The sequence below is a fragment of the Chanodichthys erythropterus genome, chromosome 8, assembly GCF_024489055.1.
Source record: "Chanodichthys erythropterus isolate Z2021 chromosome 8, ASM2448905v1, whole genome shotgun sequence".
NCBI classification, from domain to species: domain Eukaryota; kingdom Metazoa; phylum Chordata; class Actinopteri; order Cypriniformes; family Xenocyprididae; genus Chanodichthys; species Chanodichthys erythropterus.
The window spans coordinates 22011657-22075973 of NC_090228.1; the positions used below are offsets into that span (position 1 = coordinate 22011657).

General features: G+C 35.1%; 4 protein-coding genes across 9 annotated transcripts; 2 read left to right on the plus strand and 2 right to left on the minus strand.

The window, feature by feature from the left end:
- The first annotated feature begins 105 nt into the window (after nucleotides 1-105).
- Nucleotides 106-7772, plus strand: depdc4 (DEP domain containing 4). The gene is made up of 9 exons (XM_067392338.1): nucleotides 106-264; nucleotides 1982-2387; nucleotides 3751-3902; nucleotides 5334-5526; nucleotides 5613-5839; nucleotides 5928-6070; nucleotides 6926-7051; nucleotides 7142-7220; nucleotides 7309-7772. Exons 1-9 carry the CDS (start codon nucleotides 189-191, stop codon nucleotides 7506-7508), a joined length of 1602 nt encoding a protein of 533 aa, XP_067248439.1. The 5' UTR covers nucleotides 106-188; the 3' UTR covers nucleotides 7509-7772.
- Nucleotides 7773-10102: 2330 nt separating this feature from the next.
- scyl2 (SCY1 like pseudokinase 2) lies at nucleotides 10103-30969 on the plus strand. 2 transcript variants are annotated; one of them, XM_067392339.1, is made up of 18 exons: nucleotides 10103-10225; nucleotides 13551-13746; nucleotides 14638-14795; nucleotides 17161-17305; nucleotides 18990-19139; nucleotides 19272-19493; nucleotides 22086-22202; nucleotides 22320-22445; nucleotides 23142-23318; nucleotides 24066-24188; nucleotides 24362-24475; nucleotides 24598-24730; nucleotides 24917-25035; nucleotides 25198-25298; nucleotides 25532-25610; nucleotides 25717-25806; nucleotides 25921-26040; nucleotides 29298-30969. In XM_067392339.1, the coding sequence occupies exons 2-18, from the start codon at nucleotides 13570-13572 to the stop codon at nucleotides 29937-29939; spliced, it is 2793 nt and encodes a 930-aa protein (XP_067248440.1). In that variant the 5' UTR covers nucleotides 10103-10225; nucleotides 13551-13569; the 3' UTR covers nucleotides 29940-30969. The 2 variants fall into 2 exon arrangements, with proteins under 2 accessions (XP_067248440.1, XP_067248441.1); XM_067392340.1 differs by having other exon boundaries at nucleotides 10105-10219.
- A 1353-nt stretch (nucleotides 30970-32322) lies between these two features.
- On the minus strand, nucleotides 32323-40068 carry si:ch211-244b2.3 (uncharacterized protein LOC557230 homolog). Its single transcript, XM_067392341.1, has 13 exons — nucleotides 39900-40068; nucleotides 38878-38952; nucleotides 38667-38718; nucleotides 38341-38464; nucleotides 38004-38154; nucleotides 36062-36182; nucleotides 35857-35965; nucleotides 35660-35765; nucleotides 35460-35565; nucleotides 35145-35223; nucleotides 33496-33559; nucleotides 33108-33228; nucleotides 32323-33028 (listed from the first exon to the last, which is right to left on the minus strand). Exons 3-13 carry the CDS (start codon nucleotides 38674-38676, stop codon nucleotides 32967-32969), a joined length of 1053 nt encoding a protein of 350 aa, XP_067248442.1. The 5' UTR covers nucleotides 38677-38718; nucleotides 38878-38952; nucleotides 39900-40068; the 3' UTR covers nucleotides 32323-32966.
- Nucleotides 40069-41787: 1719 nt separating this feature from the next.
- si:ch211-244b2.4 (uncharacterized protein LOC541512 homolog) lies at nucleotides 41788-50804 on the minus strand. 5 transcript variants are annotated; one of them, XM_067391112.1, is made up of 11 exons: nucleotides 50719-50792; nucleotides 49985-50011; nucleotides 49753-49871; nucleotides 49417-49600; nucleotides 46572-46734; nucleotides 46213-46348; nucleotides 45473-45584; nucleotides 45300-45381; nucleotides 44884-44992; nucleotides 42753-42858; nucleotides 41788-42582 (listed from the first exon to the last, which is right to left on the minus strand). In XM_067391112.1, the coding sequence occupies exons 4-11, from the start codon at nucleotides 49586-49588 to the stop codon at nucleotides 42521-42523; spliced, it is 942 nt and encodes a 313-aa protein (XP_067247213.1). In that variant the 5' UTR covers nucleotides 49589-49600; nucleotides 49753-49871; nucleotides 49985-50011; nucleotides 50719-50792; the 3' UTR covers nucleotides 41788-42520. The 5 variants fall into 5 exon arrangements, with proteins under 5 accessions (XP_067247213.1, XP_067247212.1, XP_067247209.1 ...); XM_067391111.1 differs by having other exon boundaries at nucleotides 49985-50033; nucleotides 50719-50743; XM_067391108.1 differs by lacking the exon at nucleotides 49985-50011 and having other exon boundaries at nucleotides 46590-46734; nucleotides 50719-50804.
- Nucleotides 50805-64317: the final 13513 nt, after the last annotated feature.

The following is a 64317-nucleotide window of genomic DNA, read 5'->3' on the forward strand; positions in this document are numbered from 1 at the left end:
CAGTAGCTGCGTTGTAACTGCGTGTGAGTTCATACGGTAGAGATAGTACAGCACAGGGTTCTAGGATCAGAATCGTTCAAGCAAACGCGCAGAATGTGAATTCGGTCTCACATAACTGCAGCTGATCTCAGATCAGAGCTTCGATGTACGTCACCGAATGAGCGTATGACGCCATTTCCGATGCCGCGATGGCGGTGGATTTGACTCCGCGGTTCAGAAGACTGAACAGCCAAACCTGTTTCAGAGAGAATAAACAACTGTCAGGTACAAACAAACGCTTAATATGAAGTATTCATGTTTGTGTACAATTTGATTTTATATGTTACCTGTATATTTCCACCAGATTGATAACGAACTAGCCTAAATGAAATCAACATCCGTATGAGGCTATTCAGCAGTTTTTACCGTGTTTTCATTATGTTTATTATGTTTCAACTGTGATGGAATTCATCAGTATCTTGGATTAAGTAACACGTTTCAAACCAGCTGATTTCTATGATTGTAATTGAACCCAATATTTCTATGGTGATGTGTTTGCGTCATAATTAACGTTATACTGATTCCGCATTATCATACTGTTTATAAAGACACAAAGTATAAAAGTGTTCGAAAGGTATAGTGATATATCAGATGATAATACCATCCATTGTGAAAACAATTGAGCTTAATTGTTTTGAATGTGCACTTGTACTGTACTTAATATCTTAAAAGTATTTTAAAAATATATAAATATAAAAATAAACCTCATGTTCTTTTTTTCCACCATTCACACTGTGCTAAATCTTCCTATTAAACTTTTCCCTAAGCCTTCTATATCTATTTGTGAACGTTTTGATAAGTTTTCCACAAATAAGATCACAGTTCAGATTTCTCATACTGGTTATACCAAAGTCATAAGTTATTCTGTAGTCTTTGGTTATACTCTACCTGATGTTCCTTTATACTCCTCTACATGGTCTGTAATTGGAATTAACATGCAATTAAGTGTCCAAGAACATTATATTCAGTTTAAATTTAAAGGGTTCGTTTACTCAAAAATGAAAATTCTGTCATTATTACTCACCATCATGTCGTTCCACACCCATAAGACCTTTGTTAATCTTCGGAACACAAATTAAGATATTTTTGTTGAAATCCGATGGCTCCGTGAGGCCTGCATAGCCAGCAATGATATTTCCACTCTCAAGATCCATTAATGTACTAAAAACATATTTAAATCAGTTCATGTGAGTACAGTGGTTCAATATCAATATTATAAAGTGACGAGAATGTTTTTGGTGCACCAAAAAAACTAAATAATGACTTATTTAGTGATGGCCGATTTAAAAAAAAACTCCTGCTTCAGGAAGCTTCGGAGCGTAATGAATCAGCGTGTCGAATCATGATTGGGATTGTGTGTAAAAACCGCCAAACTGCTGAAATCATGTGACTTTGGCGCTTTGAACCGATGATTCGAAACACTGATTCATTTATGCTCCGATGCTTCATGAAGCAGTGTTTTGAAATCGGTCATCACTAAATAAGTCGTTATTTATTTATTTATTTATTTTTTTGGCGCACCAAAAATATTCTTGTCGCTTTATAATATTAATATTGAACCACTGTACTCACATGAACTGATTTAAATATCAGTTTTAGTACATTAATGGATCTTGAGAGAGGAAATGTCATTGCTCCCTATGCAGGCCTCACGGAGTCATCGGATTTCAACAAAAATATCTCAATTTGCATTCCGAAGATTAATGAAGGTCTTACGAGTGTGGAACGGCATGAGCGTGAGTAATAAATAACAGAATTTTCATTTTTGGGTGAACTAACCCTTTAAGTAGATTCTTTTAAAGTATGGTATATATGTAATAAGCACTCTATTTGTAAGCAAGAGCAAGCATGGTACTACCATGGAACATGCCCAGTAAACGTGTTTATTGGTACTTTTTGTTCATGTTTGAAGACTTCATCATCTTGTCCTGATGTCCTTCAGGTTTCTCTGGGCCCTTCAGGGCCACTCAGCTGTGGCAGAACATCATTGAGGCCCTGCGGACGCAGGTGGAGCTCCGACCCCGCAGACAGCACTTGCGCATCCATCATGACTGCTTCACTGGCTCTGATGCAGTGGACGTGGTTCTGAGCCACCTCATGCAGAACATCTATTTCTGCTCCAGCGAAGTGTCCCGTCTCAAAGCTGCGAGACTCTGCCAAGCTTTAATGGAGTCTCGAGTGTTTGAACCCATTGGGATGAAGCTCTTCAGACGAGAAAAAGAAATGACCTTTGAGGATTCCAGCTGCAGCCTGTACCGCTTCCTGGATGGATTGGCCAAAAAGAGATACAGTGGCTATGAGAACCAGACACCAGACAAACAAACTGGAAAGAGGAAGACCGCTTCAAGGTAATTACGTTTGTATCATTGGTACATCTAGAGCCCTGTTTCCACTTGGTATTAAGATGCTTTTCGGTCGATTGGATCACAAGTGGACAAGGGAGACACATACACGTTTAATTTATGCAATTTACATATGAACGCACCAAAGACTACGGGAAAAAATACACAGAGCATATCTGACAGCCGCAAGACCACGCTGAACACCGTGTTAGAAATCAGGAATGGTGAGAGAACATTGTGCTTGGTACATTTTTCGTCTTCAATCCAAACTGGGGTCTTCAGCCGACAAAGTTTAAATCCCGTCTGGCTAGTGCGCTTTAAATAATGTTTATTGTGTCAGTAGGCAGAGAGTAAGTCTTTAGTGGCTGTTTGAACACATTCGACCACATGAGCGTTTCCACTACGAAAGCAATCCGGTCAAATGCGTTTTCAACTACCTCTGGAAGCGGTCGAAAATGGACAAGCTCAAAACTTTTATACCTCTATTTAGCGTCATCCACTTGTGATCCGATCGACCAAAACGCATCTTAATACCAGGTGGAAACAGGGCCTAAAAGTTTAATTTGCAGAATTTAAAGGGTTAGTTCACCCAAAAATGAAAATAATGTAATTTATTACTCACCCTCATGTCGTTCTACAACCGTAAGACCTTCGTTCATCTTCCGAACACAAATTAAGATATTGTTGATGAAATCCGATGGCTCAATGAGGCCTCTATTGAGAGAAAAGCCATTGAAACTCTCAAGGTCCATAAAGGTACTAAAAACATATTTGAAACAGTTCATGTAAGTTCAATAGTTCAATACAAATATTATAAAGCAACAAGAATACTTTTTGTGTGCCAAAAAACAAAATAAAGACTTTTCAACAATATCTATATGGGCCATGCTTCAGAGCTTAATGAATCGGAGCGCCAAAGTCACGTGATTTCAGCAGTTTAGCCATTTGATAGGAGATCCAAATCACTAATTTGAAACAAAAGATTCATAAAGCTCAGAAGCTTCATGAAGCAGTGTTTTAAATTTGGCCCATCACTATATATTGTTGAAAAGTTATTTTTTTAATTTTTAAAAAAAAATTTGGTGCACAGAAAGTATTCTTGTCACTTATTAAGATAGAACTACTGTACTCACATGAACTGTTTCAAATATGTTTTTAGTACCTTTATGGACCTTGAGAGTTTGAATAGCTTTGCTCTCAATAGAGGCCTCACTGAGCCATCGGATTTTATCAACAATATCTTAATTTGTGTTCTGAAGATGAATGAAGGTCTTACGGGTGTGGAACGACATGAGAGTGAGTAATAAAGGACATTATTTTCATTTTTGAGTGAACTAACCCTTTAAGGTTTTATATTGTTTGTTTGTAGGTTTGGGGAAATGCAGACGATCTCCAATCCTTTGGTTCTTGGATCAACAGACAGAAGAGTGGAGAGACTACTGAAGAATATTAACCTGCACCCATCTGTGCCCTCTGATCTACATCGTGCAGCCATTTCCAACAGTTTCCTGTCAAAAAAAGGTGAAACTGCTCATAATTTAGATTTTTAAAGAACATAATTTCTGCCTTTCATAGCATTTGCATTTAAAGGCTTTTGACCATACAAAATGTGTTGTATTCACTTATCAGACCTGTTTGAAATAAATATTGTCACTGTGTTAATGTCATTAATATGTAAATAAGTTTGATGGAGCTTTTTTTAAAGGTATTAAAGGCATTTTTCACTATCCGCTAGCTGCCTGTCCCCTGAACACACTGTAAAAAAATCGCGGTCTCTGTAGTCGCCACAAGCTCCAAAAATGGCAACAAAAACAAACTGGTGCAGCCTGGACCACGAATCATAATAAACATAATCCAGCCAATAACTGACAAGAATGATTTTAAATGCACGTTCATGACTGTTTCAGGAAGCACGGAGGGGAGGGGGAGGGGGAGGAGGAGGAGGGAGGGTCTAGCTTGCCTCTGTTTTGTTTGACAACACTTCGAACGTCAACAGGAAGTTACTCCACCCAGGATCACTTAGAGCACCTTTAAGGGTGTGGCCTTTTCATATTGCCTTTAGTTTACATCACAGGGCAAAACTATGGCTGTTTCTGATTTTTAATTTTAGGATTTTCTAATTTGATTTGGTCTCTGTTGAGATCTGAATGGGTCTAAAGAGGTTCAAACAAAGAAGGAAATGTTCTTTTGGGGTTCTGATATAGTGTATTGTGGTCTAATAGAGTCTGATTTGGTCTGCTGAGATCTAAATGGATCTAAAAGGTTTAAGTGGAGTCTAACATGGTTTCTTGAAGGTGGTTGGATGTGGTGTGATGGGTTCTGACAGGTCTAAAGTGGTTTATCTGGGCTTTGGTGAGATCCAATGGGTCTTATCTGTTACTTAATGGTTTCTTAAAGGTCTATTGAGGTTTAATTTGGTTTTATGTGGTTTAATCTGGTCTAACGTTGTCTGGTGCAGTTTCTAGGTAGATTGATGAGATTTATTGGGGTCTAAAGTGGTCTAATATGGCCTGCCTGTCTTATTTTCAAAATTTAAAACTATTAAACAGTGTAAAATATTAATATCTGAGACATTTATTATTGCGATGATCATTGTATTGTTTTACTTATTATTTTTTAATAACAGAATACTGTACAGAAAACTTTGTAAGGGATCTTCAGGGTGTTTTGTGTGTTGATGAAAAGCTTATAATTCATTAAATTCTAATAATAATAATAATTTTAAAATAAAAACAATCAAAATAGAACACTTACCCAAAAAAAAAAAAAAAAAAAAGTTAGTGTTTTTGTTCCATATACAAGTTGAGTTTTAGAATATTAAACATGTTTCTCAATTCTCAAACTAAATTTTTAAACACTTTTTTTTAACAAAAATCAGAAATCAGAAGGATGCATGACCATGCCCTATGTGAACAGCCCTTTCTATTTCTTCTCTTCTTGTGTTCATCTCAGTGGTGCGGGACGTTTGGAGGCAGCATACGTTACTTCAGTTGCTACAAGTGGTTGAGATCTCCATGCTGGACTGTATTCTGACCTCACCTGCCAAACCAGAGCCCCTGCGCTCATCTCTGCGCAACCATGGTGACCTGGTCATCTCCAACACCTGTGTGGATCGTGAAGTCTCAGAGAGTCTCAACCTGCATGAGTCAGTGCACAGTGCTCAGTGCCATCACATTCAGATTCATGGTTTTTATCTGGGTTCACCTGTGTGTGTCATTCATCTCTTTGAAGGTTGGACCCTTGGCTGTTGGCAGCAGTGGATTGCCTTGAGCTGTTCCCAGATCAGTTAATCGTGGTTGCCAGTGAGCAGCTCATCCAACAAAATGCAGCATCTGGGGAGGGAAAGCATAAGAGACTGCTGTTCGACACCATTGCTAAATATTACAACAGCCCAGAGAGACCTCCACTACTGTCAGGCCGCTACACTGACATCCAGACTGGAGTCTTACATCTTTTGGGTAAATGTACAACACAATGGGCTTAATGTCATTTGTGTTAGAGGCTGTTCATTCTTTCTGTGTTATTTAGAATGATCTTTGTGTGTAGATTGTGGGAGAAGTCAGGATGCCTTGAGAGCAGCTCAGCTCTGTCTACAGCTGTTGGAGTCCACGAGTAGAGACGAGTTACGCAGACTGTTGGGTTTTATGGCAGCCGCTGCAGATAATGAAGCTTTCAGACTGCACAAGCAGGTGATCAAGAGTTCAATCTGTATAAACAATCACAGGAGACTGATTGATTGCAACCATTCACTGTATCGGCATAGAAAATACTTAGATAAATCATCAATGATCAGATAAATTATCAATTTCAAAGATCAATTTCTCCTATATATATATATATATATATATATATATATATATATATATATATATATATATATATATATATATATATATATATATATATATATATATATATATATATATATATATATATATATATTCGTTCCTAATTATAATAATAATTATACAATTATATTATTATGTACTATTATGTACTACCATTCAAAAATTTCTTTTGCTCACCAAGGCTGTATTTATTTGAGCAAAAATACAATAAAAACAGTAATATTGTGAAATATTAATTCAATTTAAAATACCCATTTTTTATTTTAATAAGTTTATAAAATGTAATTTATTGCTGTGATGCAAAGCTGAATTTTCAGCATCATTACTTCAGTCTTCAGTGTCATCCTTCAGAAATCATTCAATATGCTGATTTGCTGCTCAAGAAACATTTATTATTATTAATCAATGTTCGAAACAGTTGTGCGGCTTAATATTTTTGTGAAAACTGTGATATATTATTGTTTGATTAATATGAAGTTCTAAAAGAACAGCATTTATTTTAAATTATTTTTTTTGTAACAATATATACCTGTCACTTTTGATCAATTTAATGCATCCATGCTGAAGAAAAACATTAATTTCTTTAAAGAAATCTTAAAATCTCACTGTAAATCCATTTTTAACATGTTTGAATTAAGAAAAAAAAAAAGTGTGAATGCGTACTATAAATGCACAGGCACATTTGTGTTGAAACAGACCGAGAACCGTGCTTTGGTTAGCAAGACGTTTGTGAAGGCTGTGATTCAGAGTAAAGAAATGACTCGTGTCCAATGTGAGCAGCTACTGCTGTTCCTCATGGATAATCGCACACAACTCTTTAAGGTATGCCCTTTTTACAAATACATTATCTTTGAAAATTCTGTGCAAATCACTGAATGTTGAAATAATTTTCTTTCATACCTGTATATCTAGACACCCTTATCGTTGATTGAGGCTGTGAGGAAGACACTACAAACTTTGCAGCAAGGGAGAGATCTAGATAATGTAGCACGTAAGTTTACTCACAGTCTCCCTATAAAACTGATTTACACATTGATTTGATTTACCATCTTCTGAAGCTACTTCTTTTGCCTTTGCAGTGTTCACATTCTGCCAGCAGGTGTCGCTCCAGCAGTATGAGGATAACAAAGATAAGGCCACTCTTGACAGTTTAAAGCAGTTAATGCACCATATTGCTCACAGCGATGGCCTGTCCGTCAAACAAAAGAGACGACTGGCCAAGCAGTTCCAGAAACATCACCCAGGGATTTTTCTCCAGCACTTCTTCTCTACATTCTAGAAAGTAATGAACACTGGATAAAAAGAGTTTATAGGTTTTTATCAATCCGGCTTATAGAATTATATCAGGTAGAGTTGTTTGTTAAACTTGTTTTTATTAGTTAAAGGCATTTTGAAGCTCATCCGACTGTCTTAATCAGACTGTGTGAATGCTCCTGCATTCCACCTAATATAGCTATCCAAAGATTAGGGTTATTAAAGGATTAGTTTACTTTCAAATGATAATTTTCTCACCCCCATGTCATCCAAGATGTTCATGTCTTTCTTTCTTCAGTCGAAAAGAAATTAAGGTTTTTGATGAAAACATTCCAGGACTTTTCTCCATATAGTGGACTTCAATGGCCTCCAGACGGTTGAAGGTCAAAATTCCAGTTTTAATGCAGCTTCAAAGAGCTTTAAATAATACCAGTTGTATATGTATATGTATGTGCTTTATAAACACAAATGATCGTCTCAGAAGTGCTTCCGCCAGACTGCTTTCTGTATTCTTCAAAACACTTATGCTGTATGTGCCTTCCTTATTCAAATTATAGAACGGACGCGGCACCAGTTCCGTTTTTTCCATAAGTTGAATAGGGAAGGTGTAAGACATACAGCATAAGCTTTTTGAAGAATGGAATGCAGTTGACCCTTATTCCTCGTCTGGTATCGTTTAAAGCCCTTTGAAGCTGCACTGAAACTGTAATGGGGTCTGTAACGGTCTTGAACCGTTTGGGGTCTATTGAAGTCCACTATAAGGAGAATAATCCTGGAATGTTTTCATCAAAAACCTTAATTTCTTTTCGACTGAAGAAAGAAAGACATGAACATCTTGGATGACATGGGGGTGAGTAAATTATCAGGAAATTTTAATATGAAAGTGAACTAATCCTTTAACCTTAAAGAAATGTGGGTTACACTTTATTTTAAGGTGTCCTTGTTACAGTGTAATTATACATTTAAGTACTGAGTAATAATAATTAACTACATGTACTTACTATAGGGTTAGGATTAGGTTTGGTTTATGGTTAATGTGATCAGTGATCCATCAATGTTGGACATAATGCATTTCAACTAGCTCAAGTTGTAATCAGAATACTTTTTCAAGTAACTAGTAAAGTGATGCATTACTTTTACAGATATATATATCTAATTAAATATTTTATATATATATAAATATATTTTTTAACAAAATATCATATATCAGAGTTACTTTTTCAAATGAGTAACACAAGTTACTTTGTTTTCCCATTTATTGACTGAATTTGCACTTCCTTCAGCCTGAGGCTTATTCATTTAACTTTTGCTATGAAAGGGTCTGTTACATTTGGCAAAAATAGAAATTTTCTTTTTTTGTTTGTTATCAAAAAACGAACAAGCAAGCCCAGCCCTGGTGAGAAAAAGTAAAGGAATGTGTAACATTACTTTCTATAAAAAGTAACTAATGGAATCAGTTAATTTTTGTAGGGAGTAACGCATTACTTTTAAAAGTACTGCATGTGATTATGCATATTTTATAGTTATTTCTACAGTAACTACATGTAACACGTGTAACAAGGACACTGTAAAATGAAGTGTTACTGGACTGTAGATAGATTGGCTCATTTAAAAATAGTCTCAGATTTATAGAAGCTTAAGTAGGAGAGTTATTACAAGTATTAATGCTATAAATAAACTGCTAATCACTACTGAACACTACATAGATTTAATCAGGTGGTAAGTGAATATACTGTTTTCATGAGCTTAAACATATCTCAATATAGGATTACTTGAATTGTGCCATATGCTCAGGTTTTTACAAGACTGTAGAATTAGTATTAGCTGCACTTGAAATTGAGAAATAGATACCTATGCCTTAAAGGTAAAGACTCAAATTATGCTCTTTCTTGAATCACTTATTTACTAATTTCAATGACTGTGAGCACAATGGATTTTAATGAATATTGACCTCATATATTGCTGTACTTCGTATAAGTGTCTACTTCTGATTTTTAAAGGGATTTGTATTGAATAATATAGCATAATAGGTTTGGCTGTGTATAAGGTATAAGTATTCAAAAAGACAAAGGGAAGATTTAATTACATAAGTTATTTTAACTTCTAAAATGATGCAAGAATGCACTGGATTAACTGTGGTGTTGCATATCAATGCTATTTATTAAGTAATTGAACAGAAAGTTAAATAAATTGCATTACTGGTACTTTGAACTAATTAGGTTGACTAATTTTTGTAATTGTATTAGGTTTTTTTAGATGCACTTTAATTTTATGATTTTAAAATCTCATTAAAATGTCTACAAAAACTCACATTCTGACTCTTTTTTTTGTGTGTGTTTATAAGAATTTTGTTATTTTTTTTAAGTAGCAGACTTATGATAATTATAAACAATCGTAACATGCTTTGAACATTTCGAAAGAAGTGCCCATACTTTGTGATTCAACTAGTTTCAACAATATTGGTCTACTAGGTATGGTGAACACATTGACAATTTACAATTTTAACAATGGGTTAAAAGTGAGTCGACGTGAATACTATTTTGAAAAAAAGGACTTTTATCATAGATGTTTTTTCTAGCTGGAGCGTTGAGTGTTTCCTCCGGCTTCACATCGCGGAATCTCTCAGGTGTTTTGATGAAGTGTCATGGAGGCTGTTAGCCGCCACCACTGCTGACGGTTTTGTTACTGTCTAAATCCTGATTTTAATCACTCAATCTCACTGTCAGCTCCTCTAAGGTAAAGGTAAGACTGAAGTTTTCGTGTTTATGAGCTGGATTCTGATCCTGATACCATATTCGGCGGTTATCGATCAGTTCTGTGCAGTGACGCTTCACTCCATTAGCATTAGCGTGTTAGCTCAACTGCTGTCGGGTTTTATTGTATGTTTACATTGTGACGACAATAATATATTTGGTTTCTCACATATAATTGATACCCAAGTAAATGCTTTGAGGTTTTGCTTTCTTAAGAAACACAAATATTCACGTTGATAGTTAAACGTCTCTTTCTGTGTCTTTAAACCTGAGCTGCCTACTTTGGCAGCATTTTTGGTATGTATAATACAAGTTACATTTATGTACGTTCTTTTGGTGTTAGAAGTTAGCTGAATTTTGATGGTAAACGTTAGTTGATTCCGTCACTAATGAATGGACTCTTGTTAACTTATTTCATTGAGTCTCAACCTGTCAGGTTCTCATTCATTAAACATGTTGAATACGCCACACCTTTCCTGTGTAACTTCTGTTTAACAAACACAGAAATTAATAATGGCACTTAATCTGGACTGAAAGGCTGTTGGACTAGCGTATTGTGTTATTGTTATGATATGACAATGATAATTGTTGTTACTGATGTTTAGTAGTAGTAGTCTTTATTTCGAACTCGAGTTATTAAAAGTAAAATACAAAAATAACACAAAATATATATTGAGAAAAAAAAATCAATAACATAAGACAAAATTTCAACATAATACTAAACCCGTTCGAAAAGGGATATGTAGAAGCCCTAGGCTTATTAAATCCTACCCCAGTACTTAACAAATCCAAATCACAATTAAACCAGTTATATCATACATACCATTTTGACTAATATCTAGCTGTTAATATAAGAAAGAACAAATCGAAACAACATTCAAGCAGCATTAACAGCAGCTAAATTCTCTCTCTCCCTCCCCACTTCTGTACTTATCAAAAATAAACCTCATACCTTTTTTTAAAATTGCAAGATATTTAGACTTTCTTTGATCGAATTATTCAAACTATTCCACAAAATCACCCCACAAATTGAAATACACATACTTTTGAGCTTTGTTCGAGCTTTCTGCTGTCTCAAATTATAACCCCCCTCTCTATCTGCAAACAGTTGTTGTAAGTTTTCAGGCAGCTGTTTATTTTTTGCATTATAAATTATTTGTGCAGTCTTAAGTTCTACCATATCTTTAAACTTTAAAGTATGCATGTAATTTTAAATACAGTAAATTGGTATGCTCATAATATCCTACTTTATTTAATATCCTAATTGCTCTTTTTCAAGCATTTAATAATAATAAAAAGACACAGAAATCAATAATGATGATATTCTGAAAATAAAACAATTTATTCTCTTACGACGTTTTGATGTTTACTTGATTTTTACTCACTCTAACTAATTTATGATTAAATATACTTTAATAGTTTTTGTTAATATTTAGAATTTTATTTTTCTATTTTCATTTTAGTTAAGCAGTTTTGTTTTATATTTTTGTCTTTTAATATTATTTTTTTCAAATATATAAATGTTATTACATTTAAGTTAATTTAGTACTTCAACTTAAAAATGAGAACTGTTGCCATGACATTTATATTTATTTATATTATTTCAAGAAATGAACATTTTACATATTTTGTAGTTTTGGTTTAGCATCATGGCAAATGGTTTTTAATGTAGGGTTGTATAAGTAACAAACTTATAACTAATAATAGTAGATGCCAGTAGGGCTGCACGATTATGGCGAAAATCATAATTGTCGATTATTCCCTTGAAATTGCAATTATGATCATTATTTACGATTATCACATTGAATGATGTTTTGAATAGCTTTATGCCATTGTTTGAAGCTACGACTGCATGCCATATTGTTATATCAAACCAGCTGAAAACACTCTTCCTGAAAAACTTTTATTGCTTTTCTATAGCATTAAACCACAAATGTCAAATAGACATTGGTTTGGTTTCTTCTTTAAATAAAAAAAAGTAAAGATATGCATGGTATTATAATGTTATACTAAAATTAAAATTAAAATAATGGGAAAAAAACTCTTAAGATAACCTGTAGAAAGTAAAAGTCTTAAGCACAGAATAATGTGAGTAGACTTTTTTTTTTTTTTTTTTTTTTTTTTAATTGTGCCATTGAACGATTATATAATTGTGGCATCTGTAATTGTAATCACGATTACAAATTCGATTAATTGTACAGCCCCAGATGCCAGTTTGTTTTTCTTATTATGGTCAGAAACTTTGACTGAATTTTTGTTTTACTCTTCTGTTTGTTTTGTGATATCTGCTCAAAACCCAGCCAGCTACATCACACTGTGGAAGCAGCCATTACAAGACACTATGTAATGTCTGCAGCTGACAGAACAGTGCATTTCTTATATCTATTCTCCTGCAAACTCTTTGAGATGCTGTCAGCATGAATACATCATTTATTTTGAGCCCGCAACATTCAGACCCTGCTGAAAATTAGCTTTGACAGATTTTCAGATGTATTTACGTCCATTTTTGTCATTTTATTGCTTTCCACACAGCAGCCTATTAGTCTGTGTTATTAAATTTACCCGGCTGTTCCTTTGAGTCATTCTCAGATTGAACATTTACCCCCGGTTTCAAAGACAAGGCTTAAGCTAATCCTAGACTAAAATGCATGTTTGAGCTGTTTTAACTGAAAGTAACTTGCACGTACATATCTTAAAACGAGCCATTGTTTTGTCTCAAGATGCACACCAGTAATGTTTTTTTTTATAGGGTATGTTTATAAAAGCTACTTAAATACCTTAATTGAAATAAAGCGTAATCCTGGTTTAGCTCAAACCCTGTCTGTGAAATCTGGCCTTTTGTGTTATTTTTTTTCCAGAATAAAGCCTGTTAAGACTTCTGCTCGGCTGTAAATCAAAGATGATCTCTGGACAGTTCATCAGTTTGTAAACAAGTCAAACACAGTTTGAGACACAGATTGAGATTTGATTTTAAAAGGGTTATTTGACCCAAAAATTATAATTCTTTTATTTACTCGCTTGTTCCAAATCTGTTTGAATTTCTTTATTATGCAGAAAGAAAAAGAAGATGTTCAGAAAAAGGTTATTTTTGCATATGATAAAATTTAGTGGGGTCCAAAATGTTCAGCTTTGTACAAAATATTTTAGTCATTTGAACAAACCCTGGCCTGAACACTGACTGTTAAGCTAAATAACTCATCCAGTGTTATTTACCCTGAACTCTGAACTCATCACATTCGCTGTGTAAACTATTTGACCAACAGGAAGCATGAAAACGATGATGAAAAAACTCATAAGATTGCTTCCTGTTGCAGGTGGACCGCCAGTAAAATCATGGAGTCCATGCTCAATAAACTAAAGAGCACCGTCACTAAGGTGACGGCCGACATGACCAGCGCCATCATGGGCAACCCTGTCACGCGGGAGTTTGAGGTAGGCCGACATATCGCCAGCGGGGGTCCAGGAATGAGCTGGAGGATCTACAATGGCACCAAAAAATCCACCAAACAGGTGCGCCAGTTTTTTTTTAGTCTTGTCATGTATATCACTCATAATATGACATGATCATGCTAGCTGTTGGAAAGTTGTTTACAGTGAAAGAGGAAGTCTTTAATAAAGTGTTTTAGTTTCAGTACCCAGTTTAATGATGCAACTGTCGTGACTTTACACACTTGTTGCTTGCTTCCTCACATTGCCACAATCGTATGTTTGTAGATAACATACATGTTTTTTTGCTTTTAAAACTTTTTTTAAACAATGTTTTAACATTGTTGTAGGGAATTCTGTTTGTCACTGTGATAAAATAATTTAGATGGATAATATAAAATTGATTTTTGTTTGAAATTGTGAATGATTTGCAATAGTCTTGGAAGCTTCATTTGGAATAGGTTGATATATTCATAAATAAATGGGTAACACTTTACAATAAGGTTCATTAGTTAGCATGAGCTAATAATGAACTGCACTTCTACAGCATTTATTAATCTTTGTTAATGTTAATTTCAACACTAACACATTATTAAAATCTAGTTAACATTACTGTGAACTAACATGAACAATGAACTGTATTTTCATTAACTAACGATAATGAAGATTAGTAAATACAGTAACAAATGTATTGCCCATGGTTTGTTCATGTTAGTTAATCCATTAACTAATTAACTGATGAACCTTATTATAAAGGGTTACCAATAAATGTAATTATTGCTAGTTAAATATTAATTTTATTATTTGTTGAATGTTCAGATATTTTTGCAAAATAAATATACATTTAAATATTTTAATAATCTTTTGAGTGTAGACATTTTTAATAAATAATTTGTTGAATATATAAATAATATTGTAAATAAAATATACATTTAAAAATTAATCTGGACCAAATTTGCTTTCTGTTTCCCACAGGAAGTGGCAGTTTTTGTGTTTGATAAGAAGATCATTGATCGCTATCAGAAGTTTGAGAAGGATCAGATTATTGACTCACTGAAGAAAGGAGTTCAACAGCTGACCCGGTTACGACATCCGCGCCTCCTCACGGTTCAGCATCCGCTGGAGGAGTCCAGGTGACCACAATGTGAACGCGCATTAGCCGCAGCATAGGCTGCGTCTCAAAATCTGCCTATATAGACAACATTCTGGGAAACTTAGACAAATATGCTTATGATGCCATTTAGGTCAGCTTATCACTACTTGATGGACTTCATTTTTTTATTATTTTTTCTTTGATTTATGAAATAAAACTGACCTGAAGCTATAGCAGCAAAAAACCTACTCTTGATAAAAGACTTCAGAGCTTTTTCTTTATTTTAAGATTTGTCTCTTCTGCTTCTAAAATCAATATGTGTCTGTGTGGATGCTTGAGTTCAAAAGCAGCAGTTCATCTTGTGGAAAATCTCTCCTGAATAATACATGGATCTCTTAGATGTAAGACTCAAGCTGTAGTCCTGCTGTCTACACAAGCGAATAACTTCTAACACCTTATCCTAACTAAACACGATCTGATGAGATTTATTGAAAAGCAGCTTGTCTGTCCACGCTAGATGCGACAAGGCTATTTAGCAATTTAGAAGAGTGTGTGGATGGGCTCTTTCTGCGAGAACACTGCTGTCTCACACTCATGACTAAAAGGATAAGTACACAATCCAATGAATAAAATTAAACCAATTTTAGCATTATTCAAAATAATGTCAGTGACTGATACAATCCCTCTCATGGAAAACACTTGTTACAGGGTTGTGGCTGGGTAGGGACTAAAAACATGTCACGTCAGTGATGGGAATAACGGTGTTATAAATAAACGGCATTACTAACGGCGTTACTTTTTTTCAGTAACGAGTAATCAAACGAATTGCTTTTTCCCCCGTTACAACACCGCTGCCGTTACTGACAAAAAAAAATGCCACGTTACTATAATTGAGCTGTAGCACATTGGTGTGGACCAGTGATGGGAATAACGGTGTTATAAATAAACGGCATTACTAACGGCGTTACTTTTTTTCAGTAACGAGTAATCAAATGAATTGCTTTTTCCACCGTTACAACACCGCTACCGTTACTGACAAAAAAAAAATGAAGTGCGGTTAAGTGAAGCATGCAATTGAATCAGAATACCCTTTGTGCTTGAAAATATGTGAAAAGTTTTTTCTAGTCGACTATTAGTTGTTCATTAAGCCATTAGTTGACTAATTACATTTAGCCTATATTAATTTGATTTCTTAAATACTGGAGAGAATAAACCAAAATAATGAGCGTTTACGTAATAAAGGCCATGTCATGATTATATTTTCTGCTATATTTGCCTCTTATTTATTAAATCCAGGCAATTGGATGATGAAATATTGATAAAAATTTAGTTAAAATTAAAAAACGAAATTCAAAACAAACAAAACAAAATGAAGTGGTCAAAATCATGCCTGACTTACTCAATGTCTCCCGATATATTGCGCATCTTATGATGTATTCTTACTCATGCTGTTCACTTTTTATAATCAAATAGATGAATTTAAAACATAACATAGGCCTACTTAAATAAAAATGTATTTATTTTTAATCGGGGGCATCCAAGTTAATTGACATTTGATTTTTTTTTTTAATATAGTAACACAATAGTTACTTTTCCTGGTAATTAGTTACTTTTATAATGATGTAACTCCGTTACTAACTCAGTTACTATTTGTGAGAAGTAACTAGTAACTATAACTAATTACTTTTTAAAGTAACGTGCCCAACACTGGTGTGGACACTAATATAGTTGTCATTCTTAATTCAATGAGAATAGCAAAGTCTACAGCTATAACAATAGTGACACAGAGAAACGATATCAACGGAATAGTTTTCGTACGTTTTTTTCTGGCTGATGAGCAATAAAAATATTGACAACCAATCCAAATCAACTCCACTTCAAAGAGATCATAGACAACATAACTACAGCACGTTATCGTTCGTTGGTACGATTGCTATCATTGGTATAGTTATTGTTCTTGATGTTAACAGGATTAACTGTCATGGAACCTCAAAAGCGACTGATTTGAAATGCTTTAATTGGTCACGCATCCACATCTCATGCATCAAGCACACAGGACTTTTGCGTAGTTCCTTTAGTGAATTTGGTGATATAGCAAGAAAGAGTGTGCAAATAAAGTGTTGGTAACACTTTATTCTGTCTTAATTCCCACTTTGCAGTTCATTCCAGTAGTCTGACATTAGTATGTTGCTATACTAACAGCTTGATACTCTGAATTTATTTTAAATTTACAGTTTTTGTATTGCATAAAGTATTTTTAAAATCAAAATATCCTTCACCTCTATGCATGTGATGCTACTTTAGATTTCGGTCTAGTGGCATGAGGTATCTCATTCCTACTTTGCTTTTATCTGTCTGTCATTGCTGTTCTCACTGGATGTCTTTGTCTCTTTCTTTATTTCTAGAGACTGTCTGGCGTTCTGCACAGAGCCCGTGTTCGCCAGTCTAGCGAACGTGCTCGGCCAGTGGGACAACCTCCCTAGTCCTGTTCCCACAGACATCAAAGAATATAAACTCTATGATGTAGAGACAAAATACGGCTTACTGCAGGTGAGATGTTTTCTTATACACAAAAAAAGGTAGATACAATTGCAAAAATCGTAATCGTGTACTCCCAGCTTTAATTATATTTCAATTTATCTATATTTCAGCCCAAAATGAAAAAGAAAAAATTAGAAACTACAGATTATATATTTTTGCTAAATAATTCAGAAATTCAAAATTATAAGGTTTACCCTTTTGATTAGCTGTTTACTTTTATTGTTGCAACTGCTATTTTTGCTTCTCAAGAGACAAGGTTTATGATTTATTTACAAATATTTTGTTGTAATCAACAATATGTCATTAGAGAAAAACTCATATTGAACCAGATTTATTCAAATGTAAGAAATTTTATTGTAATAAAGAAAATAATCATTAATTTTATTTTAAATAATAAAATAAGTCTCTTTTTTTAAAATATTAAATATACAAATTAATTTGGTTCCAAAACGCTATAAATCCATTTTAAATTCAAGCGGCAAGATGAAAACCACTATTTTCTGTTTCAAAATTTCACATAGCATTGTTTTGTTATAAAAACTTTAAAAATTCAAATCTAGATGGTTTATTATAAAAACGGATATTTTTTTCCCCAAAATGCTATAAATCCATGATGTTTTTTTTTTTTTTTCAAAATGCGATTAATCCATCAATATAAGCGTTATTTTTCATATTGAAAATACACAACAAATTAAGCTGATCCACATATATGACAGCCTCTGAACTTTGCCAATAGTAATCTTATATACAGGCATTTGACTAAAAATACATTCAATTGTCGCTCCCAAAATGAATTTAACGAGTCATCTTGTTAATGTTATAAATTAATTATGACTCTTTAATTGGTAATGACAGAGAATCTGGCACCACTGCACGGTTAAAATAAACACATTTGCTGAGTACATTAGTATTAAAAACAGCTTTTAAAAACTGTTCATGATTCAGTTTTGGGGACCGTTACAGAAGTTTGATGCTGTCGTGGAACAAGGAACAGCCGGCATTTTTCCTCCTTCCGACTCGAGTGCTTCATCTTCTTAATCTCCTCACGTAAATGAATACATTTCAACGACTTACGTTTCTTCCCTACTGCAGAAACCACCACAGGTTCATCAATGCCGTCAAAATTTTTCTGTTTTTGTTGATCACAAAGTACAAAGTAGATAAGGAAATCTAGGATGCCGGGTGTATTTAGAACGCCGCCATTACTGTTTACAGTGCTTAGAATGGTGTGTTGTGATTGGTTGAGTGGATATATCGCATTCTGCAGAGAAGGGAGACTGGCTTTTGTCGCAGTTTGGAAAGAAAGGGAGAAAACATGACAGAATAACACGACAGATATCGCATTTTGCGCAGAATTAATAAATGACTTTTCATTACCGACCAGATACAATATTGATTTTTGGCGGAAACTCAAATAAAAAAAAAAAAAAGACGTTTATCACGTTTTGGAACCAAACTCTTCAAATTATAATAAATATCAAAAATATATCATATAAAATTAAACATTGTTTAAATAATAATAATTTTACAAAATAATAATTTCAAATATTTTGTTTTTAAAGTAATAATACTGTTTAAAATAAAAATCAGCAAGAATTAAATGCAGTGCAAAAAAGTACTACCATGCTTTTTGTGTTAGATTTGTAGCTAATGAGATATCGCTTTCTTTGTCTCTCTCTGTTTTCTCTCTCAGGTCTCAGAGGGTTTGTCGTTCCTCCACAGTGGGGTTAAGATGGTTCATGGTAACTTGTGTACCGAGAACATCATCTTGAATAAGAGCGGAGCCTGGAAGATCATGGGCTTTGACTTCAGTATCTCTTCTAGTAACTCGTCTGATGCTGAGGTTAGGAACTGGAATTACTGTCTGTAAAGTCCCAGAGGTCATTGTCTGCTATCTCTTGTTGTTGATGCCCTGTTGTCCTGACTTTTATCCTAGTTGAAACTTTGTAAGTTACTGTGTGTTTCTGCCTTTTAGCCCAAGTATGTGTGTAAAGAGTGGGACCCCAATCTACCGCCTCTCTGCCTCCCGAACCCAGAATATGTCGCTCCTGAGTACATCCTATCCGTCAGCTGTGACGTGTCCTCTGACATGTACTCACTGGGCGTGTTGATCCATGCCGTGTTTAATGAAGGCAAGCCCGTCTTTCAGGTCAACAAGCAGGACATATTTAAGAGCTTCAGCCGACAACTGGACCAGGTGAGGAGCCGATACCTTCTGCACACCTTTGGAATTAACTTCATGTTTTAAAGCATGTTACCTTCCCATTTTGTCCTAAAACATCATAGAAGTATCTGATGAGCGCGTGAACAGAAAGGCCAATCAGAGGTGTTTACGAATCTGCTCAACAGTGCTCAAAGCATCATATTTCAGTACTGGCTTGGTATCGTGGTCGGTACTTTTGACAACACTAGTGTATTATAGTATTATTAATAATGTTTAAAAATTGAACATATAAGAATTAATTATCAACATTTAATTAATAATTACTAATGAAATCAGTAAACAAAAACAACAATAATATATATATATATATTTAAACTTTAAATGGTTAAAGGGGTCCTAGTATGTTCATTTATATTATGCAATTATATTATGCTCGGTTAAAGGTCCCGTTTTTCGTGTTTTTTTTTTTTTAAAATTTGGTTGTGTTTATAGTGTGCAATATAACATGTGATCATGTTTCGCGTGTAAAAAAACACAGTATTTTTCACATAATTTACTTATCTGTATACCGCTGTTTCCACTGTCATAAAAACGGGCTGATGACTTCCTTGTTCTATGAAGTCCCTCCTTCAGAAATACGTAACGAGTTCTGATTGTGCCAGCGGTTCCTGTGTTGTGATTCGACAGCAGCTTAGCGCTCCTTGCCCGGAAAGGTCACGCCTCTTACCATAACGTGTGCTGCACATAGTTTTACATGTGGATTATTGTGGTGTTGTGCCGAATGAACACAAAAGACAATAATTCCCGAGAGACTGAGCTCTTTAATCTCCACAAGCAGCGACAGAAAATGTACAGCCAGAGCCATATTTAACGGCTCTATGTACAACGTTAGCAGTAGCACTCACTCAGAAGAGTACCTCGTACAGAAAACAGCCGTATACATAAACATAGTCCCCTCTTGTGGCCATTATGTGCACTGCAGTCCAACATTAACTATTGCAGTAAGGATACCACAATTATTATTTTCGGGAACAGAGTTAAACATAAATTGTAACCATTGATCTCTAAGTACAGCGTCCCTGGGAAGGCCAAACAAAGGTGATTGGACTGCGGGATGAAAATAACAGCGTTTCGACGACATGGCGACAAACACACTCTACAAACGCAACTCTTGCTCTTCTCCGTGGGAGCGCAACAAGACCACGCCCCCTTTTTTGTGTATTCCTGTGGGCGGAGGTTAGTCAAAACTGTTTGAGTGATGTCATTAAAGAAGGAAGTAGAGGGATGTAGTCCAAACTGGCTGTTCGATGTAGGCGACTTCTGTTAAATAAAATATCTCGCTTGGCATTGAACTTTGAGTTTTAAAATTTTACAGATTTTATTTATACTCTAACAACAACATTACACACTAACTAAAGTTTGAAACATGGGATCACGAAGAACGGGACCTTTTAATGTTTTTTTTTGTTTGTTTGTTTTTTTTTTATTTTTTTATTTTTTTATCGGATCTACTAGAATACATTTGCATCATTTAATGTTAAAAAACAAACAAAAAATCAGTAGTTTACGTTGTTGCAGCAACTGTTTTCTCCCTGAGTGTTCTGTTTTAGTTTAGGTTCCTTTTAAAATCCGCCTTCCAAAAAGAGCAGTCTGCTCTGATTGGTCAGACTCAGCCGGCCATAGTCTTTTGTTATTGGTCTATCGCTCAGAGTGTGCTTTGGAAATGTAATGCCCCTTATCATAACCGGAGGGATCCTTTGCCACTCTAAACACTATAACTTTGCTAACTCCGGAGAGGCTCTGTAAACACTAACTACACTAACTACGGCATCAGTTTTGCTGTATCAGAGTCCAATAATGACAGAAAGAAGATCAAGCTGATCAACCCTAATCGCCTTTGCAAGCACGACTTGTGCAGGATGTTTCACAGTGGTAATACTTTATTTATACCTCTCATACATTTTAAATTTAATGTTATAACTTTGTCATTCATAACATCTGACCTGCTTCAAACTACATCGAAATGGTGAGCACACAACAAAAGGATGTGGTTGTATACTGCTGAGGAATAATGATAAAAATATATTTTTTGACCACTGTTCCCTAAGTCCACCCGCCTTAGGAAGGACGAAAAATGGGTTTTAGATTCGGGTGGGAAAAACAGCGTCTCTTGGACATGGCAACAACACATTACTAACGCAACTCAACCAGGTCTTGCCCCCTTTTAATATGTGAGTATGCCTTGGGTGGGAATTATTTAAATGAGTGATATTGTGACTTGGAAGCAAACTCAAGAGTACAAACGATGCGTTTCAGGGAGTTCAGAAACAGTGCTAACTGATATAAAGAGTAGCTTCCTTTGGAGTGGGCTTTGTAACTTTGCAGACATTTTCATGCTCAAACAGCACCATTACACACTAAAGAAAGTTGAAAATGTAACAAAAATTATAGGACCCCTTTAAAACCACAACAGAATAGTTACAACATTTGGCTCTTGCTTTGAGAAACAAGGCATGTGAACAGAAGTGTTTTTGTGATACTTCGGTTTTTATTGTACCCTAATTATATAATTGTGTCAATCCTAAAACATGTGAATCTCATTATGTTCCTCTTTCTCATGTGTAGCTGAGCCATCTGAGTCCAGGAGTGTTGAGTCAGATCCCAGAGGAGGTACGGGAACATGTGAAGATGTTGCTCAGCGTCACCTCCAACGTGCGTCCGGATGCAGATCAGATGACAAAGGTCAGAGTTTTCCCTCCTTGATGGTTTTCTTCAACTTTCTGATTGAATAAGAATTACCATACATGATGTTGAATGACCATGACTGAGAGTGACGTTTCAGTGTATGTGTGTGTTCAGATTCCCTTTTTCGATGATGTCGGAGCGATGACTCTTCAGTACTTTGACTCGCTTTTCCAGCGGGACAACTTGCAGAAGTCTCAGTTTTACAAAGGCCTCCCGAAAGTTCTGCCCAAGTTGCCCAAGGTAAGAACAAGCATTTGCTCAAAGACTTTCAGCTAGAAAATAGCCACATAAAATGCAGGGTCCTATGAAATCTATTTTATTTTTTCCCAAATCTCATGTGTTCCATTTGAATCTCTCTGCATTCTGTTGTAATAGTTTAATTAAACTGGAATAAGCAAAAAGTATGTCTGATTAATTGACTTAATTAATTGTGGTTTATATTCACAAATGCTAGTCCATGTCACGATTTGATTAATTGTACAGCCCAGATTTGTTCTTCCAAAATTAGCCAAATTCTGTGACATTCCGCGCTATACAATAAATTCCATTTTTATGAATTTATTCCGCGATTATGTCCGCATTTTCCACATCACGGAAATCTGCAATGGAATTTGCAGTTCATTTAATGGTGCAATAATGGATTTGATTAGACTGTGAAAAGTGGGCCTATGTTTTGATTTATTTTATACATGTAATATTGATAGATAGACAGACAGACAGACATTTCTTCCCCACTCATATGGTTGAAAGCAAAAATAAGACTAAGTAAGCTCAATTTTGATTCATGGTCATTTAAAAAAGATGTTAAAATTAATACTGAATATTTGTGGTGTACATTTAGAAATATTGACATGTTGCAGGAGTGCAGTCTTCAGTGTTTTTATGTGTTCAAGTTTTTTATGTGTACCTAACTGGCTTCTGTTTTTCTGTCTTCAGAGAGTGGTGATATACAGAATCCTCCCGGCGCTCGCGTCTGAGTTTGTGAATCCTGACATGGTTCCATTCGTCCTTCCGAATGTGCTGCTCATCGCTGAGGAATGCACTAAGGAGGAATACGTCCGCCTTGTTCTCCCAGACCTCACCCCAGTTTTTAAACAGCAGGAACCCGTACAGGTACACACACATACATTACTGATGCAAATCTGATTACAATTTTTCCCCACAGACTCGGTTAACCTCTCTAACCTCTCTGGCCCTGTCCTAAATGGCACACTTGGTGTGTGCTCTTGCAGTCCTGTGGACTTGCAATAGCTGCTACGTGTCTGTGTAAACCATTAGGTTCAAGTTTGTAATTACTTTCTCTTTTTCATGCTATCAGGCCAGCAACATGGTGAGTGAGGTTTGAACATTTGTCTTTGTGGTAGTTTATTTCATCATAATACTTGTATTATGACAAGTTCATATTTTTTTATTTATGGTACTTTGTCTGCACTTGTTTGTTTCCACAGTTTCCACTGATCTTTTAGTGTGGTTTTCATATGTTTGTTTTGTTTTGTTTTTGTTTTGTTTTGCATTCAATTGATATTTATTTGTATAGTGCTCTTCACAATACATAGTTTCAAAGCAGCTTTACAGAAAATGAGTGGTTCTACATTACTATTTAGATTAATTTGAAATCAGTATGTGATGTGATATACTGATAATTAATAATTATCTAATTTGATATAATATGTGTCTAAATAATGTCCATACATTACTTAGCATCTTTTTTTTTCGTTTAGCTTTTTGTTTTGTTTAACTTTTTTGTTTTGTTTGCTTTGCAGGCTATTTGTTTTATTTTGTTTAGCTTTGTTTTTTCTCCAGTGTTACAATTGCATGGGATGGCTTTTAGGAATCATATCATTTCTTTCATATATCCAGATTCTGCTGATATTTCTACAAAAGATGGACTTGCTTTTGACCAAAACTCCTCCTGAAGACATCAAGAACAGTGTTCTGCCTATGGTGTACAGAGCGGTGGAGGCCCCCTCTATTCAAATACAGGTGACCACACCATAAACTTGTTTGGATATATATATTTAATATATAATTGATAAATATTAGTACCAGTCTATTGAAGTTTTGTTGTCCGGACAATGCATTGTGATGCATCAGTGTAGGTTTTGAATTTAGGTATTTGAAAATATAACATGTGTTTTTGTTTTTTTTCTAAACAGGAACTTTGTCTGAATATCATTCCCACGTTTGCCAATCTGATTGAGTACCCATCTATGAAAAACGCACTTATCCCTCGTATCAAGTCTGCCTGTTTACAGACATCCTCGCTAGCGGTTTGTGTTCTTATGACTCTAGTAACAAGTGAATTTACTATGTCACCGAAAGATTTCGGAGAGTAGCTATGAGGTTTGTTTTTCTAAAAGGAGTTTAGTTTCCTCTGGTTGTCCTCTTTCAGGTGAGGGTGAACTCTTTGGTGTGCCTAGGCAAGATTCTGGAATACCTGGATAAATGGTTCGTCATTGATGAAATTTTACCATTCCTGCAACAAATTCCATCCAGGGAACCAGCAGTGCTCATGGGCATTCTGGGTAATTCAGTTTTCTTTTTTCTTTTTTTTTTTCTTCACTTTTTTGTGCCTGACTGAGGCTTTCAAGCTTCAAAAGAACATTAAAAGCATCATTATATAGTAGTCGTTACAGCTCCTTTATATTTTATTCCTTATTTGAAATTGAATTTGTAACATATAAAAACTTATGTGCTATTTTTTTCTTCAGGCATCTACAAGTGCACTTTCACCCATAAGAAACTGGGTATCCCAAAAGAGCACCTGGCTGGAAAGAGTTTACCTCATCTGGTGTCACTTAGTATTGATAACAACCTGAACCTTAACCAGGTTGACAACACACACTCACTCTTACACAGAACCTTAGAGGTTTTCTTGTTCAGCCACTGAATATAAACTCAATTCAGTGTCACTTCAGATCATTTGCACAGATTGTGTGTACACACACACAAATATACTTTTGCAAACTGTTTTTTGTCTCTGGTGTTTCAGTTTAACTCTTTCATGGCTGTGATCAAGGACATGTTGAGTCGCATGGAGGCGGAGCATAAGACCAAATTAGAGCAGCTGCACATCATGCAGGAGCAGCAGAGGTGTCATTTCAATTAAATCTCGATTCACTCTGTTCATTCCTTCTTAAAAGGCTGTTTGATTAATAAAAGAATTCTGATTTTGATGTTGCAAGAAGGTTATTCTGCAGCTTTTTCTGGCCAGGAACCATGTGATGGATGTATAAAATAAATATAGTAATTTGAATTTGACATAAGTGCAACATTATCCAAACAAACAGTTGACTTATGAGTAATGAGTATTGTGTCTTTTCTAGGAGTTTAAACATTACAAATCAGATGAACCAATCAGAGGAGACTAAAAACACACCCAGCCCAGCCACAAAAGTCAGAGATGTAAGTAAATACATCAATGCACATCCAGCAACCAACTCACAGCTTTTAATTGTGGCCACACTGTGAAATTAACTGCAATTGGGTGTTTCTCTTTGCTTTCTGATAGATTGATGAGATCTTTGGTGGCAGTTCAGGAAGTGCAGGTGTGAATGGTAACCAGAATGGTTCCTCATTAACTGTTTCACAACCTTCAAGAGTGAGTTACCATTCATAATATTTTGGGAATGCATTGGATTTGCTTAACTGTATGTTTTTCTTAGGGGGTTTAAATGGTTATAACTGTACTAACGGCTGTTTTTCGTATGTTCAGGTATCTCTCACCCTGGAAGAAAAGCAGCGTTTGGCTAAAGAACAGGAACAGGCTGCTAAACTAAGAAGCCAGCAGCCATTGGCTCCACAGAGCGTCAAACCAGCCACAACAACAACTCAGGTAACATATACACTGAAGAGAGACACTATGGGAAACCTGTTGTCACTTTCACATAATGGAATCCGTTTTTGCAGTAAAATTGCCAGATTAACTTCCACAGTAAAAGGTACCATATCTGATATTCACAATAGCTGCCATTTATCATAGCTGTCATTGTCAAGTCTAGTCAAGTCAGCTTTATTTATATAGCGCTCTATACAATACAGTTCGGTTCAAAGCAGCTTTGCATTGATGAACAGGAAAACAATAGCACAAATAAATACAATAGAACAAACACAAATGAAATAAACAGTGCTTTTCAGGTTATACAGGTAGGTCTAAGAGTAGTTTTCAGGTTTAGAAATTTAGTCAAATGTAAAATAACACTGCATATTCTTCACTGTATAAATTAAATATGGATTAATCCTTAACAAAGATACAAAAATGATTCAGACAAGAACAGTAAATGATTTTTTTTCTTTGCCCTTTGTCGTTTGATTAACATTAAAAACTGATGACAGCTGGTATATTAGGCCTCTGTTCCTTTAAGACACAGCTTTCTGGGATGTGTGTTGCACACACAAAACTTCTCACACAGCTAGGGGTGTAACGGTACACAAAACTCATGGTTCGGTACGTACCTCGGTTTTGAAGTCACGGTTCGGTACAGTTTTCGGTACAGCAGGTGGAGAGAAAACTAAACATACAATTGCTTTTTTATATTATTAAACAGAGGTTTACTGAACAAATTGTGTTTTTGTCTTTAAATATATTAAATTAAATTAAAACTAAAAGCAAACTAACAAGCTGTGAACACTGAATGGCTTTTCTGAGGTAAATGCATCATGACATATTGTTGAATACGGACGCTTTCATTGATGTCTTTCCACCGTTGAAACACTGAATGAGCGCTTACATGAGATATGACCGTTTCAGTAAGTTATACTGAATCTTGCAACATACCTTCAGATGTTCTTTCATGTTTATTCTGTAACTAGTATTAAGGAGGAAGAGATGAACACATTCACTTGCGCTCCGCGCTCGCGCTGCCGGTTGAACTGAGGCGCCTGTACAGTGATCTGTCACCCCACATCAAAGCACGTCAAAATGGCATTTTATGTTTAAACTTGATGATTTCGTGGACAGAATTTGAAGGATGACACTTTGTTTCTTATCGAAAGTAACAAAACGCAGAGCTTATTGCGGTTATTGGTGGTGAACATTGGTTGCAATGTAATGCTTCGGTACACACGTGCACTGTACCGAAAGCCCTGTACCGAAACTGTTCGGTACAAATACGTGTACCATTACACCCCTACACACAGCGCTCAAGTACCGAAATGAATTCTCTTTCAAGTCGTGTGCTTGAATGGGCAAGGCTTAAAAACACGTGCACATGATAAAAATTCATGACGATGCAGCACTGGCCTGACATATCCATCAACTCTCTTGTTGCATGCCTACCCCAGCCCTTTGGGCAGTCCTTATTGTCTAGCCCTGGCCAGTCTCTGTACACTGAAACTACTTTTATATTTAAAATATAAAATATATTTGATTGTTTAACAATAAACTTTAACCCCTGGTTTCACAGACAATTCTTAAGCTAGTCGCAGACTAAAATGCATGTTTGAACTGTTTTATTTGAAAGCAACTCATACAGACATATCTTAAAATATGTCAGTGCCATTTGTTTCTCAATATACACAAAAATATTGTATCTAAATATTGTACATTTTTTAAAGGGTTAGTTCACCCAAAAATGAAAATGTTATTTATTACTCACCCTCATGTCGTTCCACACCTGTAAGGCCTTCGGTAATCTTCAGTATGCAAATTGATATATTTTTGTTGAAATCCGATGGCTCCGTGAGGCCTGCATAGCCAGCAATGACATTTCCTCTGTCAAGATCCATTAATGTACTAAAAACATATTTAAATCAATTCATGTGAGTTCAGTGGTTCAATATTATTATTATAAAGTGACGAGAATGTTTTTGGTGCGCCAAAAAAACTAAACAACGACTTATATAGTGATGGCCGATTTCAAAACACTGCTTCAGGAAGCTTCGGAGCATAATGAATTATTTGTGTCGAATCATGATTCGGATCGCGTGTCAAACCGACAAACTGCTGAAATCACATGACTTTGGCGCTCCAAACCACTGATTCGACACAAAACGCTCCGAAGCTTCATAAATCAGTGTTTTGAAATCGGACATTTAGTTTTTTTATTGAAAATATTAAAATTTTAATTTTAATATTGAACCACTGTAACTGATTTAAATATGTAAGGTCTTACGGGTGTGGAACGGCATGAGGGTGGTTAATAAATTACATTATTTTTGGGTGAACTAACCGTTTTAATATTTTATTTGATTTATGTAATTCTCCTTTCTTCTTTGTAAGAATAGTACATTCAAATATTGTTTTGTTCAAATCAAAAGTTCATGATGTGTTTTTACTTAGTGCTAGCTTAGTTGTTGGTTGTTGTTTTTTTTTTTATTGTTAAATCGTAATGAAGAAAATGAAAAGTACTTCAGGAAGCAAGGCCACTGAAACATCAGTCAGAAGAGAGAATTTTTTTTTTCTTCAAATATAGTATAATTTCCTCTGCTGAAACACCATCACAGCATTGTTAACAAGTTCATGTAAAGGCCTAGGTCAGTGGTTCCCAGTCCTGGTCCTGGAGTAAAGATGCATTCACGTAACCTCGTAATTCCTGTAGTTACGAGATTCTAGATTGTAAAAAGTGTTCACATCCTCGTAGAGCTCGTAATTACAGCTTGTAAGCTGGGAGTTTTCTGAAAGCTCCTAGGTGTACCATGTGGCTGCTGTAGATTCATTTAGCTGTTGATAGTGGTGCCATAGAAGCACATAATTCAGCTCCGAATATAACGTCACGTGTTATCTCAAGATTCCAGTATATATGAGGTGGCGGGAACGCAGCAAAACCCCAGCACTGCACAGTTTAGATGTCTCCCTAATAAAACACACCTGATTCAACTCATCAGCTCGTTAGTAAAGACTTCAAAACCTCAGATGGGTGTTTCAGATAAGAGAAACCTCATAAATGTGCAGTGTTGGGTTATTACAGGACCAGGGTTGGGAACCACTTGCCTAGGTAATATAACACAAAGTTTAATGTTATAAATGTAAATTAAAAATGACAACTAGATTTACAATGTTAACTGTTGAAATGTGTCATCACAGTTTGTGAAAAGGGTCCATTTTGTTTTGTGCTGAACGTGCTGTAACCGAAGAATATTTTTATTGTTCAGGCAAAAGATCTGACCAGCAGTCTTCTGAACAACATGACATCCCTGAACAACCTCGCTTTAACCTCTGGAACCAGGACGATGCCCATGCAGGGTGGCACCATTTCCTCTACCTTCCCAGCAGCACCCACCATGGGAGGGATGGGCACCATGGGCGTTAGCAACGGCTTCAATTCACCCATGGGATTCCAAACGGGAAGTATGGGAATGGGCATGAGACCCGCCACTCCTGGCCTCTACGGAGGGATGGCCACCACAACCAGCGCTCCAAATTTCAGTGCCCTCACCCAAAACCAGAACCAAAACCAATCCGGCAAACCCCCAGACATGTCCGCCCTAGACTCCCTCTTCACTTCTAGTAAACCCAAAGTCAGCCTGAACCAAATGGCCCCTAAACCGGCCCAAGGAACCACTGCACCTGCTCCGTGGCTCAGTCAGTTTGGTACAGGCCAACCTTCCCAGACTGCACCCATACAGGCTACTCCGATGGCCATGACCGGAGTTCAAGGTGGTTTTGGAATGCAAGCAAACCCATTCTTCAACCCTCAGAACTTCTCGCAACCTGTGGCCTCTTCCACAATGAACACTGGGATGATGAAGCAAAGTGCGTCAGTCAACAACGATTTTAAGGACCTCTTCGGATAAAACATATGCCTTTCATTCACCTTCCCACTTATGTGGGAATCAAAAGCGAAACAACATCAGCAGCAAAGACGTCGGAGGGTTGGACATGGTATCCTTGAAAGAAGATTTTCTGGTTTTTGGCTCTTTTTTTTTGGCTCTTTTAGCACCTTATGTGGACAGTCAACTTGTCACCTTGTGTGAATCAAAAGTAGACGGCACCAAACAAACTGTCATGTTTCTACTTGAAATCTTGAGAACTTCTACTGAGAACTGCTTCAAGTGGTGTAAGCTTTGCATTTGTTCTATTGTTTGGTTTAAGGCGCGCCACAGAAGAAAGATTCACATACAAAAGAGGTTAACAAATTGGGCGTAACAAACTCAAGCATTTTTGGTTTCATTTCAATTTTGCTTGAGCCTCACATTCACTGCTCGCCTGAATGAGCCGACTTCCGCTACCAGAACAAACATCATCGATGGCCTCAGGAATTGCTGATGTTGTCTCGCAAAAGGAAGTCTCCAAGTTGTGTTCTCCCTTGTCTGAGATACAACGATCATACGAAAAGTAAAGAAATAAGTACAGTGCATAGTTGGTTCCTGAATGAGTCTTTTTATAATGTGTTATTTGTGTATATACTGTATCTGGTGATTTATTGTTTGAGTTTTATATTGATACATGATCCACTGAGGTGAAATTTATTAAAGGAAGTACACTGTCTTCATACTGTAGGTGCACTAAATGTAATAGAGCTAAAAAGAAAAACCTGTAGGGTTTGAGATATTGTTGGGATATTGTCAGTACTTTTAAAGTGAGTTTGTGCTTCACTGTAATGGCTTCTGTAAGACAGAATCCATGAGCCTCATTCATGAAACACTAGTAGAATGAATTTCTGTAAAGTCTGTAAATCTTCTTGGGCAAATCCCATGAAAAGGGTCATATTTCATGCCAAAATCGGAAGACAAAATTACAGGAAAACAATATTACGGTTTAAAAAAAAAAAAAAAAAAAAAAAATGGAAAGGACTTTTTCACCATATTAAACTCAGTACATTACCTACAACTAACATCAATTATTTATATTTAATTATATATATATATATTTTTTTTTTTCACATTGCAGTAATGAAAATAATACTTTTTGCATTATGGTAATGAGATTTTAGGAAATATTGGGAAATGAGATTTTTTTGTTGTTTGTTTTATGGTAATGAGAATGAGTTTTCTTTGCATTGCATTGCTGAGAATTGGTGGAAAATGTGCTTCATTGTCAGAAAATGTCTCAATGTAAAAGATTAGAAATAGGTTTATTTATTCAAAAAGTATTATTCGCACATTTTGGGATACAATATGCATTCCTATAGTTCTTGGGGAAATCACTGATATATTTGGTAAATTATAGCATTAAATTGACTGCAACAACTTGTTTACTACTAAGTTGTGACAGAAATGCGTGTTTCATGAATGAAGCCCGGTGCGTTTGTTTCCCTTTTCAGTTCTCTGCTGTTACTTCCTGCCCTGTGTTAAATCATCTGTGTTATTCTGTAATATTGTGTTTCTTGGGAATGTTACATTTGGCTACAGTTTTGTTTGTCTGTTATCATTATATGGGCAGTTTCCTGTTGAATTCCATATCATGTTATTCCATATCCTGACCAAACCAACCGCTGCAACACAGCAAATCACCAAAATGTGTATTATTTCTGGAAAAAAAAACATGAATGAAGTGTACAGTATATAGAGGTGATTTTTTTTTTTTTTTTTTTAATGCTGTTGAATCACTTTCCTAAGGAGAATCTTTAATATCCAGACATGTTTTATTTAAAGGGAATGCTTTTCCTGGTCCTATGAATGAGAGGCCTTATGTTGAGAGTTGTGCAATAGCAGGTCTGTGATGGAGATTGTGAAAATAACTTTCTGTATGAGTGTTTCACTACATGCAGTTTTCAAATAGTTTAAATTAATGTAGATAAAACATCTGGATTGTTTTAATTTAAAAAATGTGAACTGGATTGTTGGAAAGATGGTAATTTTTGGAATCAAATAAATTGATTATTTAAAGGGTACCTTTTCACTTCCCAAGTAATTAATTTGTATTTTATTTTTTGAGTACTTTTATTGAAGCATAATCGTGTACATTTATTCCCTGAAAAAAATGAAATATAGTAGAAATATCTTTATCTGTAACAAACCAACAGTTGGTCTAGCTAGCTAGTCTTTACTCAGTGGTAAGTGAAATTCGACAACAGACTGACATTGCAAATATTTATTAGTGGATCTCATGAAATCTGTCAAGATCGTTTTAAAAAGTTTTTATTAGCAAATTAAGCAAAATTTGTGGAAAATTTACATTGTTTCCATGACAACTAAGCACATTTCAGTAAATGGAAAGATGTGATAAAAGTTGTACTTATACATATACATAGCTGTATTTTTATTTTATTCTGATTTTATTAAAAAACAAAACAAAAAACGAGTCTGGAAGGGAGTGCTTTGTCATGACAAAATAATGCATAGCATGAAAAGTGACCTGGACAAATTTCTTGACATTTCTTCATTCATGAAGAGTTGAAATTGTTGAATAAACAGAAATATAAGATAATATATAACATTTTGTAAAGATAATAGTGATTGTAAATTTATATAGTCAATGATAGTTTCCAAAATATTTAGTAATCATAATCAACATTTAAGTAATGGAAAGTCAATGGAAATGAATTGGCTAGTAGATGTCGGAACCATGTTATTAAGACTCCCATAAAATAAAGTGGCATTTAAAAAAAAAATTAAAAAATGTCAACATGAATCATAAGATACTTGCACACGCAATCTTCGAATCACAGTAAAAAGAATAAAAACACAAATTTGGTAAAGCACATAATCACTATGAGAACAGTTTTTTTTTTTATGGCAGTTAATAAAACATATTCACATGGGTAAGCATTTCATATCACATATTCCTGGGAAGCTTGCAGACATTGCATAAACCGGCATACTGAGTTCACATATAGCTACAAGTAAATAAAGTAAATGTAAGAATAGGCAAGTGAGGTCTTATTGCTGAAGGCGGCGTACAGGTCTCCTGGTGTCAGTGGATTGGTTGGTCTGGGTCATGTCTGAAACAAAACTCAATTTATTTGATTTACCGATATTTGTAGTAAATGTGCATTTCAGTTAGTTTGTGTATGAACGCACCTGAGAAGTCCAGCTCATAGGTGAACCTGCCCGCCCTGAAACTCATTGTGCCAGTGGAGTCCTGCTGGTACTCGGCTTCAATATCTTCACTTGACACGCTGCAGTGTCCCCGAGAACCGCCCTGCACAACCACAAAGTCAAAGTTTATGACACAGAATAGGTGTGACTGTCTTTGTTTTGTTGTGCAAGATCACAGGTCAAATTCTAAGCAGCACGATAGCCACATTAAAGTGAATATGTAACTGAATATGTAACCCTAATACAGTTAGAATGAACAAGGCCTATAAGTTCTAGCAAGACACCATGTAACAATCACCCATATTATCACTTGTAGCAACTTCTGCAACCATCACATCATAAAATGTAAAAAAGGTAAAGATTTATTTACTTTACTATAATCCTTCCATTTGCCATCCATGTCTTTGAACTGCCAGCGAGCTTGTGACAATGCACTGTGATAGAACAAAAGTATTAATTGTAATGCACTCATACATCAATGATAAATCCACTTTTTATATAAACAGTCCATTTTATGACAGCATTTTGAGACTTTCTTAACAATGGAGCTTACATTGATCAGGCATAACATTATGACCACCTTCCTAAAATTGTGTTGGTCCCCCTTTCGCTGCCAAAACAGCCCTGACCCATCGAGGCATGGACTCCACTAGAAGGTGTGCTGTGGTATCTGGCACCAAGATGTTAGCAGCAGATCCTTTAAGTCCTGTAAGTTGTGAGGTGGAGCCTGCATGAATTGGACTTGTTTGTTCAGCACATCCCAAAGATTCTCAATTGGATTGAGAGCTGGGGAATTCGGAGGCCAAGTCAACACCTCAAACTCAATGTTGTGCTCCTCAAACCGTTCCTGAACCATTTTTGCTTTGTGCCAGGGAGCATTATCCTGCTGAGAGAGGCCACAGATACCAGGGAATACTGTTTCCATGAAAGGGTGTACATGGTCTGCAACAATGATTAGGTAGGTGGTACGTGTCAAAGTAACATCTACATGGATGGCAGGACCAGAACATTGCCCAAAGCATCACACTGCCCCCAGCTGCTTGCCTTCTTCCCATAGTGCATCCTGGTGCCATGCGATCCCCAGGTAGTGACGCACCCGGCCATTTACCAGGCCATGATTCATCAGACCAGGCCACCTTCTTCCATTGCTCCGTGGTCCAGTTCTGATGCTCATGTGCCCACTGTTGGCGCTTTCGGCGGTGGACAGGAGTCAGCATGGGCACCCTTACTAGTCTGCGGCTATGCAGCCCCATACGCAACAAACTGCGGTACACTGTGTATTCTGACACTTTTCTATTAGAACCAGCATTAACTTCTTGAGCAATCTGAACTACAGTAGCTCATCTGTTGGATCAGACCACACGGGCCAGCCTTCGCTCCCCACGTGCATCAGTGAGCCTTGGCCGCCCATGACCCTGTCGTCGGTTCACCACTGTTCCTTCCTTGGACCACTTTTGATAAATACTGACCACTGCAGACCGGGAACACCCCACAAAAGCTGCAGTTTTGGAGATGCTCTGATCCAGTCGTCTAACCATCACAATGTGGCCCTTGTCAAACTCACTAAAATCCTTACGCTTGCCTATTTTTCCTGCTTCTAACACATCAACTTTGAGGACAAAATGTTCACTTGCTGCCTAATATACCTCACCCACTAACAGGTGCCATGATGAAGAGATAATCAGTGTTGTTCACTTCACCTGTCAGTGGTCATAATGTTATGCTTGATTGGTGTATTTTTAATGCCGTTTATATCTCACAACTGCAAGTTATCTCACAAGTTATCTTGTATCTTGCAATTCTGACTTTTTTCCCCAAATTTTTCAAAACCTGGCCACAAGCGCAGGAGTATTTTGGAGAGACCTTGTTTATAACTCATGATTGTTAGAAAAAGAAGGTTGAATTGTTAGATATAAACTCGCAATTGTGAGATAAAAAGTCACAATTTCCTTTTTAATATTTTTATTCCATGGCAGAAATAAACTTCCATAGAAAAGTCTTTTATCAATGGATTCATACCTGTTTGTTTGCTGGATTCCATTCGCGACTCTCCGGACAGCTCTTTTTGTTCCATATTTATTGTTCACTTGATACATTCCTGTAGACATGAAGATAAATGATGATACAGATGACTAATCAATATGTTTGCATTCCTTTTCAAACACAGTTAAAGCCTTGACATTTTAACTTTAACACATTACTCCTAGCAGACATTCTCTAGAAGACGTTTTATAACAAAAGGCCTCTGCTTTTCCCTCATGTTAGTTGTACACTACAGACTTCTATATATAAAGATTTTTTTATTTTATTTTATAATGTCTTAATGTATCTTACCACCAAAGTAAAGAGTGTAAGAGAATCGTCTGACTGTGAATGAAACTTGGCACTGAGGGTTGAGCTGATACAACCTCTCGATTTCTGCACTATCCAATGAACATCCCTGTAAAACACCAATGAACATTTAGATTAAACATGTCACTTTCGCCTTCAACATTTCAGTGGATTTGGAAGTAATAACAGCGTTTAGAACTCACTGGTTTCTGGTACTCGGTCCAAATACCCTCATCACCCATAAACTCCCAGATGTACTGAGAAGAAGAATTTGTTGGGTTTGCAGAGGGAGTTGCCAAAAGTGGTGAACTGCATGTCATAAAAGGAAATAAAAGGGTTTGTCTAAAAATACAATTTTAATGATAATGGGAATTCACAACTAGAGCTAATTAAGTAATACCTGTTTTGATGTGCTGTTGTACTGTTGTTGTGCGTTACTATTGCATTAAATTTTGGTCGCCGTCTTACTTTCCTTGACATGTATGTGGATAGATTCATTTGAGTCATGGCTACAAAATAAAAAAAGTTAGTGTTTCCATTTTTTGAGAAGGACTATATGCTTTCACAGCCATGAAGGTTTTAATCAGTCTCATTTGTCCAATTACCATTGAAGTCCACACTGTAAGTCATGCTTCCTGCAGTAAACTTGACTGAGCCTCTTGGGTTGCTGTTGTACTGCTGTTCTATAAAATCACTTCCAATTGAGGATGCTCTCCCACCGAATCCCTGCAGAAATTAGAGAGGAAACAAAAGTAAAGTCTGATCAATAGACCTTGTGTGCTACATTATATCTAGCAGGGATGCCAACTTTTGAGTTCAGATTGGTGTGAGAATGGGGTTTGGGGGGGGGGACGGGTTATTGACACAAATTCCATGATTCGATTAATGAGCTTGCAATTCAGTTTCAATGTCGATTCAATATCTATTCATTTGGATATACGTGGATATAGTACATTTTCATTTTTTCAAGGAACAATTAGCATCGCACACCTGTAGGTAATAGATAGGTGCGTAGGAAAAAAGACTGGTATAGTCAAAATATTAAAAAACAAGAAAATCCCGCACACTATCAACTTGCAAAACAATAAAAAAGGTACTTTATTAGCAACGTTTCGATCGTAAGATCTTCATCAGGCATCAACCTGATTGAAACGTTGCTAATAAAGTACCTTTTTTATTGTTTTGCAAGTTGATAGTGTGCGGGATTTTCTTGTTTTTTCAAATTTTTCAAGGAAAAAAATCTAATGTTGCAAACATTAGAAAAAAAGGGAACTCTCAGCTGGTACATTATTATTATTATTAAAGGATAATTAATAACTGACTTGTATACAATTGCATAAGGCCTTTATTATAATAATAATGTTATGAAAATACATTTTAATGGTATGAGAGTAAAAAAAATAATGAATATGTAATATAGTGCTTTTTTTGCTATTTGCTCCAGAATATATTTTTCACTATACAGTTTATGGACAATGAATGGCTTTTCTGAGGTAAATGTAGGGCTGGGCGATATGGCAAAAATGTAATCTCGATAATTTTTTCCCATATTGATCAATAACGATATATATTTCGATATATAAACTGTTAATGCTAACAGCTTCAAAAGAGTATCCCAACTACGACTGAAGCCACAAAAATTTGAGGGTTCATTAATTACATTTTAAAGTATAGTTTATTAAAAAAAAACAAATACACATGGGCAGATTACAATGTGTACACAAAATTAACAACACAAAATTAAGACAACTTACTAACTTAGTGTGTGACTTTAATTATAAACAAGCCCGAAATACGCCGGGACTCTTATTTTGAAATATCTACACAATTGCGGGCTGATCCTTCAGATTCTTACAACCGTCTAAAACATTATATAAAGGCCATAAAGTAGACATTGTAATACTTCATCAACTTGTTGAGTTCATTAGCAATCGCTTGGCATAAATCTGCTCTTTTCATTGATTGAGAAACACTTTGAAGCAGTCTGAAGCGCTTTGGTCACTGCTTCCACTCATTTCCAGTTTTCTTTGCAAAGTGCCGAAGGAAATTGACTTTGTTCTTTGATGTGAACGTTAAAAGCTGCATGCTGATTGGCTTTTGTCACATATTTCTGCTGTATGATTGGCTCTTATATTAATCTATATCAAGTAAAACTGCCTAGAGCTTATCATCGTTATCGACATATATTTTTTCAAGATTTCACGATTCAATATGATATCGTTTATCGGCACAGCCCTAGGTAAATGTAATGTTACCTGATATATTTTTTACAAGCTGTTTTATCTGTGGTTGAAACACTGGCATGAGACATTTCAGTAAGTTGAACTGTTTTTTTCAACATACCCTCTGATGTTCATTCATGTTTATGTTGTACTGTAACTAATAGTAAAGAGACAGACGATCGGTTCACATGCGCTACCATTTTGGTTGAACAGAGGCACTACAGCGAACTGTCACGCCAAATTAAGAGCGCCAAAACGGTATTTATTGTTTTTTTACTTAGTTGGCAGCGGCATAACTCCAAATTAATATATTTCTAGAACTTACCTGAGATCCATATTCACACCAGCGATGGTTATCTTTGTAGTACCAGCCTACTTCCTGTTTCTGGTTAGCGGAGAGCAGCGTATTGCGCCGTATACTAAGGTTATGAAGAGGTCCATTGACTGTCATTTCATCAAAGTCAATATGGGCGGCCCTGTGTAATAGATCGGAAAGGCTTAAATTAATATTTAATCCTACAGATTATATTAATAAAAATACTTTAGTAAATGACTGTAGTGAATAACAGTAATAATAATAATACATGCATACAAACATAATCAGTGAATGTAAAGTCTTATTTAAATGATTTCTGTAATAAATTTGTTGAAGACCAGCTCACCCCATGTTGAGGTAGATGCTGATCCCATTAGCCCCTGGCTGACAGTAATGGGCCTCAATGACAAAATCATTAGCAATAGAAACCCACTGCTGTCCATTAAACAGCTGCCACTCATAGTGGTTACCTGAGGGTTTGAATGAATGGATGACTCAATGAATGACTGAATGAATGAGTAAAAAATGAACAGTCAATCACACAAAATATGGGAATGTTAATTTCTCATTAAGTTATCCTAATAAAGAAATTATATTTTGTCAGATATACTTATTTGCTGCAAAACAGAACCCAACATAAAAATGATAAATATATAAGCCAAACAGACTTACCTGTAGCCATGCTGTTAGATAATGCTGTTGTGTCTTCCTGAATAATGATAGCCTAAAGATTTTAAATGAACCATTTAAACTTTTTTTTTTCCCTGTTATGTAAATACAACTGTCAATGTAAACACAGTGTGTGGAAAAATACTGGATTTAACTGAATCCAACTACAATAATATGATTCAAAAAGGTAAATTAGAATAATTGTGTCACCTACCTAAAGCATAACAGCTGACGCCATCTTTAAGGTCATAACTTCTAGCTCCTTTTCCTTAAATTGATTTTCACACTTCTAAACAAATAGACAGAGACAAGGCTATTCAGTAGAACATTTTATGAAAAAGTTGATTAAAGTAGGCCTACACTAAGTACGATTTTAATACAGATAATGTGTTTTAAGTAGGCCTATTCATCGTAAACCACGCAGTTCCATCTCAAAAGCTAAATTTAATATTTTTTAAAAAATGTTGGAAATACCTTTAAAGGGATAGTTCGTCCAAAAATGAAAATGATCCCATGATTTACTCACCCTCAAGCCAGGTGTATATGACTATCTTCTTTCAGATGAACACAATCAGATATATTTAAAAATATTCTTGCATTTTGAAGGCAAAAATAATGCATTCATCCATAAAAAAAAGTAATCAATACAACTCCAGTGGGTTACAAGTGCCGGAAGGTAGTTATTTGAATTTATAACATCTTAAATATGGATTTTTTTCTTACAAAATCACTTAAGACGGCCTTTATTAACCCATTAGAGTCGTATGGATTACTTTTTCTATGGATGGATGCATTTTTTTAAATGGCCAAGAAGACAAGATTTGAGCCCAAGATAATGAAACCAAGTGCTTTGGAAAGATAATGAAATGCTGATATTTCGAAATATATTCACCTTTCTTAATTATCAGGTTTTTACCTATTCAAAATCGCTGGTTGACATTTTAAGACGCCGCACAAAACGGCGTAAAACCTATAGGACTGCACTTTTTAATAATACGTCACTTAACTATGCGCTTTAATCCAAATATGTAAACAGAGCGAATACAAAAATACAGTAAAACGTAGCAGGAGCATGAGGGACACAAATGGTGCCCGTTTTGTTGAATTGCCTAAATTTACAACAATTTAATAAGATCTGCGAACTAAGCTGTTATTTGACGCTCTCGGAGATGTTGTTAAATAAGGTCACGAAATTTTTAGTGTAAAAAAAATTAAAGGGTTAGTCGGTCTACTCACCAAATATAGTTCCTAGACATTGTAATACATCGTTATAGCATTAAAAATCTAAAAACGTATTTGTCAAAACGTACAGTCGAATGTTTGTTAGAATTTAAAGTGCTCCACAGCCGAGAACCCCCTGACCCAGTTTCGGTTTCTTTTCAGTCTCGTGCGAACAAACAGGGAGTTTGTGGGTTGTGACTTACTGTATATGTATGTGCTTACAACGAATTTGAAAAGATGTGCCTGCGTTATATATATATAAATTGCTCTCATTGGGTGTTTCTTTAACCTTGAGGCACTTTTATATCTCGTATAGTGCTATAAAGTAAAAAAAGTATAATATAAACAACAAGTGAAGTAATGTAAACAACAAGTGATGTAAACAGTTTAATATTCATTGTGAGAAAATATTTATAAATTCTATATTATATGAATAATAACTAAATAATATGAGCTCAATCTTAATAACTACTGTTAATTTTTTTCTTTTACAGGAAAAAATGAGCCAAAAAAGAGATTTAACTCAGACTAGAAAGTCAAAAATTATTAAATGTTCATGAGAAAGATGCAATACTAAAAATTGCAAAGTTAAAGCATGACCAATGGACAGAAAAATGCTAATTTGGACTAGCAGGGTCAGACAAAGGTGGAGAAGAAAAGATTAATTAAAAATTAAGGTGAAGAATTAAGTGTGAAATCATCAGGAAGCCTGTAGTCTCCAGCTCCACCATTTTCCAGAACTGCAACCTACCTGGAGTCTCCAGAAGTGCAAGGTGTCAGGATCGTAGAGACTTGGGTTAGGTAAAGAATCCTAAAAAAATGACCCCACGTAAGAAAAATCACAAGCTGAAGTGTTGTAAAATACATGAAGACGTTTTTTTTTTTTTTTTAGGTTTTATAGACCGACAGATTGAGAGTGACTCTTGAAGGACCAGCACCACATCTTCTTGTACCACTGTTAGAAGAATTTATCCTCTAGAATCTGGCAGTAAGGCGTGGGAGTTCATTTTTAGTCCATCTCCTACCCTGATCTTCCAAAACTTACTGCCAGATTCTGGAAGATAAATTCTTCAAACAGTGGTACAGATGTCTTCAGAAGGATCTTTCTTCCTCCTCATTTTGCATTAGAACTGCTTAATAATGTGAAACAACCTTTTTTATGTAGATCTTCCATTTACCTAAGTATATATATATATATAATTTATTTATGAAATATAATTTATGAAAAATGTAAGGGGGTCTGAATACTTTCCGTACCCACTGTATATATATATATATATATATATATATATATATATATATATATATATATATATATATATATATATATACAGTGGGTACGGAAAGTATTCAGACCCCCTTAAATTTTTCACTCTTTGTTATATTGTAGCCATATGCTAAAATCATTCCAATCAGTATAATCAAACACAGCTGCTCAAATAAAGGTGTAGAACCATCTCAAGGATGATCAGAAGAAATGGGCAGCACCTGAGTTAAATATATGAGTGTCACAGCAAAGGGTCTGAATACTTAGAACCATGTGATATTTCAGTTTTTCTTTTTTACTAAATCTGCAAAAATGTCAACAATTCTGTGTTTTTCTGTCAATATGGGGTGCTGTGTGTACATTAATGAGGAAAAAAAAAAATGAACTTAAATGATTTTAGCAAATGGCTGCAATATAACATAGTGAAAAATTTAAGGGGTCTGAATACTTTCCGTACCCACTGTGTGTATGTGTATATATATATATATATATATATATATATATATATATAGGCCTATTTTTTAATGTGGGTCATTTATAATCGAGCTATAATTTCAGTTTATACAAAATGTGAAAATTATTTAATTGTATACATACATTTTTTCCTTCAATTAGCCAAGACAAAGGTTCTGCCATTTTCTTTTCTATTTTATTTTGTATTCATTTTATTTTTATTCAAGTAGCACTTATAAAACCATCCACATACTTCCACAACCTCTTGCATAGCATGTTGTTACATGTAAACAGTTCAGTTTGTAATCAACAAAACCAAGTAAAAACAGCTTCACTCAAATGATTGTCTTAATGTAGTAATTTCATGTAATTCATTTTTGTCATGTAAAAACATTATCTCAGTATTCACAGAGGTTTATTGTGCATCCCTGAATCCACTTTGTTTAATCATTTGAGCGTCTGTGAGTGTTAATGCTAAAAAAAAATAAGTGCACATGAAAAAATGAAACTGTCCAGCTGGAAAACGTTTCACAAGCAGTGTATAAACATTGGTTGTCAGGCAGTTGCACAGGCAAAAAATATGCATGCCTGTTGTTATGGCACATTGGCTAGTAAGAATAATAACAATATTTATGCTCCAGGTTGCATGAGACAAATAATTGTTTTTAAGTTGATGTGGCAAGCAGCATTTCAAATAATTCATATTAACATGAAATTTATCAAAATAACTGAATTTTCCTACAGGCAGTTTACCAAACAAAACAACAATTCCTGTTAAAACATCCTAACTCATAATCACACACATTCATATCAGTCATAATCACTAAAAACTTTACTTCCACCCCAGATTTGACTCTTATTTGCTGTTTGGATCTTGCATATCAGGCCAATATCTGTTGCAAGACCTTGAGCCACTTTACTTTTCCACACGCCTGATCTTGCGTTCAGCTTTAGTGCTCTGGTTGACTTGACTCATCTCTGAATGGAAAAAAAGACAAAGCATATTTTATCATATTCAAAAATCATAATTTTCATTAAGAATTTTAAAGTGATTCAAGATCAAGTCATGTTAATAAACACAAAGATCATGTGGTGGCTTATACAAAAGAAGACATTTAAATGTTTCACACAGTTTCTAAATTACATACTTGCAAAATCCAGAGTGTAACTGTCATTATTCACAGTGAAATTCATGGTCTTTTGGCTCTGCTGGTAACACCTCTCAATGTCAGCACTTGAGACTGAACAACCACCCTATTGAAATATAATATCAAGATCAGTGACAGCAATTTGAATCTCTTTGTGCTCATAAAATGTGTAGACAAAGTCATTAATTAAGGGATAATGTACATTAAGCCTGTCATTATCGCAAACTAAACCCCTTCAGGGAGATCAGGACTGGTATTGCATCACTCATGAAGGGTTTTATATTGCAATGATTAGTAGTTGAATGCACTTTCCCTCTTATTATACTATTACACTATTATTTTTCTTCCCGAATGGGAGTCTATGGCAGCCCTATGCACGGAATATGAGAAAATGATGAAATGTGGCACAATTGTAGAGATGGTAATGAATAGTGATTGGACCAATTTTGCAGTCTCTAGGACCAACTCTATAGCGCCACCACCAAAATTTACTTTTCTAAAGGTTATAGCTCTTGAACACTTTGTTCTAGAAAAATTAAATTCAGCTCACCCCATTCCTCTCCTCATTGGAAATTTTCCACACAGAAATTTGTTATTCATCTTTGTTCAAAAGTTATGATGTTGCGAACTTAACGAGGTCGACCTAAAATTTGTTCAGAGGCTATACTAAAAAAAATGTGGATACTTCATCGGAACAATGATCTGAGGGTCCATGCCAAGTGGGAACATAGGCACCTACAGGTCATGAGATCTGAAAAATAGCTATTTTTGCGAATAACTTTTGAAAAGTTTGCCAGAAAATCATGATGTCAAATCACAATTCCTAGTGCCATGCCTAATTTGGGGATACCGATTTTGCAGGCGGCTCAGTACTGGCCAGCGCTGTTCACATGAGCGCCACGACGCATGCTTGTGATGCTGACGCAGAACACGGAAGCGCTGCACTGTGTTTACTACGTCAACTGAGTATGAGACTGACATGGAAGAGAAGAAATTGTTGAATAAAGTAATTTTTGTTTTTTTGCGCACAAAAAAAAGTTATTTTTGTTTTTTTGCGTCGTTTCATAACATTAAGGTTGAACCATTGTAGTCACATGGACTATTTTAATGATGTCTTTAACTACCTTTCTGGACCTTGAAAGTGGTCGTTGTGTTGCGCTCTATCGGAGGACAGATAGCTCATGGATTTCATCAAAAATGTCTTAATTTGTGTTCCGAAGATGAACAAAGGTCTTGAGCAACATGAGGACAGAATTTTCATTTTTGGGTGAACTAACCCTTTAAGACATTTTTAAGACCTGCAGAAACCCTGTGATATTTTGAATTAGTTTTTTTTTTTTTTCTATTTTAATTTAGGGCCTGAAAACATAAACTTTTGAAAAAAGGATTTCAAGTTTTTGAAAATTATACCGTTATCGTATCTGTATAAACTACAAAAACACAAATTTGTGAAAATAGTGACATTATGCGCATATGTATTATGTGTTCAGTCTTTAGGCGTGTAGTGTTTCTTTAAAAAAGTGACATCGCCAACTACTGGCCTGGCATGAATAATACAGCATTTTTTAGTTGTTTTCACAGATCCATGTGAATGGGGATCGTTTTGACAATGTTGTCGCCTGTACGCAAAAAACACAAAGTAAAAACATTTCTGTGTAAATGTACCCTAAATGAAAATGAGAAATTTTGCCTTGGCAAATTTTAAGTTAAAGTTTATTTTATTTCAGGTAATGAAAAGTATGGCTGTATGGTTTTATTTTTAGTTAACTATAATAACCCTGCTTGGTCTTGGTCCATCTTAAACCAGTTTAGACTGGTTTTATTCAACAGGGTGAGCTCATAAAATGTTATACTAAAACCCTCTGAGGCTGTTTTTACTACAAAAAAAGAGTGTTTACTCTTTGAAAAAAGAGACACCAGAGGTCATCATGTAAGAGACACAAAAGTAGCACTGGTATGTTGCTACAAACAATGGTCAAATATACTGTACAACTTGACGTTCATTATACAAATATCAAGTAATTTAGAAAATCGTGTGTTATAATTAATCAATATACACATCATAAATAATAAATATTAATGAACTAAAAAGCATTGTGCATTTGTAAATATTGAAAGAAAGAAGTTTTACCGTGTTGTTGAAGGTATACCACTGTTTACTCCCTTTAAACTGCCACACTGGAGTTCTGTTTGTTGGAGGATTCAATAAGTTTTTCATATGGGAGGCTATTACTTGTAATCTGTTTTATGAACACATTACACTGTTAGCATCATAAGTTATGTGTATTACTTTTACACAACCATGCAAATCAATTTAAACACAACCAATTTTACTACTGCAATGTGATATTTCTGAATGAAACAGAATATTCAATGAAAAAACATAGAGCAAGACCTGAATGTATTTATCTGCAATAGACTGAATAGTGAAAAGTGGGCGTTATATACCTGAATATCACAAAGGTAGCACTTTTTTTTCTTTTCAAATCTTGTTATCATAAATGAGATTGTAATTTGAAAAGGCAAAAAGGCAAACATGAATCTTACCCTCCACTTTTTGATTGTTCATATTTAGGGCGCCGTCTAACCCGCCTCTTATGGCCTGTAGATAAATTTGTCTGACACATTCCTGGAAACACAAACACATTCATGAATGTGATCTTTCCTGTTTGTGGAAAAGGAATGGAAAAGATGTGTGTGTGGGTGAATATGTATCAAACCTTTAAAGCTAATCTCATACTGGACAGAGTCAATGGTGAACTTTACTGAGCCACGTCGGTTGCTTTGATACCCCGTCTCCAGTTTTGAGCTCTCAACTGGACTTTTTTTGCCCTATAGACATACAAATACAATCAATAATGATCAAACTCATTCAGGCATAATATCACTTTAATATCCTTATAATCTTAAACATTGAGATACAGGTTTACACCTGACCTGTAATAAAAACAGTTTTCCTTAAGTTCCTTTTTTTGTCACTTTATGATCCTGGAGTTGATTTTTATTAAAATTGTTTCCACATCTGTTTTGTAATAAAGGTAGCATCAAATCTTGGAAACTTATTCACCATTTTATATAATGAATTTTATAACAAACCCAGACTTTTAATGTTAAAATATCCTAGTTTTTTATAAAATATCCATCATATTCCAGATCCATCATAAAAATATGATCACTTCTTAAAACTATGATAGTATAAATAAATAATGAAAAACTATAGTAGAAATATAGTATATGCAACTCCAGAGAGCAACATAGTGTGGCCCAGATCCGGCCCACATCTGGTACAAGTGGATTACACGCGGACCAGATGTGGGCCGGATCTGGGCCGACACTATGTCAGGGACTAAGGAATTGTTAGTGGACAAATTAAGTTGACAAATTAAATTAAAACTAGTGAGACTGTCAAAGTGTGTTAATGTTGCAGTCCACAGGTCACTTCCATTAGTGTAAAACTCACCTTCCCTCCATACTGGTACCAGCAGTGGTCACCTCTGTAATACCACAACCAATCTGTATCCTTTGAGTTCATACGTCGCACTTTAATATTCTTTTTCTGAAGAACTCTCATTTTAGTGAAATCAATCGAAATCCCCCTGTAATGTGAATGAGAAGGAGTTAACATGTCAGTTACATATAGCTGCAAATTGCAATATCGGGTTACAAGCACATTGAACCAGGATGTGGTCAAAACATCAAATTTGAGGAAAAAGTCGAATGGATACAGTTGTGATATGGTGTGTTACAGCATACAGGAGCAAAATGTGGGAAAATACTGATAATATTTTCTGAGAATCTTTTAATGTGGTACATGCTTACATATTTTTTTGCACATACCCAGCACGGGTGTTATAGATCTTGATTCCTTTGGTGTTAGGGAGTGAATACTGGGCTTCTAGAATGTGATCATTGGAAATATTTTCCCAGCCCTTTCCAAAATTCAGCTGCCATCTGTAGGGCCCGTCACATTCCTCGTCAGTGTCTGTATGTGATTAAAAAATAATTCAACCAATAAACAATTAAACATACACACATTAAAATAAACACAAGCGTGTAAAAATGAGTGACTATAGTACTTAATTACTATATTCTTAATTATACAACAGACCTCAAATGTATATCAATTATGTTCAATTTCAGTTAGAACCTCATTTAGGACAAAATCTATTACAGAATGACATTTTTAAAGTGCATTATCTTATCTTAACTACGGATAGGAAAAGGGTATACCAGAAGCATCCTAACTTGGCAAAAAATCCTAAAAAAAAAAAAAAAACGCCTTAACTTTAGGACAGGTGTCCTAACTTCAAAATTATTTGAAAGCCAAGTGTAAAAATCACATAACTTATGAAAATGGCTTCACATTTATTAATGATACAAGATAAAAAACAGCCATATTTGATGACGGAAAGACATTTTAAACACCCAAACGATGTGCTCCACTATGATGACAAAACACTGATAAATAGTTACAGACTCTGAGGAAGTATAGTGATAGGCTTTGCCATTTCTATCAGGTTTATCAAAACCTCTTTCTGCAGCACTTAATTAAAAGCACACCTGTTTTGTTTCTCCATTTTAATCTCTAGTGTTTACTTCAGCTGCTTGCACACCATTGGTTGCTTGGTATCAGACCTGATTAACTTGATGGAGCGGTTTAAGATTTCCTAACTACAGATAAGATTAGATTTTGTAAGATAGGATAAGAATCCTAAATCAAGTTAAAGGATTAGTTCACTTTCAAATTAATTCAATCTTTACTCACCCTCAAGCCATACTTTCTTCTTTCTGATGAACACAATCAGATAAATATTAATAAATATCCTGACGCATCCAAGCTTTATAATGGCAGTGAAAAAAAAACAATGAATATGAGTTGAATAAAGTGTCTCCATCTTCATCCATCCATCATAAACGTGTGCTCCGGGGGGTTAATAAAGGCCTTCTGAAGCAAAGCGATGCATTTGTGTAAAAAATAAAATAAAATAAAAATCATATTTATGAATAAAATATCTAGCTTCCACCAGACTGCCTTCTGTATTCTACTCATGAAGAAAGTATAAAACTCTCGCAGTTAAAACGCTTACGCTACGTCCTATCCGTTCTCTATTCAACTTACGTCAGTTTACACTTTCTTTGTAAATTGAATACAGAAGGCGGTCTGGTGGAAGCTAGATATTTTACTTCATAACTTGTTAAATATGGATTTTTTTTTCACAAATGAATCACTTCGCTTCAGAAGGCCTTTATTAACCCCCTGGAGCCGTGTGGAGTATATGTTTATGATGGATGGATGTGGATGGAAGAACTTTCTTCAGCTCATACTCTCTGATCATTGCTCACTGCTATTATAAACCTTGGATGCGTCAGGATATTTATTAATATTTCTCAGATTGTGTTCATCAGAAAGAATAAAGTCATATACACCTAGGATGGCTTGAAGGTGAGTAAAGCTTGGGGTAATTTTCATTTGAAAGTGAACTAATGCTTTAAGATTTGCTTCTGTAATACAAATTACAGAAGATCTGACAAGTTAATCCTAAATTAACTTGTCAGATCTTAAGTTAAGACTTGAGATAGAAAGTTTCTGTATATATTATATTATATTATATTATATAACCCATAATTGAAAAAAAAAAAGAAAAATGAAATGAAAATTAAAATAATGTAATTTATTACTCACCCTCATGTCGTTCCACACCCTTAAGACCTTCGTTCACCTTCGGAACACAAATTAAGATATTTTTGTTGAAATCTGATGGCTCAGTGAGGCCTTCATAGCCAGCAAAGACATTTCCTCTCTCAAGATCCATTAATGTACTAAAAACATATTTAAATCAGTTCAATGTGAGTACAGTGGTTCAATATTAATATTATAAAGCGACGAGAATATTTTTGGTGCGCCAAAAAAAACAAAATAACGACTTATTTAGTGATGGCCGATTTCAAAACACTGTTTCAGGAAGCTTCGGAGCGTTGTGAATCTTTTGTGTCGAATCATGATTCGGATCGTGTATCAAACCGCCAAACTGCTGAAATCACATGACTTTGACGATCCGCTGATTCGACACAAAAGATTCATAACGCTCCGAAGCTTCATGAAGCAGTGTTTTGAAATCGGCCATCACTATATAAGTCGTTATTTTGTTTTTTTGGCGCACCAAAAATATTCTCGTCACTTTATAATATTAATATTGAACCACTGTACTCACATGAACTGATTTAAATATGTTTTTAGTACCTTTATGGATCTTGAGAGAGGAAATTTCATTGCTCCCTATGCAGGCCTCACTGAGCCATCAGATTTCAACTAAAATATCTTAACTTGTGTTCCGAAGATTAATGAAGGTCTTACGAGTGTGGAACAACATGAGGGTGAGTAATAAATTACATTATTTTCATTTTTGGGTGAACTAACCCATTAAGAGTTGACTATCAGCTGCTGCTAAATTTGACATTTTAAACAGGTTTCAGGATAACATTGAGTGTGTCAACATTTACTTTTAAATACTTATAAAATACATGTGGAAATGCTTTTAATTCCGTTTAAGAGAGTTTTGTTGATATTTTTACACTTTTAATTGAGTATTGATGATACAGTACTGATATTTTAATTGATAAGTAAAATTTCTCAGTATACTTCTCCACCCCCATACACACATACCTGCAGATGAGTCTCTGCTAGCTTGTCTACGTTGTCCAGCTGATGAACTCTGAAGGTTGTGGTTGAGACGACACCCAGCACCATATTTGCATGAACCCTTCAGGAAGTAACTGCATATGTGCTCATTTCTACACTTGTCCCCAAAACGGCAGTTACCATGATTGTAATGCATACAGACGTTACGCTTGAACACAAAGCATCATAATTGATTAAGATTTATTCATTTATTAAGCTGCAGCTGCATTCACACTCAGTAATGTGATTCTTTCAAATCATTTTTTTACACCACAAGGGCTTTTGTTTCTGCTTTCCTTTGCAATATCTTAAGAGATGTACCTTGTCAGATGTTTGTGCAGCTGCTTCAGTGTCAGATGCAGAATCGGTGGCTGCCTCAGAGTCTGTGTCACTGTCACTGAACTCTGAGCAGCTTTCACTAGATTGATTGCTGCCTTCATCTATGAGGAAAGAAGTGCTCTTTACTGATATGAGAACAATTGGAATCAATAATTCTAAATGAGTTTTGAGAGTTTGACAATAATGATCAGAATTTATGCAATAGAGATTTTACCGGATCACTGGACCTGGAAGTCCGGGGCTAGTTGTCACACAGGGAAGGGCTATAATATTATTATTATTATTTTTAATATTCATAATAGAATGTTCAAAAGAACATAATTTACAGTTGTGCTCAAAAGTTTGCATACCCTGGCAGAAATTGTGAAATTTTGGCATTGATTTTGAAAATCTGACTGATCATGCAAAAAACCTACATGAGAAATACAGGCTACTCTGGAAAAAGACGGTACAATTGTTTCATGGAGCTCAAGACGACGATACTTTCCATACTTCCAAAATCCATATTTTACCCAAACATGGGTTGAAACAACCCAATATATAGTTCATATCGTCTATTATGTCATATATGTGCATAAACAGCAATAATACGTTGCAACAAACCGCTTAAGTTAAGAAAACCCTCAATACCTTCAAAATGTGGTGTAATTTGATTGAACAACTTTAAAAGAGTTTATATTAAGGTAAGAGACTTTACTTTCCAAAATAAACATACTGGAAATATTCACTGGAGTAAAAACCGGTAATAAGTAGTCTATACTAGTTTTAGAAAAATAATATTTCAAAAAGAGTATGACACATTAACCAAGAGAGTGAGTGTTAACCGGAACGCCACAGAAGCTAAAATCACCGCAGTACTTGAGATTAAAAGATTAAATTCGTCGAAGTATTGACAGCTTGTTTGATGCAATTTTGTTTATTTGATGTTGGAATATATATTAAACTCACCCGAATCCTCTTGATAGTTCGAAGCCATATTCATAAATGAAACGCCTTATATATTCTTTCAGTTTCATTTTCTGGTAAATATAAATAGGCCTATGTTCGAGTGTACTAAGCAAGCAGGCGATATATCTACGTTTTGAAATTAATACATTATTACATAAGGGTTTTACGTAAAGTCCACAATAATTTGATTAAAAATAATAATTAAAAAAATCTTTATTATACAGCAATATAGCCTAGTTAATTTTTGTACATCAAAAAGTCATTTTTAAAGATCTGGCGCCACCTGAAGGGCAGAAACCGCACCCAGCACTCAATACTAGATACTAACCCTTTGGCAGTGGTTCTTTAACTCCCTTTTCTGAAGCTAGAAAACCAGTTTTATGGTCTCATTAACAAATGTGTGTTTGAGATGAATGGGAATGTCCATTAAAAAAAAATGTTGAATAACATTTCTGTAAAGCAAAATACAAATATAGAAAGAATAAAAGAAATACATATACAATGGTTTAATGACAGTTTAATTGATATACTCACAGAGGGGCTCTTCTATAATCAAAGATCCATGAGAGGTATGTATTATATTACATTAGTTTGCGCACTGCTGACAACAATTACAATATGTATGTATATATATATATATATATATATATATATATATATATATATATATATATATATATATATATATATATATATGAAGAGTTTGGTTCCAAAACGCGATAAACGCCATTTTCAAAAAAATTGAGTTTCCGCCAAAATCAGTATAGTATCTGGTCTGTATTGAAAAGTCATTTATCATTTTTGCGCAAAATGTGATATCCGTCATGTTATTCTGTCATGTTTTCTCCCTTTCTTTCCAAAACGCGACAAACGCCAGTCTCCTTTTTCTGCAGAACGTGATATATCCGCTCAACCAATCACAGCGCACCATTCCACCCACTGTAAACATTGAAGGCTTTTTTAAAAAGCCGTTTTAATACCAATGTACTCTGCAAATGTGTTTATTTAACCGTGCGGTGGCGCCAGATACTCGTTAATCGGTGATGACAAATAATTTATAACATTAACAAGATGATCCGTTGAATTCATTTTGGGAGCAACGGCTGAATGTATTTTTAGTAAAATGCCTGTATATAAAATAAATATTGGCAAAGTTTAGACTCTGTCATATATGTGAATTAACTTGCTTTGTTGTGTATTTTCAATTTGAAAAATAACTTTTATATTGATGGATTAATTGCATTTTGGAAAAAAAAATGTCATGGATTTATTGCATTTTGGGAAAAAAATAATACGTTTTTATAATAAACTTTTTAAAATAAAAATGTAGATTTGAATTTTTAATGTTTTTATAACCAAAAGATGCTATGTGAAAGTTTGAAACAGAAAATAGTGGTTTTCATCTTGCCACTTTCTTGGTAAAGAAAACACCTTTTTACTCAAATTAATCAAAATGGACTTATTGCGTTTTGGAACCAAACTCTTCATATATATATATATATATATATATACTAATGGGTATGACAACTCCCAAAAAAGCATGTTTTTTTTTTTTTTTTATAAATAAGTAATATTGTATGAATATAAATATATTATATGTGAATTAATTCACTACATATTTTGAATTTTGTAGAGCATAATTTCAGTGGTTCTGTGACACGCAGTTTGGTTGTGGTTTAATTTGTTTGGAAAACTATGTTAATCAACAGAGCAAAATTAGACTTGGGAATATTGTGTATGAAAAGGTTTCATTTAATAATAAATTATCATTAATAATTAATACGATTCGTGGTGGTTATAAAATATGTAACCACAAAACTGTCGATGTAATTCTTCAACTGACCACTAGATGACAGCAGTTGTAACAGTAAAACTTCCCTGCGGTCATTAATGCCTTCAATGACAAGCGTACATTTAAAATTCAAACCGTTGCTTTTCTCACTTTTTATTGGAAGATGGTTTGAACAGAATTTGGTGTATCGTGTAAAGGAGGCAAGGACTTTTCTGACAGGAACGACTAGAACACAGTATGTTTTGCACTTTGTTGACACACTTTAGCATTGAGTACACACATCTAGTGTATGTAGTAAATCTAATCTAATGTCTGGGGGTCCAGAAGCAAAACCAGTTTAGAACATCTTATTTTATGTTCTGTCTCAGGACATGCTGTCAGTTTATAAAAGCACTTGACCTGTTATTATGAAGGTAAATTAAAAGCATTTCTCTATTAGAATTCAGGCAGTGTAGACACTGCTTAGTGTATTACTGCCCTCCACAGGTCAAAGTTTGAACTAATTGTTATATACTTGCACTAGCATATTGTATTTGACAATTTACTTCAAACTTTGACCTGTGGAGGGCAGTAATGGTAGGATTTTAGTGTCTTATGCTCACCAGAATTGCATTTATTTGATCAAAAATACAGTAAAACAGTAATGATGCAATATTAAATCAAGAAGCCCCATGAAGCTGTGGTTAGTGAATTAAATCATTGTTAAAACCCCCTTAGCTGTTCTAAATTCATTCTAAACCATGGCTTCACTGGGCTTGTTGGTGAGAGTAATTTATCAACGGCTTAGATTAAGGCTCAACCAATCAGGCCCCGTTTACACTAGTGTGTTTTCGTTTTTGAAACTAAAATGTTTCCACAGCGTTTCAGAAATGATCTACGTCTACACTACATGTACGAAAATGCATGCCGCATGTAGGCAGCTTCAGTATAAAAGAGTTTAACTGCACAATAGTAGCTAAAAATTACAACAAAGCCAGCAAAAATTGCAGTTCAATCTCCATGTAATTGTTTACACAGTCGTCAAGGACTAATTGTTATATACTTGCACTAGCATATTGTATTTGACAATTTACTTCAAACTTTGACCTGTGGAGGGCAGTAATACACTTAGCAATGTTTACACTGCTGGAATTCAAATAGAGAAGAAGAAGAGAGCTAGTTCAAGATGAGCATTTATGGTTAAAAAGTATACAATTATACAATTTTTTTTTTAGAAAATGAGCGATGGTTTCTCTAAGTAAGACCCTTCGTCTGGGATCGCTGTAAACTGGAATTTTGACCTTCAACCATTTGGGCTCCATTGAAGTCCACTTTATGGAGAAAAATCCTGGAATGTTTTCATCAAAAACCTTAATTTCTTTTCGACTGAAGAAAGAAAGACGTGAACATTTTGGATGACATGGAGGTGAATAAATTATCATTAATTTTAATATGAGAATGAACTAATCATTTAATCTTCTGCAGCCTGTTATTTTAGGGTAAAAACTTATTAATCAAATTTTAACCATGGTATAGTTTCATAGATCATGAACTTTTTAATAGACTGGCAACAGTGAGTTAGGGTTAATGGGGTATTATTGGATATAGTAAATATTTCTATAGGTACACCACAAGGTTGTGTACTCGCTCCTATTTTGTTTATACTATATACAAACGGTTGTCAGAGTTCACAATATAATAGTTATCTGGTAAAATACGCAGACGACATTGTGCTTCTTTCCTTGCTTTTACATTCAGATCAGGAATATGGTTCGTTTTGTACGATTTTATTTCTTGGTGTTATAATATGAAATTAGATCTGAATGTGACAAAAACTAAAGAGATGATTGTAAATTTTAGTAAAAAAGCACTGGCACTTCAACCTGTGGTCATTAATGGTACACAAGTGTGTGTATATATATATATATATATATATATATATATATATATATATATATATATATATATATATATATATACACATATATTGCGCGATAAGTCGATATATTGATTATTGCGACAGGCCTAATTTTCAAACCTCGAAAATGGAGACTTTCGAAAACACTGCTGACCCTGTTTTAGTTTGAAAACGCTGGGGTTGCATTTGAGGCCCCGTTTACACTAGTGTGTTTTCATTTTAAAATGGCATCAAGGACATGCTCTGTTTTGGTCTGTTTATACTGAAACGCAACCCCGGCATTTTCAAACTAAAACATGGTCTGCAGCTCTTTTTGAGGTTCGAAAATGCCGGCATAGTGTAAACAACAGGCGCGTAGCAAAACTTATGTGTTTTAAAATAAAAACGCACTAATGTAAACGGGGCCTCGTATAAACGGACCAAAACGGAGACTTCTGAAAATGATGGCGTGGCTGCCAACGTTTATTCTGCGTATCCTTGACGACTGTGTAAACAATTACATGGAGATTGAACTGCAATTTTTGCTGGCTTTGTTGTAATTTTTAGCTACTATTGTGCAGTTAAACTCTTTTATACTGAAGCTGCCTACAATGCGGCATGCATTTTCGTCCATGTAGTGTAGACGTAGATCATTTCTGAAATGCTGTGGAAACATTTTAGTTTCAAAAACGAAAACACACTAGTGCCCGATTGGTTGAGCCTTAATCTAAGCCGTTGATAAATTACTCTAACCAACAAGCCCAGTGAAGCCATGGTTTAGAATGAATTTAGAACAGCTAAGGGGGTTTTAACAATGATTTAATTCACTGTAAACCACAACTTCATGGGGCTTCTTGATTTAATATTGCATCATTACTGTTTTACTGTATTTTTGATCAAATAAATGCAATTCTGGTGAGCATAAGACACTAAAATCCTACCAACCCAAAACTTTTGAACGGTAGTATGCATATAATAGGAATGTTTTCACCTAGCAACAAGTCCAGTTTTGACTCGTTTTATAAATTGTTATCTTAGAATTCTTTGGTATTTTCCATTAAGCAAAGATCTGCTGAGTCATGAACACCTTTTCCACAGGGGCAATATGGGTAATTGATGACCTTTTTTTATTACATAAATCAAATAATGATATGCTTTATGTTTTTTAAGTTTCCTGTAGTATGTCTAATATGATATTGTGTTTGATACTAATCAGTTAGCAAAATGTGGAAATAATCACTCCACAGTATCTTACTTGACACCATTTAGATTCAGAAATGTATTACAGTTGCATCACATATGCTAACCAAACCCGTTTACCGTTATCACTCTCAAAGATCATATGTATACGCAAAATGCCATTCCTTTACACTAAACCACTCTCTGCTCATTCTCAGACATGCAGTAGATCACACAGTTAGATTAGAATGATGAAGAGTGAAAGTGTGGATGTTTAGAGCTGTACAGCAATGATTTAAAAAGCCTAAGTAACTTTCTTGGCTTGAATCTGCACACATACAATATTCTGAAATCTGATGCTAGGCCTTCATTTTCTCTTCCTCATGATTTCAGTGTGATACACAGACAATGAGAATAATCATTTTCCTTTGTATATTCTTTAGTATCTTTGACTTGTTTTTCCTTTAAAAATATTAATACATTTGGATCGGTTACGGTGAACACCATATCCAACAGGATGTTGTTTTGCAAAACACCACTGTCAGACAGCTGTGAAAAAGTGAAATGCTCACACAGTAACAAAAGCTTTTACATTTGATCCAGCATGGCTTTTTGAGTCACAAAAACACATTATATCAATGTCTGATTTATTAATGAATCGGTTGTTTAAATTATATCTTTTTGATTTAAGGGTTAGTTCACCCAAAAATGAAATTTCTGTCATTAATTACTCACCCTCATGTCGTTCCACAACTGTAAGACCTTTGTTCATCTTCAGAACACAAATTAAGATATTTTTCATGAAATCCGAGAGTTTTTTTAACTCCCATAGAAAGCAACGTAATTACCATCATTCAAGGTCCAGAAAAGTAGTAAAAACATTGTTCAAATTGTCCAGGTGGCTACAGTGGTTCAACTTTCATGTTATTAAGCATCGAGAATACTTTTTGTGTGCAAAAACAAAATAAAAATAATGACTTTATTCCACAAAATCTTCTCTTCCCTGTCTTTCTGCTGTGCTGTTTATGCCCAGGTTCTACGTCAGAATGCCGGCTGAGTGCTTTCTATGGGAGATAAAAAAAATCTCTTGGATTTCATTAAAAATATCTTAATTTGTGTTCTGAAGATGAACGAAGGTCTTACAAGTGTGGAACGACATCAGGGTGAGTAATTAATGACTGAATTTTCATTTTTGGGTGAACTAACCCTTAAAACCAGTCTAAATGATTCATTCAGAAATTGGATTCATTTTGTTTTTGAGTTCAGTTCAATGACAGTCCAAAAACTGTGAGGATGCCTCCTATTGAAGAGACACATGTGGTGATACATCCAAGCCCTGTTTACACCTGGTATTAATATGCATTTTGGTCATGTTGTAATACGCATTAACCACAAACCTTTGAACAGTTGGGTAATATCAGACTTAAAGAGGTCATGAATTGAGAAATCAGCTTTTCCTTGAGCTTTTGATATATAAGAGGTCATCAAACTGAGAATATTCTAGAAGTTTCAGAACTGAAAACTTCCGTGTTAGTCCAGTAAAAGCTTTTATTGACACGAGGCCTATTGAATGACTGATCCTGGAATGTGCCTATCTATGATAGATGAAACCCCGCCTTCGCAGAAGAAATCAACACCTACTGATCATTGCAACGTTAGCCCCGCCCACTGGCGTGGTCGTGAAATGAGGAGGAGAGAAGAGCGATACGGGACTAAAAATAACATTGTCTTCCAAACGATCCTAATGGTTGGAATATTTGTTTTCAACAATGTAAATGCAGTTACTGTGATACTCTGCGGCGAGTCCTACCAGTCTGGTCTGAAATAGTCTGAATATAAACACTTATTATAAGTGTACCATAATGATTTAGGATAAGACAAAAACACGGTTTGGAAAATGGATTCATGTTGTATATTCTCATTATAATATTTTTTGTAAATTTTTAACACAAAAAAGCTTTAAATTATATAAAGAAAGTGTTCAAAGAGCGCTCCTTTTGCAATAGCTGGAGCTGTCAATCAAACAGCACGAGTTTATCAATGACTGAGTTCTGAACACGCGCCAAAACTCCCGTTTTATTCAACGAATCTCACGAGATCACTGCTTTCATGCGTTCAACAATATGTCTGTGATTGGCTACAATGTTCATCACTGCAACCTTTCATGCCACGATCTAAATATAATACCATAGATCTAAATGTAACGCAACACTTTTCACAATTAGTTAACCTTGAGAGCTGTAATAGTAAAAACGTACTAAATGTTTTTGAGAGAGTAATTGGAAAGATGTTAGCCAATTACAGCAGTCTCACAGCAGACACACCCCTTTAAAAAAACATTGGGCATGTTTACACCTGGTCACTTCATGTGTTTTGTCTGATTGGATAGCTATCCGATCGTGAAACAACCAGGTCTAAATGCCCTCTGAAACACATTCGAGACATATTTAAATCCGATCGCTCAAACCACTTCAGAAAGTGGTCTGGGACGCATTCAAAGTCAAAACTAAATGCATCAAAAAAACAAAAAAACAAAAAAAAAACCGTGTGAAAGTGTGTTATAGGCTAAAAAAAATTGTGTCACAGGCTTTTTATTTTGATTTGCTTTTTTTTTTTTTTTTTTACAAGACAAATATAAGACATTGTGATGCATATCAGAGCATATAAAACAAAGAGTAACAACAATAACTAAAATACAAAATGAACAGGAAAATGAAAATGAAAAAAAAAACAACAACAATAATAAAAAAATAGAAAAATAATGGGATAAAAAGTGTTACATATTATTAGGGCAGTTACATGAATTTGAAAAGCTTTAAAATTTGTATTGTTTTTATAAGCTTTTTGTTTTGTGATCTCATGTTTGAGAGCATAATTTTTTTCTGTTTAATTTTTTTGTCATGTCTATTTTAAAGTCAGTCCAAAAAGACTTTAGTTCCGCCACTAAATAAAAAAATAAAGACATTAATTTGTGACTTTTTAGCTCAGAATTCTGACTTTTTTCCTCACAATTGCGAGTTATAAAGTCACAATTCTGAGACATAAACTCACATAAACAATTGCGAGAAAAAAAGTCAGAATTGTGATATCTTTAAATCACACAATTGTGAGTTTATATCTCAGAATTCTGACTTGCTTTTCTCACGATTGCGAGTTATTAAGTCAGAATTGCTAGATTAAAAGTCAGCATTCTGACTTTATATCAACTGTGAGTTTATATCTCGCAATTCTGACTTAATGGGCCCTAACGATCTAAACGCAAAGTGTAAAGCGCACGGCGCAGGTGCACTCAGGGCGTGTCCAATTCCACTTTTGCTATTTTAACGACGGAAAAACGGTCCGTGCGCGGGGGCGCATTTTTGAAATGGGTTGTCCCTATTCTCTTAATGAGTAATGGGCGTAACGTTCAATAAACCAATCAGAGTGTCATCTCCCATTCCCTTTAAGAGCGAGATGCGCTTGCGCCATGGTGGATTGCTATTTACATGGCGGAATTTGTTGGCGGGAAAGCTGAACGCTTTTCAAGCGAAGAAACCGATCTGCTCGTGCGCGAAGTTAAAGCAGGCTTGCAAATGCAGGCTTTCAAATAGCTCCGTGCGATGAGTCAGTTAATATATATGTGTGTGTATTGGCACGATTGTTTAATTAATTAGCCAATTTCGTTCATTGTTATAAGTAATAATAGGCTGAATTGAAAATAGGTAGCCTAATTCTAATACACGCAATGACTATTCATCATTACATTTTTATATTTATGTAGCCTACAAAATAATATTCTTTTACACTCTAATCCTTTTGTTTTTAACATTTAGCATGTTTGTGTGATGCGCATCCCTGTGTGTAATAAGCAAAGTCAACGCGCACTGTGGACGCGCCCAGAGGCGCAGTTTCTACCAACGTGCTCTAACAAAAAAACATTGTGCCATTGACTTTAGACTTTAGACCAGGTTTGAGTTGGTCTATGGCGCAGTCTATTTTCAGCTCCTTAAAATAGCAATGCGCCGGCAATGCGCCTGAAGTCAAGTCAAGTCACCTTTATTTATATAGCGCTTTTTACAATGCAGATTGTGTCAAAGCAGCTTTACATTGATAATTGGTATATAATTTTTCCTTTTAAAGAATAGTGTCAATGCAGGCAGATCAAAAGCACTGTTGAATATCAAATGTCAAGTCAAATTAAATTAAATTAGGGCTGCACGATTAATCGTATTTTATCACGATAATGTTATCTGCTTCTCTCGATTGATTTTAAATAATCGTCACGATATTGGCCCACTCTATGAAAATGAACATAATTTGGAAATATTGGAAGTAATATTAGGAATTTTGCTGGTTTATCTTTTTAAGTTCCTAAAGGTTTTACCAGTTTTCATAATGTTGATCAGCTAGAAATGATTTTTCTTTGCTTTACGAATTTTGCCGGGCAATTTGAATCTGGTTTGTCTTATTGCAAACGAATTGTGTTGCTTTAAAATCTAATGTGAATACATATTACAAAGCGCTCACCAAAACCATGTTTTGTATTGATTTACCATCTAACGAAGTTATCATAGTTGGTTAAATTTAAGTCTTTGTACCACAGGCCTTTTGGGTGAAGTGTAGGTTGGTAAAGAATTTGCAAAATAGCCATAGTTTCATTACTCAAACACACCTCTTTTTTAGACCAGCACGCCCATGGGCGCACTAACTGGCGCAAATGCATTTACTAATTTAAGGACGTGGCGCTGAACGGGGTAACGCGAACGGCGCCGGACGCAAACTAGCAAACACACTTGCGCTGCGCCTTGCGTCGCATTGCGCCAGGTGTATTGTAGGGCCCTATAACTCAAAATTGTGAGAAAAAAGTCAGAATTCTGAGATAAAAAGTCGCAATTACTGTTTTTATTTTTTTATTTAGAGGCGTAAACAGGCTTCCGTAAAAAAGAAATAGAAAAGGGGCAATAAAGAAATAAATGTTCAATATCTTCAAATGATGTTACAAAAAGTACATTTATCACAGATAGTATGGATATATCTACTAATGGCTCTGTTTTCCCTGTTCCTGTTTGCTTGTGTTCCCTGTCAGTGTGAGTTGACCTACTTCCCTGGTGTGTGCCAGTTTGTTCCCTTAGTTACTGATTATTGTGTATATATACTGTAATTGAGTTCTCTTGTTACTTTCTGTGTATTTATACCCCTGGTTCTGTTCAGTTCTCTGTTGGTTCTCGTTAACGTATGGTGTCATTTTTGTTCCTGAGATTACTCTAGGGTTTATTCTGAGTTTGTAAGTTTAACAAAGCATGCTATTGTTAGCTCCTTCATCTTTGTCGTGCGTTGCTTACACACAATACGTGACAAAAATATTTTTTAAAAATGAAGGATTTTATATTTTATATTTATTTGGGGAAAATTGGGTTTTTGTTTGTTGTTTTAAAACTCAAAAATATTGTGGGTTTCTATATTTTAAACAAAATTGATATTTAAACCATTTAAAAAAAAGCTGTGAAATATTACTCTACTCATTATTCCATCTCCAGTCATTCCATGACTAATATACACATCACTGAAATTACTTGACAGGATTTCCCCAAAACTCCACAACACATGCTTTTTCAGTGAACATCCACTATTTAAGGTAAAATTCAAAAGGATCATATACAATGAATGACACCCACAAACCTCTCTAAACATCTTAAAAATCAATAGCGGTAATTTCACAGAGGGCACAGGCTGCTTCCTACTCTCTAGCAGTATACTATATAGTATTACACACTGTCAGCTCTTTTGTATTACAGATGGCAGTGTGCCTAAATCTGATCTTTTCTTTCTGGCACAGCAGTGTACTAAAACACCCAACTACAACCGCTGCAATATGAAATAATAAAGTAATAAATTGAAAATAAATAAATAAATAAAGCAACTGAATACATTTGAAAGTGTTTGAGAAGGGTGCATGCTGTAACACAAGTATTGGCAATTATGCGGGCTGTTTGTCTGTGAAGGGTCGTGATGGTGCATAAATGCATTCCGGTGTTGTAGGAAATCTCTAACCGGATCTGTCTAATGAGGTCTATAAATATTCTAAAGCCAACCTGCCTCAATCTCTCCTACTAACCCTGTGAACCTCACTCTCTCTCACGATTTTTCCATCTCTGAGCGCACAGACAGGACTAAACAGTGTGATTCCTTGATCTTCCAAACACAAACTTTTGGTCCTGTATATTTAAAAATAAAGCAATAAGCCCCAAGAAGCCGTGGTTTACAGTGATTTTATAACAGATAAGGGGCATTGTTAGGCACGATGCGGGGCTTATTGCTTTTATAAAACGGTTACCACACAATACAAATATTAAAGCCAAAATATGTATCAATACAACTTTCATGAAGTAAAATCATTAAAAGCCTTCCTTCCTGGAAAAACACAGACGTTACATTTATTACGCCATTAGATGGCGGTATGGAGTCACTCAGTCGCAAAGACATTTATATTGAAACTTGTTGTGAACACACAACAAGATGCAAAAGACAAATGCTTTGACTAGCGCTGTCAGTGTCAGCAGGCCACGGGAAACCCCATTAAATGTTAAAAGGACAAGATTGCAGCAGCATAATTTTTTATTATGAACATAGGACTGACCTGAAGGAAAATGCTAAATCTGAATGCAGGTAATACACTCGGTTACTCGATATCTCTCTCACAATAAAGTAAGCTTTAATGAACAATATCAACTGAGAGCAAACATATGTTTACGTTGCTAAGAGTGGTTGCTAAGACACTTCTACTAAGATACATGTAATGCGGTCAGCTGTATGTTTTTTACAACGGCTTTGAACGTGGCTCAACCAATCAGAATCAAGGGCCAGAACTATCCGTTTTATAATTAACATTTTGTTACTTGACCCTTCGCAAAGACCAGTCCCCCTTAGTTACTGTTGCTTTGTTCGACAAGCCATGGCGCTGCCACACCACACAGAGTGAAAATACATCGCGGAGCAAAGAGGACACTGACAACACGTCGACAGACAAGACAGAGCAGGTTACTTATGATATTAAACAAAGTCCCAACTTTCAAATCGTGTAATTTTTTAAGAAATTTGAACAATAAAAACCGTTTTGTGGCTCTTTAATGTGTCGTGACAGATTGCTGTAGCGCCTCAGCTCAAGCAGCTTGTAAACCAATCATCTCTTTCTATCAAATAAATATGAGAAGGAATGTTGTTTCAAACACAGAAAGACATCAATGTACACCATTTTTTAAGTTCAAATCCACCTAGGTTAATCTTAGACTGCTTTGTTGGACAAAATGGCGGATTCTACATTATGATTGGTTAGATTGCTTGTCAATCAAACTCCCAGCAAAGGGTCAATTAAAAACAAAAGCTGAAAAAATAGAAGTGTTGCCTTGACAATTAAATGAAATAAAATAAGTTTGAGTTGAACTGTTGAAATTACTAAAACGGAAATAAAATAAAAATAAATGAAAGCTACATAGAAATGTTTAAAAAAAAAAAACAAATAATAAAAAAGCAAAATTACTGAAATTAAAATGAAAACTGAAAATATAAAGTGTAATTCAAAATATATATTATATTAATAACACTAAAATAGCACTGAATATCTATCTCAGTTCAGTTATGAGATTCTTTTAAACAACAGTGTAAAAATGCATAGTGAGTCAGAGTACCTTCAGACAGGGGTCTGGCTCGTTCTCAGTGGCAACCATTGATTCTGTAGAGAGGGGCACAGATTGAATCAGTTGATTTACTTTTCCCTGCAGCATTTGCTGATGCTTTTAAGTGGATTGATTCTTGTGAGTGCTGGCCTTGGAAGGTCAGACTCTATCCACTTATGCACTCACGGTTCTCTCTCCAGTACAAAGCCATTCCTTTGGAAGGTATTGGCTCTGGTCCAACACTGCTCAACATTCATTGACTAAGATCTTGTTGGGCAGGGAGTGTGATTGGTTACCTGCCAACTAAAGGCATAGACAGCCAGAAAGAGAGAGAGAGTGAGTGAGTGAGTGACAGAGAGAAAGAGAGAAAATTAACATGTTTGGGGCTTATAAGATGACAGTGCAGCTTAGTGACAGAGAAAGAGAGAAAGGTGAAATCAATAAAAGAGACGATGAGGTAACTGATGCATCTGTTTAACATCAAACTGACTGAGGAGGCACACAAACCTCTTGTGTGTAATTAAACATTATTCTTTAGCACTGACAGGACTCTTATGACACAATACATTACTTTTAAATTTTTTTAAAACTGAGGTTTACATTAAATGTTAACTAGCCATTTCATCTGTAATCTAGGTTTTAGATTGTGTATATTTTGTGTATGTTTATTTTAATATAATATTGCTTTCTGCTACCAGAATGGTTTTGTGGGGTTTAAGCTGTTTTGGGTGGTTTTAGAGCATTTCCAATGTTTTTTTCTTCCCAATTTTTATCATCTGCCAAGTGAAAATTATTTGAAAATAGCTAGCACACCTCTCCTCAACAAGTTTTGGAGGTATTCATTGCAAGTATTCATAATTTGAGGTATCATTAATGCACAAAGGGTTAGTGACAAGATGAGTAAGCTATGTCTGAGATTCCTGATTTGGTAAACACCACTGATTACAACTAAATACCACTAATTATGATGTGAATCATGGTGTAAAATGTCTGGCAAGACATTAAACTTTAAAATCATACTAATCAACCTAAATTATATGGATGGTGTGCTTTTAGTAATGATAGGTACAACAAAAACTGTCTGTGCCACCAATGCCATA

Bases quoted from the DNA above. Each gene is read 5' to 3' on its own strand.
- si:ch211-244b2.4 (XM_067391107.1), bottom strand. From the start codon at position 50,752: ATGAATATGGCTTCGAACTATCAAGAGGATTCGG. The intron at 46,735-49,416 runs GTATGTGTGTAT...AATCACATACAG, and splicing joins TAGCAGAGACTCATCTGCAG to ACACTGACGAGGAATGTGAC. The intron at 42,583-42,752 runs GTATGTAATTTA...TTTTCCATTCAG, and splicing joins TTACACTCTGGATTTTGCAA to AGATGAGTCAAGTCAACCAG.
- si:ch211-244b2.3 (XM_067392341.1), bottom strand. The intron at 35,566-35,659 runs GTGAGTTCTAAA...GGTGTTTTACAG, and splicing joins GGACCGAGTACCAGAAACCA to GGATGTTCATTGGATAGTGC. The intron at 35,224-35,459 runs GTAAGATACATT...TCATGTCTACAG, and splicing joins TTACACTCTTTACTTTGGTG to GAATGTATCAAGTGAACAAT.
- scyl2 (XM_067392339.1), top strand. From the start codon at position 13,570: ATGGAGTCCATGCTCAATAAACTAAAGAGCACCGTCACTAAGGTGACG. The intron at 17,306-18,989 runs GTGAGATGTTTT...TTTCTCTCTCAG, and splicing joins CAAAATACGGCTTACTGCAG to GTCTCAGAGGGTTTGTCGTT. The intron at 25,807-25,920 runs GTGAGTTACCAT...TCGTATGTTCAG, and splicing joins CTGTTTCACAACCTTCAAGA to GTATCTCTCACCCTGGAAGA.
- depdc4 (XM_067392338.1), top strand. From the start codon at position 189: ATGGCGGTGGATTTGACTCCGCGGTTCAGAAGACTGAACAGCCAAACC. The intron at 3,903-5,333 runs GTGAAACTGCTC...TGTTCATCTCAG, and splicing joins CAGTTTCCTGTCAAAAAAAG to TGGTGCGGGACGTTTGGAGG. The intron at 7,221-7,308 runs GTAAGTTTACTC...TTGCCTTTGCAG, and splicing joins AGATCTAGATAATGTAGCAC to TGTTCACATTCTGCCAGCAG.